The sequence below is a fragment of the Zea mays genome, chromosome 1 (genome assembly GCF_902167145.1).
Source record: "Zea mays cultivar B73 chromosome 1, Zm-B73-REFERENCE-NAM-5.0, whole genome shotgun sequence".
Classification (NCBI taxonomy): domain Eukaryota; kingdom Viridiplantae; phylum Streptophyta; class Magnoliopsida; order Poales; family Poaceae; genus Zea; species Zea mays.
Genome location: NC_050096.1, coordinates 218,368,557 through 218,440,645, shown reverse-complemented (window position 1 = coordinate 218,440,645; position 72,089 = coordinate 218,368,557). Strand labels below are relative to the sequence as shown.

General features: G+C 49.6%; 1 protein-coding gene across 1 annotated transcript; it reads right to left on the bottom strand.

Moving 5' to 3' along the window:
* Positions 1-23,936: 23,936 nt before the first annotated feature.
* On the bottom strand, positions 23,937-27,080 carry LOC100273887 (uncharacterized). The gene is made up of 3 exons (NM_001367343.1): positions 26,551-27,080; positions 25,867-26,376; positions 23,937-24,657 (listed from the first exon to the last, which is right to left on the bottom strand). Exons 1-3 carry the CDS (start codon positions 26,876-26,878, stop codon positions 24,347-24,349), a joined length of 1,149 nt encoding a protein of 382 aa, NP_001354272.1. The 5' UTR covers positions 26,879-27,080; the 3' UTR covers positions 23,937-24,346.
* Positions 27,081-72,089: the final 45,009 nt, after the last annotated feature.

Here is a 72,089-nt window from a genome sequence, read left to right as displayed (position 1 = left end):
CTTCGCACGAGGCAACTCACGCTTGGTGAAGCGGTTCAGTTAGCCGACAGGCGAGTCCTAGTGCTCGAAATGAGGAAAAAACACGCCTCCGTGCCAAAAATACATACATGTTCAGGCCCCGACAGCCACAATGAACAAACACCGGCACTCAAGGTGCCATTACAAACGGAACTCCGGTTCCACCTCTGCAGGTATGAACAACCCCCACATTGGAGGGCCTGCAGAGCAACAGAAGGCCGACGGATGGCTCGCTGACGCCCGCTCCGGCAGCAGCGACAACGACTTCCGCCCCGGGCGGCCAAACAGCAGCAGCGATGACCACAGGGCAGATGTTGCTGCGACAAGGCCCTCGCCCGCGTCCCCGCCCAAGGGGCGAGGACATACAGAAGGCCGTGGAGTTGGAGGTCAGTCCGCGGGTGGCGCCGGCTATCTCGTCGGCGGAGAAACCTCTTCCGGCTGCCTCGGTGGGAGGCGGCACCGGAAGCAGCGCCGAAGCCGCTCAGGCCAGAGAAACAGACACGCGGCAGCTGCCAGCGCCACGAACGGCGAACGCCCTTCCCCCGATCACTGAGGGAAGGAGCGGGCCGCTGCCCGCGCGGAGACCGGCCCCAACTCGGCGCACTCCCCTCCCCAGCACCGATGATGAAGATCCTTGAAGCTGAGGGAGGGGCAGAGGTCGCAGCCAGGCTCGCTTCTCCCCACCATCGAACTGGTGGTCACCGTCTTGGGTGACCACCGGCGAGGGGATGCAGCCGGGCTGCCTGATGAAAATCCTTGAAGCCGAACGATGGCTGAAAGGTACCAACTTCCGCGAAGTTGCGTTCCTCCAACCACGACAAGGCGGAAGAACCGCGGGCGCTCCCCATCCGGGGGCTCGGAAGGTGGAAGGATGCGATGCATGAAGGGAGTACGAAGACATGGTTGCCTTCCAAGGGGGTCACCCTCCTTTTAAAGGCAACTCTCTCCACTTGCGTCCTCAGCCGGCGCGAACCGAGTCTTCTCCAACACGCTCCAAGGCCCTCCCCCTACGACACGGGGGCTGGGTCCCACGCGTCATGCAAGCTGGCCCAGGGCAGAAGAAGCCAAACCGCCGCGTGCGGTGCGCGTAACTGCCCAGCGGTTACGAGCGCTCCTCCACTTTCACCCAGACCAGCGGGTGAAAGAGCGGACCGCCATGCAGGCAGCATGCAACCGCACCAAGGGGGCTCACCCTTTCGACTTCGACGCGTCTAGCATGGAGGCCTAGGCCCACACATCATGTAACCGGCGCGCCGGTTACTACGTGCAAGAAACTGCACCGCCACTCGCGCCAGTACCGCGCCTTCTCGACTGCGGAACCAGTGCCGCGACTCAAGGCGACCCTGCGCATGACCCGACAGTGCCACCCGGGCACATCGGTCACGGGTCAGTCAGCCGCGGGAGATGGCAGTAATGGCGGTGGCAGGCAGTAATGGCGGTGGCAGGCGGACGGAAGCGGCGGTCAAGTCGTCAGCAAGCTCACGTCCCCTCCTGGGACAGCGAGAGAACCCTCTCCCACGGCGTGAAGACGACGCGTCCGTGTTCCGTTCCTCGAACGGCTCGTGCACGCACAACGGCTGCCCCGCGAACCACTCGTCCCGTCGCATTAACTCTGCGGCAGGACAGGCGGCACCTTTGGCAGGCGAAGCAGGCGACGCTTCACCTCTGCCATGATGACCACGTCAAAAAAGGTGCGCCACGTCATTCGATTCTATATCCTTTTCCACTTCCTCTTTCTCTCTCTTGCCGCAGGGACTGGGAAAGGGGATACTCCGAAAGGGATCCTTCTCCGCGAAGAGAAGGAAACGGGCCCCGAGCCCCCCTACTGATCAGAGGTTCGAAGGCTGGCCCCTCGGAAGGGTTCAACAGCCGCCTCAGAGCACTCGGGCTCCGCGCCCACTACTGGTCAGAGGTTCGAAGGCTGGCCCCTCGGAAGGGTTCAACAGCCGCCTCAGGCCACTCGGGCTCCGCGCCCACTACTAATCAGGGGTTCGTAGGCTGGCCCCCGAAGGGTTCGACAGCCGCCTCAGACGCAGAGCGAGGGATGACCCTGAGTACGTTCGATACATAACCAAGGCTCGGGCTACGCTCCCGAGGTACCCTAGGACATTTCCGAGACCAACAGGAACGATTTTGTAACGGAATCCCACCAGAGGGAGGCATCGAGCCCTCGGACCCCGTCAAAAGGGGACCGGGTCCGGCAAATCACCCACAGGTACTTTTGGAGCACACCTCCGGGCCACTAGCCGACCCCTAACGAATGGGGCACGGGCGTCCACTCGGATTACCCGTTAGCAACTCACTGGAGACAGCATGTTCGGCGCCCTCCGAGGGCAACATGGCGCTTTCCCCCCTCCTCCTTGCGAAAAGGCGACACAGGGGCGTACAAAAAAAAGCCGAGTCTGTCCTTGACCGTCCTCTTGCTCTGTGCGGAGGCTCGGGGGCTGCTCTCGCAAAACCGGCTCCGGCCAAACCGTTGACAGCGTCAACATACCAGCCTGAGAGCTTGGGACTCGACTGTGCACCCGGGCTACGACCAGTTCGCATGAGAGAACAACCAGACCGGCTGAAGCATCACGAAACGCACTAAGACCTCGAAGGAGTCAAACCACTCCTCCGAGGCCTCGGGGGCTACACCCGGCGGGTGCGCTCGCGCGCACCCACCGGAACGAAACGCAACCGAGAAAGGCCGGTCCCCTTGCAAAAAAGTGCGACAAAAGCCTCCAAGTGAGTATCAACACTCCCTTCGAGGCTCGGGGGCTACTGTCAGGGACCATAATTAGGGGTACCCCCAAGACTCCTAAATCTCAGCTGGTAACCCCCATCAGCACAAAGCTGCAAAGGCCTGATGGGTGCGATTAAGGTCAAGGCTCAGTCCACCCAAGAGACACGATCTCGCCTCGCCCGAGCCCAGCCTCGGGCAAAGGCAGCCGACCCCGGAGGATTCACGTCTCGCCCGAGGGCCCCCTCAAGCAACGGACACACCTCCGGCTCGCCCGAGGCCCAGTCTTCGCCAAGAAGCAACCTTGTCCAGATCGCCACGCCAACCGACCATATCGCGTGTAATACCCAAATTCTATATGAATAGAGAGAGCTAATAATTCTATTATTATGTAGTTTATTTTTTTATTGTGCTCATTTTTTATGAATAAGAATACTTAATCAATAAATGTTTTGTAATCATTCCTTTATAAGTGGGTAATAAACAATTATTTTTATGGTTAAAAATCTATTCTCCCAAATAAATAATTTGAAAGGATCTTTAAATGGTGCGATTTAATTTGTGGAGCTATATGTTTTGGCGCATTTACTTAAAAGAATAGAATAATAATAGAAGTCAAATAAAATACACTATGCATCATGTTGGGTCTCTTGTATTGTTGCATTCATATTTGAATTTATAATCCAGATTTGGATTTGAAGTAAGGATTTAAATAGAAAGCAGAAATTAACAAATAAATAAAAATAGAAAAGGAAAAAAATGCAAGAAACGTACCTGCTGAAGCCCATACCGCTTGGCCCAGTCTCAAATTCTATCCAAATGGCCCACACGTGCAAATTCTTTTCCCTTTTCTTTATTCATTTGGCCAGCGCTTACATATCCTGATGCCAGTGCGTTCGATGTTTCATCCGCTGAAATCGCGTCGGGCAGTTGTAACAATCGAATCAAAGAAGCATCGATCAGCTGCCTCGGACTCAATCCCATCTCGGCCGGACTTCAACCATCCCTGTGTATATATGTAGACCCTCGATGTGCCCCTCCTCTCATCCTTCGTCGCAAACCGGGTGAGACTTTGCTGCCGCCATTGTTGCTCGGTTGACGAGCTCGATGCTTGGAAACCCCCTGCGTGACGTCGTGCATTGTCGAGGAAGTCTCGAGCGCAGTGGACAACTTACATTACCCGGAATTACTCATCGGAGCAGATCTCCACCGTAGACCCGCTCTCCACCGTGGTCTGGGCGTTGGGCTGTATACATCTCGGTGAGCAAAACCTTATCAGATTCATGGGATACTTGTCTGCGTGTAGGAACCATGCAGGTAGAAAATGGAGATTTCGGGTGGCTGTTTTAGATGTCCACGGCGATGGCGCCGCCGCCCTGGATACTGTCGCGCCGCTGTCCTGGGGTCACGGGGTGGGAGACGACGTTCTGACCGTTAGATTTTATTGGTTGGTGTGGATTAGATCTGGGTAGCCCTTCACCCGCTACCGTTAGATGTCGATTGGATGGATCGGGGTGGACCTCTAGTATTTAAAATGTGGAGCGTTGGATGGCGATCCGACGGTCTAGATGCAGTACCGGTTCGGGCGGGGGAAAGATTTAATCTGAGCCCTAGGTTTCTAATCGGACAGCTAGAGTTTACCCGTACCCCTTCGGCCGGGCCATTTTGCATAAGAGACCCTGAGTAATATAAGAATCAACCCGCAGTTCACAATGTGGGAATCCTGAGTCTTGAGAAAATTGCGAGTTAACCCCTGATCTTTTAAGAAATATTGTGCCCAGTCCAGAACACTTAGGATATTCCGAAATTAATAAAGAAATAGGTTTTTAGTATGAAAATAATTCCACAAACTTGTATAATTCATAGTTAATTCATTTTAGCTCCAAATTGAGTCATTCCAGTTGCAATATTTTTTTTATTAATATTGTCTATCAACTTGTAACACTGTTTAGCCAAAAAACTTGAATTAAAATTGTTCATTAGGATTAATCTATTTTAAGCACTAAATAATTTCGAAAATTCATAACTTAATAACCGTAGCTCCGAGTTTAGTGGTTATTATTTCTACGATCTCGTTACGGTGCGTAGATTATTATCACACAGTTTATTCTTATGTTTGGTGTAATGTTAATTTTTGCCTATACAATGTTTGTTTGTATTGCTACGACTAGAGCGAGGTCACGAGTCATCTGAAGAGCAAGTTGGTACCTGGAATCTCAAGTGCCAGGCAAGTTGTGCCCTTGATCACTTCTTTTACCCACTCATGTTCTAATTAATCATAATGATCTGCATAGGTTAATTTTGATGAGACCTAATAGGTTACCCTAGTTTGTCTATCTTTATGCCTTGTTTACCACTGAACTTTTTGGATAGTACTTGCTAGTGCTATATGTGGTTTTGGGCATTGAGATACACATTATTCATGATTATACTTTTGTTATCTGTTGTTATTTACTGTTCATGTCAAGATCATTAATGTTAATTGGAACATAGAGCTTAACTTGAGAAACACGTGCCACCACAAGGGTTTATGGACGCCCTTGGCTGATTAATTAGGAAAGCTAGTGGAGGACTACCTTACCCGAAAGGGGCAAGGGCAGTAGGGGAGTGGTCAGTGTAGGGAGGCCCTCGGGAGGATTTTGCTGCGATGGCGGTCCTGCAAGGGATTCCTGCATTGGAGCTTCCTATAAACTGTAGCGGGTTTTCTGAAGCTAGTGGAACTTTGTAAAGGCCTCGTAGTGTTACCCTGCCTCGCCTCCTCGGTAGAGGTGTATGGGAAGTCGCGATCCCTTGGCAGATGGGTAACATGACTTGTGGGTAAAGGGTACCACCTCTGCAGAGTGTAAAACTGGTATACTAGCCGAGCTCACGGTCATGAGCAGCTCAGGACTCTCTGATGATTAATTTATGGAACTAAATTCAAATTGTCATATGCATTGCATCGCAGGTGATGTTGTTACTTTTGTTCTACTATTTAATTGGGTTGGTATTTACTTATACTTAGTAATTGCTAATAAAATTTTGACCAACTATAAAAGCAATGCTCAGCTCTAACCATCCTCTTTGGTAAGCCTTACACTTCACGTGAGCTCCCACCTTTGGTGAGTTCATGCACATTATTCCCCACAACTTGTTGAGCGATGAACGTATGTGAGCTCACTCTTGCTGTCTCACCCCCCCACAGGTCAAGAACAGGTACCACAGGATGAGGCGCATGGAGGATGCTGCGATGTGTTCGTGAGAGGTCTAGGCCGTCGTCTCCCAGTCAACTTTGGGTTGCTGGATCGTTTCCTCATATGATGTAAATATTTAATTATTTTTGTACAGAACTCCTGTTATATAGTAAAGATGTGACATTCGATCCTGTGCCACTGAGAGCACCTAGAGGGGGGGTGAATAGGTGATCCTATAAAACTTAAACTTATAGCCACAAAAACTTGTTAAGTGTTAGCACAATAAATGCCAAGTGGCTAGAAAGGAGTCTCAACAAAACACAATACCACAAGAGATCAATCACAGAGACGACACAATGGTTTATCCCGTGGTTCGGCCAAGACCAACGCTTGCCTACTCCACGTTGTGGCGTCCCAACGGACGAGGGTTGCAATCAACCCCTCTCAAGCGGTCCAAAGACCCACTTGAATACCACGGTGTTTTGCTTGCTTTTTCTCAATCCCGTTTGCGAGGAATCTCCACAACTTGGAGCCTCTCGCCCTTACAATTGAAGTTCACAAAGAACACAGAGCAAAGAGGGAATGAGCAACGCACACAAGACTTCAAAAGATCAGAGCAACAACACGCACACAAGTCGCAACAAGAGCTCGCAACACAACTCAAAGAGTTCGCAACTCAACAAGAGCTCTAGATGCTATCACAATGAAACGAATGCGTGAGATCGATGTCTTGGTGCTTAGGAATGTTGTAGGAATGCTTGGTGTCCTCCTCCATGCGCCTAGGGGTCCCTTTTATAGCCCCAAGGCAGCTAGGAGCCGTTGAGAACAAATCTGGAAGGCCATCCTTGCCTTCTGTCATCGGGCGCACCGGACAGTCCGGTGCACACCGGACAGTGTCCGGTGCCCGATTCCTTTCCTTAAATGGCGAAGCCGACCGTTGCAGATCTGGGAGCCGTTGGCGCACCGGACATGTCCGGTGCCCCCTACCGACCGTTGGCTTGGCCACGTGTCACGTGCAGAATCCGCGGCGGACCGTTGGCCCGGCCGACCGTTGGCTCACCGGACAGTCCGGTGCACACCGGACAGTCCGGTGAATTTTAGCCGTACGCCGTCAGCAAATTCCCGAGAGCGGCCTCTTCGGCCGAGGCAGCCTGGCGCACCGGACACTGTCCAGTGCACCACCGGACACTGTCCGGTGCACCACCGGACAGTCCGGTGCTCCAGACCGAACAGCCCCTTGGCTGTACACAGCCAACTTTTCTTTGACTCGATTTCTCCTATTTCAAGCACTTAGACACAATACATTAGTCTTCAAAACAATGTACTAAGGCTTAGAAACATACCTTTACTCTTGATTTACACGTTGTCCATCCAAGGGTATAGATTCACATTTAAGCACCTGTGTTGGCACTCAATCACCAAAATACTTAGAAATGGCCCAAGGGCACATTTCTCTTTCAATCTCCCCCTTTTTGGTGATTTATGCCAACACAACATAAAGCAACTAGAACAAGTGCAATATCACTTCAAATAAAAACTCAAATTTATTTTGATTCAATTTGGCATATATGGATCATCCTTTGCCACCACTTGGTTTGTTTTTCAAATCAACCTCAAAATCCTATCTCTAAGTCAAATCCACTTGTAGAGACATCAAGAGAGGTTTTCCACAGAAAATTGATTCAAGATTCCAAAAACTCCCCCTATTTCCCATAATCAATACTTCTCCCCACAAGAGGCCAACTTTTGACAAAAGAGACAACAAAAGAGATTTGACAAACCAAAAGCTCTATTCTACTGTTTTCAAAATCTCTCAAGTGGTAGCTGATCCATTTATCACTTTGGCCTTTATTTTCTCCCCCTTTGGCATCAAGCACCAAAACGGGATCAACCTTGGCCCTTTAACCTCATTGCCTCACCAAATTCTTCAATTAAGAGCAAAATAGGCAATAAGAATTTAAAGATGAACTTGGAAAAGTTACTCTTTTCATCGGAGTGCAGTGGAAGTCTTGCATGGTCCAAGTCCACCTTTTCCCTTTCAATCCTTCTTTAAGACTAAAGCATCAAACTCAAGCACAGGGTTAGTCTTAAAGGGTCAAGTTGTAACACATCTCCCCCTAAACATGTGCATCACTTTGCAACGGACTTGTGAGGTCCAGGGAGTGTTTGTACAACTTGAGCACCAATATTAAGCAACAAAATGCATAAGGAATATGATCAAAGGCATAAACACATGTATGCTACAAATCAATCCAAGTTCCGCGAATCTAAGACATTTAGCTCACTACGCAACCTGCAAAAGGTTTTCTCATCTAGAGGCTTGGTAAAGATATCGGCTAGCTGGTTCTCGGTGCTAACATGAAACACTTCGATATCTCCCTTTTTCTGGTGGTCTCTCAAAAAGTGATGCCGGATGTCTATGTGCTTTGTGCGGCTGTGTTCAACAGGATTTTCCGCCATGCGGATAGCACTCTCATTATCACATAGGAGTGGAACTTTGCTCAGATTGTAGCCAAAGTCCCAGAGGGTTTGCCTCATCCAAAGTAGTTGCGCGCAACACTGTCCTGCGGCAACATACTCGGCCTCAGCGGTGGATAGGGCAACGGAGGTTTGTTTCTTAGAGTTCCACGACACCAGGGACCTTCCTAAGAATTGGCACGTCCCTGATGTACTCTTCCTATCGACCTTACATCCAGCATAGTCGGAATCTGAGTATCCAACCAAGTCAAAGGTAGACCCCTTTGGATACCAGAGCCCGAAGCAAGGCGTAGCAACCAAATATCTTAGAATTCGCTTCACCGCCACTAAGTGACACTCCTTAGGATCGGATTGAAATCTAGCACACATGCATACGCTAAGCATAATATCCGGTCTACTAGCACATAAATAAAGTAAAGACCCTATCATTGACCGGTATGCTTTTTGATCAACGGACTTACCTCCTTTGTTGAGGTCAGTGTGTCCGTCGGTCCCCATCGGAGTCTTTGCGGGCTTGGAGTCCTTCATCCCAAACCGCTTTAGCAGATCTTGCGTGTACTTCGTTTGGGAGATGAAGGTGCCGTCTTTGAGTTGCTTCACTTGGAACCCAAGAAAGTAGTTCAACTCGCCCATCATCGACATCTCGAATTTCTGCGTCATCACCCTGCTAAACTCTTCACAAGACTTTTGGTTAGTAGAACCAAATATTATGTCATCGACATAAATTTGGCACACAAACAAATCACCATCACATGTCTTAGTAAAGAGAGTTGGATCGGCTTTCCCAACCTTGAAAGCATTAACAATTAGAAAGTCTCTAAGGCATTCATACCATGCTCTTGGGGCTTGCTTAAGTCCATAGAGCGCCTTAGAGAGCTTACACACGTGGTCGGGGTACCGTTCATCCACGAAGCCAGGGGGTTGCTCTACGTACACCTCCTCCTTGATCGGCCCGTTGAGGAACGCGCTCTTCACATCCATTTGGTACAACCTGAACGAATGGTGAGCGGCATATGCTAGCAAGATACGAATTGATTCTAGCCTAGCCACAGGAGCAAAAGTCTCCTCAAAGTCCAAACCTGCGACTTGGGCATAACCTTTTGCCACAAGTCGAGCCTTGTTCCTCGTCACCACCCCGTGCTTGTCCTGTTTGTTGCGGAACACCCACTTGGTTCCCACAACATTTTGCTTAGGACGAGGCACCAATGTCCAAACTTCATTGCGCTTGAAATTGTTGAGTTCCTCCTGCATGGCTAACACCCAGTCTGGATCTAGCAGGGCCTCTTCTACCCTGAAAGGCTCAATAGAAGAGACAAAGGAGTAATGCTCACAAAAATTAACTAATCGAGATCGAGTAGTTACTCCCTTGCTAATATCACCCAGAATTTGGTCGACGGGATGATCCCTTTGAATCATCGCTCGAACTTGGGTTGGAGGTGCCGGTTGCGCTTCTTCCTCCATCACGTGATCATCTTGTGCTCCCCCTTCATCACACGCCTCCTTTTGATGAACCTGTTCATCGTCTTGAGTTGGGGGATGCACCGTTGTTGAGGAAGAAGGTTGATTTCGTTCATCTTGTTCCTGTGGCCGCACTTCTCCAATCGCCATGGTTCGTATAGCGGCCGTTGGAACATCTTCTTCATCTACATCATCACAATCAACTTGCTCTCTTGGAGAGCCATTAGTCTCATCAAATACAACGTCGCTAGAGACTTCAACCAAACCCGATGATTTGTTGAAGACTCTATACGCCTTTGTATTTGAGTCATAACCTAACAAAAACCCTTCTACAGCTTTGGGAGCAAACTTAGAATTTCTACCCTTATTTACTAGAATGTAGCACTTGCTCCCAAATACACGAAAGTAAGATACATTGGGTTTGTTACCGGTTAGTAGCTCATACGAAGTCCTCTTGAGGAGGCGATGAAGGTAGACCCTGTTGATGGCGTGGCAAGCTGTGTTCACGGCTTCCGACCAGAAACACTCGGGGGTCTTGAATTCTCCAAGCATCGTCCTCGCCATATCGATTAGCGTCCTGTTCTTCCTCTCTACCACACCATTTTGCTGTGGTGTGTAGGGAGCGGAGAACTCGTGCTTGATCCCTTCCTCCTCAAGGAACTCCTCCACTTGAAGGTTTTTGAACTCGGACCCGTTGTCGCTCCTTATCTTCTTCACCTTGAGCTCAAACTCATTTTGAGCTCTCCTGAGGAAGCGCTTGAGGGTCCCTTGGGTTTCAGACTTATCCTGCAAAAAGAACACCCAAGTGAAGCGGGAAAAGTCATCAACAATAACTAGACCATACTTACTTCCTCCTATGCTCAGATAGGCGACGGGTCCGAAGAGGTCCATATGCAGCAGCTCCAGGGGTCTTGAGGTGGTCATCACATTCTTGCTGTGATGCGCTCCTCCCACTTGTTTACCTGCTTGACAAGCTGCACAAGGTCTATCTTTTTCGAATTGCACGTTAGTTAAACCTATCACGTGTTCTACTTTTAGAAGCTTGTGAAGGTTCTTCATCCCCACATGTGCTAAGCGGCGATGCCACAGCCAGCCCATGCTAGTCTTAGCTATTAAGCATGCATCTAGACCGGCCTCTTCTTTTGCAAAATCAACTAAATAAAGTTTGCCGTCTAATACACCCTTAAAAGCTAGTGAACCATCACTTCTTCTAAAGACAGACACATCTACATTTGTAAATAGATAGTTATATCCCATATGACATAATTGACTAACAGATAGCAAATTATATCCAAGACTCTCCACTAAAAACACATTAGAGATAGAATGCTCATTAGAAATTGCAATTTTACCTAACCCTTTTACCTTGCCTTGATTCCCATCACCGAATATAATTGAATCTTGGGAATCCTTATTCTTGACGTAGGAGGTGAACATCTTCTTCTCCCCCGTCATATGGTTTGTGCATCCGCTGTCGATAATCTAGCTTGAACCCCCGGATGCATAAACCTGCAAGGCAAATTTAGGCTTGGGACTTAGGTACCCAACTCTTGTTGGGTCCTACAAGGTTAGTCACAATTGTCTTAGGGACCCAAATGCAAGTTTTATCACTCTTGCATTTTGCCCCTAATTTCCTAGCAATCACCTTTCTATCCTTTCTACAAATTGCAAAGGAAGCATTCAAAGCATGATATATTGTAGAAGGTTCATTTACTTTCCTAGGAACAACATTTCTCCTAGGCATATTATGAACAGCATTCCTTCTACCAACATTTCTATCATGCACATCATGAGAACTAGAAGCAGTCATAGCATAAGAATCATAAGCATGTGAATCAAAAGCATCATAACTTCTAGAAGCATTTCTAGAATTTTTCCTATCATGATACAAAAAGGCATGGTTCTTTTTAGCACTAGTAGCCATAGGGGCCTTCCCTTTCTCCTTAGCGGGAATGGGAGCCTTATGGCTTGTTAAGTTCTTGGCTTCCCTTTTGAAGCCAAGTCCATCCTTAATTGAGGGGTGTCTACCAATCGTGTAGGCATCCCTTGCAAATTTTAGCTTATCAAATTCGCTTTTGCTAGCCTTAAGTTGAGCATTAAGACTAGCCACTTCATCATTCAATTTAGAAATTGAAACTAGATGTTTACTACAAGTATCAACATTAAGATCTTTACACCTAGTGCACGTTTCAACAATTTCTACACAAGATGTTGATTTACTAGCTACTTCTAGTTTAGCATTTAAGTCATCATTAACACTCTTTAAAGTAGCAATGTTTTCATGACAAGAAGATAATTCACTAGAAAGCACTTCATTTCTTTTAACTTCTAAAGCATAGGATTTTTGTGCCTCTATAAACTTATCATGTTCATCATACAACAAATCCTCTTGCTTTTCTAAAAGCCTATCCTTTTCATTCAAGGCATCAATCAATTCATTGATTTTATCAATTTTATTTCTATCCAATCCCTTGAACAAACTAGAGTAATCTATTTCATCATCACTAGACTCATCGTCACTAGAAGAATCATAAGTGATATCATTACGAGTGATTACCTTCTTCTCTCTTGCCATGAGGCAAGTGTGACGCTCGTTGGGGAAGAGGGATGACTTGTTGAATGCAGTGGCGGCGAGTCCCTCATTGTCGGAGTCAGACGAGGAGCAGTCTGAATCCCACTCCTTGCCAAGATGAGCCTCGCCCTTTGCCTTCTTATAATTCTTCTTCTTCTCCCTCTTGTTCCCTTGGTCCTGATCACTATCATTGTCGGGACAGTTAGCAATAAAATGACCAAGCTTACCACATTTGAAGCACGAACGCTTCCCCTTGGCTTTGGTCTTGCTTGGCTGTCCCTTGCGACCTTTAAGCGCCGTCTTGAATCTTTTGATGATGAGGGCCATCTCTTCATCATTAAGTCCGGCCGCCTCAATTTGTGCCACCCTGCTAGGTAGCGCCTCCTTGCTTCTTGTTGCCTTGAGAGCAAGGGGTTGAGGCTCGTTGATCGGTCCATTCAAGGCGTCGTCCACGTATCTTGCCTCCTTGATCATCATCCGCCCGCTTACGAATTTTCCGAGTACCTCCTCGGGCGTCATCTTCGTGTACCTGGGATTCTCACGAATATTGTTCACGAGATGAGGATCAAGAACGGTAAATGACCTTAGCATTAGGCGGACGACGTCGTGATCCGTCCATCGCGTGCTTCCGTAGCTCCTTATTTTGTTGATAAGGATCTTGAGCCGGTTGTATGTTTGCGTCGGCTCCTCGCCCCTTATCGTCGCGAATCGTCCGAGCTCGCCCTCCACCAACTCCATCTTGGTGAGTAAGGTGACATCATTCCCCTCATGAGAGATCTTGAGGGTGTCCCAAATTTGCTTGGCATTGTCCAAGCCGCTCACCTTGTGATACTCGTCCCTGCACAAAGAGGCTAGCAACACAGTAGTAGCTTGTGCATTTTTATGGATCTGTTCATTAATAAACGAAGGACTATCCGAGCTATCAAATTTCATTCCACTTTCCACAATCTCCCAAATGCTTGGATGGAGAGAAAATAGGTGTGTACGCATTTTGTGACTCCAAAATCCGTAGTCCTCTCCATCAAAGTGAGGAGGCTTGCCAAGTGGAATGGGGAGCAAATGAGCATTTGAGCTGTGCGGAATGCGCGAATAATCAAAAGAAAAGTTTGAGTTAACCGTCTTTTGTTTGTCGTAGTCGTCGTCCTTGTGGGAAGAAGTAGACTCGTCGCTGTCGTAGTAGACGATCTCCTTGATACGTCTTGTCTTCTTCTTCTTCCCATCTTTACGTCTGTGGCCCGAGCCAGAGTTGTTGGATTTGTCATCTTTTGGCTCGTTGACGAAGGACTCCTTTTCCTTGTCGTTGATCACGATTCCCTTCCCCTTAGGATCCATCTCTTCGGGCGGTTAGTCCCTTTCTTGAAGAGAACGGCTTTGATACCAATTGAGAGCACCTAGAGGGGGGGTGAATAGGTGATCCTGTAAAACTTAAACTTATAGCCACAAAAACTTGTTAAGTGTTAGCACAATAAATGCCAAGTGGCTAGAAAGGAGTCTCAACAAAACACAATACCACAAGAGATCAATCACAGAGACGACACAGTGGTTTATCCCGTGGTTCGGCCAAGACCAACGCTTGCCTACTCCACGTTGTGGCGTCCCAACGGACGAGGGTTGCAATCAACCCCTCTCAAGCGGTCCAAAGACCCACTTGAATACCATGGTGTTTTGCTTGCTTTTTCTCAATCCCGTTTGCGAGGAATCTCCACAACTTGGAGCCTCTCGCCCTTACAATTGAAGTTCACAAAGAACACAGAGCAAAGAGGGAATGAGCAACGCACACAAGACTTCAAAAGATCAGAGCAACAACACGCACACAAGTCGCAACAAGAGCTCGCAACACAACTCAAAGAGTTCGCAACTCAACAAGAGCTCTAGATGCTATCACAATGAAATAAATGCGTGAGATCGATGTCTTGGTGCTTAGGAATGTTGTAGGAATGCTTGGTGTCCTCCTCCATGCGCCTAGGGGTCCCTTTTATAGCCCCAAGGCAGCTAGGAGCCGTTGAGAACAAATCTGGAAGGCCATCCTTGCCTTCTGTCATCGGGCGCACCGGACAGTCCGGTGCACACCGGACAGTGTCCGGTGCCCGATTCCTTTCCTTAAATGGCGAAGCCGACCGTTGCAGATCTGGGAGCCGTTGGCGCACCGGACATGTCCGGTGCCCCCTACCGACCGTTGGCTTGGCCACGTGTCGCGCGCAGAATCCGCGGCGGACCGTTGGCCCGGCCGACCGTTGGCTCACCGGACAGTCCGGTGCACACCGGACAGTCCGGTGAATTTTAGCCGTACGCCGTCAGCAAATTCCCGAGAGCGGCCTCTTCGGCCGAGGCAGCCTGGCGCACCGGACACTGTCCGGTGCACCACCGGACAATCCGGTGCTCCAGACCGAACAGCCCCTTGGCTGTACACAGCCAACTTTTCTTTGACTCGATTTCTCCTGTTTCAAGCACTTAGACACAATACATTAGTCTTCAAAACAATGTACTAAGGCTTAGAAACATACCTTTACTCTTGATTTACACTTTGTCCATCCAAGGGTATAGATTCACATTTAAGCACCTGTGTTGGCACTCAATCACCAAAATACTTAGAAATGGCCCAAGGGCACATTTCTCTTTCAGCCACTATGCATCATATGTGTGAGACTTGGTCCCAGCACACCTGGTGTTTATGTTCGCGCCCGGGTTTTGGACCCCCGAAACCCGGGTGTGACAGAAGTGGTATCAGAGCAATGTTGACTGTAGGACGAAACCTAGATAGAACTGGACAACCAATACTTACTCACCTTTGCTACTCTAATTCTTTCTAAACTTTTCTTAATCTTTTCTTATCTACTTTCGCTTTACTCTGATTATTCTTAACTTTTTCCTTCTAAAGACAAAATTAGATTTCACATTTTGAAATCCTGTGCCTAAAGTGACTTTTAGGAATAGGAGACCTACTCTTAGGAACAAAAAACTATTTTTATAAGTATCTATGTGCTTGAATGTTTGTTCTTGTGATACATGTCTGATTTGGATCTTTGATTGAGTGTGATGGGTTGTGGAGTAATGTCCACAATTGCATCTACATATACACTTAGACATAAGGAAAAATATTTATAAAATAGACAACACAGAATATTCCCTATTAAAATACATCAAGCCTAATGGATCCATCTTATCCTAAAAAGATTCTCCCTTATCCTAATAGATTCATCTCATCTTGAAGGATTCATCTTATCCTAATCACTTTACTTATCTCATCCAAAAGTAATAACTAGGATCTAATCCAAAATAATGATATCAGATCTAAGTTATATTTGTGTGACTAAAACCACATGATTTATCCCACCATGATCATGATCTAACCCAAATTAATTGGATCTTATCTAATCTAAAATAGTCATACCAATTTATTCTAGATCTGATCCAACCTAATAAGTTAATCTAACCTAACGAAGTCTAACCTTAAGTTGAGCTAACCCAAGGACAGTCACTCAACAAGTTAACACTAGTGAAATAAACTGGATTCAACTCCTATGACATTGTTCTCCCCTCATGCACTTAAACCTAAATTAGTGCATTAGACCAACTCAACTGTGAGCATAAGAGCTAACCCAACCAATAGTGTCATGATAGATTGCATAATTTGTTTATCCCCACCTAACCTCAAACAAACTTTTGACCTACATCATGTAGTCTATCTTACCCACATCTATCTTAACCATATTCCCTGACCCGATGATATATACTAACCTCGAATTAATGAGACCAAGACTGGAAAAGGAAAAGATCAACCCCGTCAAGGAAGGAGAGAAGTCAAACTCGATCTTCGGATGCACTACCACCCATCACAGAGTTCTTTCTCACCATAAACTTTCTTACCCTAGGCTATTCTTGCCCTAACCTATCTATCTCTTATATCCTACATAATAAGTAGCTAGATACCTATGCCCTCTCCTAACCACCCACTATTGATTATAAAAGAAAAAAAAGCGAGACTCTGGATTTTTGAACTAATTATAGACTAAAAGCTGAATTACAAAGCAATCCTTCTGTATCCCTTTTCTTACTAATCTCGAGGACGAGATTATTTTTAAGGGGGGTAGGATTTGTAATACCCAAATTCTATATGAATAGAGAGAGCTAATAATTCTATTATTATGTAGTTTATTTTTTTATTGTGCTCATTTTTTATGAATAAGAATACTTAATCAATAAATGTTTTGTAATCATTCCTTTATAAGTGGGTAATAAACAATTATTTTTATGGTTAAAAATCTATTCTCCCAAATAAATAATTTGAAAGGATCTTTAAATGGTGCGATTTAATTTGTGGAGCTATATGTTTTGGCGCATTTACTTAAAAGAATAGAATAATAATAGAAGTCAAATAAAATACACTATGCATCATGTTGGGTCTCTTGTATTGTTGCATTCATATTTGAATTTATAATCCAGATTTGGATTTGAAGTAAGGATTTAAATAGAAAGCAGAAATTAACAAATAAATAAAAATAGAAAAGGAAAAAAAATGCAAGAAACGTACCTGCTGAAGCCCATACCGCTTGGCCCAGTCTCAAATTCTATCCAAATGGCCCACACGTGCAAATTCTTTTCCCTTTTCTTTATTCATTTGGCCAGCGCTTACATATCCTGATGCCAGTGCGTTCGATGTTTCATCTGCTGAAATCGCGTCGGGCAGTTGTAACAATCGAATCAAAGAAGCATCGATCAGCTGCCTCGGACTCAATCCCATCTCGGCCGGACTTCAACCATCCCTGTGTATATATGTAGACCCTCGATGTGCCCCTCCTCTCATCCTTCGTCGCAAACCGGGTGAGACTTTGCTGCCGCCATTGTTGCTCGGTTGACGAGCTCGATGCTTGGAAACCCCCTGCGTGACGTCGTGCATTGTCGAGGAAGTCTCGAGCGCAGTGGACAACTTACATTACCCGGAATTACTCATCGGAGCAGATCTCCACCGTAGACCCGCTCTCCACTGTGGTCTGGGCGTTGGGCTATATACATCTCGGTGAGCAAAACCTTATCAGATTCATGGGATACTTGTCTGCGTGTAGGAACCATGCAGGTAGAAAATGGAGATTTCGGGTGGCTGTTTTAGATGTCCACGGCGATGGCGCCGCCGCCCTGGATACTGCCGCGCCGCTGTCCTGGGGTCGCGGGGTGGGAGACGACGTTCTGACCGTTAGATTTTATTGGTTGGTGTGGATTAGATCTGGGTAGCCCTTCGCCCGCAACCGTTAGATGTCGATTGGATGGATCGGGGTGGACCTCTAGTATTTAAAATGTGGAGCGTTGGATGGCGATCCGACGGTCTAGATGCAGTACCGGTTCGGGCGGGGGAAAGATTTAATCTGAGCCCTAGGTTTCTAATCGGACAGCTAGAGTTTACCCGTACCCCTTCGGCCGGGCCATTTTGCATAAGAGACCCTGAGTAATATAAGAATCAACCCGCAGTTCACACTGTGGGAATCCTGAGTCTTGAGAAAATTGCGAGTTAACCCCTGATCTTTTAAGAAATATTGTACCCAGTCCAGAACACTTAGGATATTCCGAAATTAATAAAGAAATAGGTTTTTAGTATGAAAATAATTCCACAAACTTGTATAATTCATAGTTAATTCATTTTAGCTCCAAATTGAGTCATTCCAGTTGCAATATTTTTTTTATTAATATTGTCTATCAACTTGTAACACTGTTTAGCCATAAAACTTGAATTAAAATTGTTCATTAGGATTAATCTATTTTAAGCACTAAATAATTTCGAAAATTCATAACTTAATAACCGTAGCTCCGAGTTTAGTGGTTATTATTTCTACGATCTCGTTACGGTGCGTAGATTATTATCACACAGTTTATTCTTATGTTTGGTGTAATGTTAATTTTTGCCTATACAATGTTTGTTTGTATTGCTACGACTAGAGCGAGGTCACGAGTCATCTGAAGAGCAAGTTGGTACCTGGAATCTCAAGTGCCAGGCAAGTTGTGCCCTTGATCACTTCTTTTACCCACTCATGTTCTAATTAATCATAATGATCTGCATAGGTTAATTTTGATGGGACCTAATAGGTTACCCTAGTTTGTCTATCTTTATGCCTTGTTTACCACTGAACTTTTTGGATAGTACTTGCTAGTGCTATATGTGGTTTTGGACATTGAGATACACATTATTCATGATTATACTTTTGTTATCCGTTGTTATTTACTGTTCATGTCAAGATCATTAATGTTAATTGGAACATAGAGCTTAACTTGAGAAACACGTGCCACCACAAGGGTTTATGGACGCCCTTGGCTGATTAATTAGGAAAGCTAGTGGAGGACTACCTTACCCGAAAGGGGCAAGGGCAGTAGGGGAGTGGTCAGTGTAGGGAGGCCCTCGGGAGGATTTTGCTGCGATGGCGGTCCTGCAAGGGATTCCTGCATTGGAGCTTCCTATAAACTGTAGCGGGTTTTCTGAAGCTAGTGGAACTTTGTAAAGGCCTCGTAGTGTTACCCTGCCTCGCCTCCTCGGTAGAGGTGTATGGGAAGTCGCGATCCCTTGGCAGATGGGTAACATGACTTGTGGGTAAAGGGTACCACCTCTGCAGAGTGTAAAACTGGTATACTAGCCGAGCTCACGGTCATGAGCAGCTCAGGACTCTCTGATGATTAATTTATGGAACTAAATTCAAATTGTCATATGCATTGCATCGCAGGTGACGTTGTTACTTTTGTTCTACTATTTAATTGGGTTGGTATTTACTTATACTTAGTAATTGCTAATAAAATTTTGACCAACTATAAAAGCAATGCTCAGCTCTAACCATCCTCTTTGGTAAGCCTTACACTTCACGTGAGCTCCCACCTTTGGCGAGTTCATGCACATTATTCCCCACAACTTGTTGAGCGATGAACGTATGTGAGCTCACTCTTGCTGTCTCACCCCCCCCACAGGTCAAGAACAGGTACCACAGGATGAGGCGCATGGAGGATGCTGCGATGTGTTCGTGAGAGGTCTAGGCCGTCGTCTCCCAGTCAACTTTGGGTTGCTGGATCGTTTCCTCATATGATGTAAATATTTAATTATTTTTGTACAGAACTCCTGTTATATAGTAAAGATGTGACATTCGATCCTGTGCCACTATGCATCATATGTGTGAGACTTGGTCCCAGCACACCTGGTGTTTATGTTCGCGCCCGGGTTTTGGACCCCCGAAACCCGGGTGTGACATCGCGGGAGCATTTAATGCAAGGATGGCCTGACACCTCATCCTGACGCGTGCTCTTCAGTCGACAGAGCCGAAGTGACCGCAGTCACTTTGCCGCTCCACTGACCGACCTGACAAGAAGACAGCGCCGCCTGCGCCGCTCCGACTGCTGTGCCACTCAACAGAGTGAGGCTGACAGCAGCCAAGTCCAGCCTCGGGCGCCATAGGAAGTTCCGCCTCGCCCGACCCCAGGGCTCGGACTCAGCCTCGGCTCCGGAAGACGACGAACTCCGCCTCGCCCGATCCCAGGGCTTAGACTCAGCCTCGGCTCCGGAAGACGACGAACTCTGCCTCGCCCGACCCCAGGGCTCGGACTCAGCCTCGGCTCCGGAAGACAACGAACTCCGCCTCGCCCGACCTCAGGGCTCGGACTCAGCCTTGGCCTCGGACGACGGTCTCCGCCTCGCCCGACCCGGGGCTCGGACTCGACCTCGACCTCGGAAGACAGACTCGACCTCGACCTCAGAGGAGCCTCCGCCTCGCCCGACCTAGGGCTCGGGCCATCATTACCCTACCCCTAGCTAGCTCAAGCTACGGGGAACAAGACCGGCGTCCCATCTGGCTCGCCCCGGTAAACAAATAATGATGGCGCCCCGCATGCTCCATGACGGCGGCGACTCTCAGCCCCTTACGGAAGCAAGGAGACGTCAGCAAGGACTCGACAGCCCCGACAGCTGTCCTTCTGCAAGGCTCCAGCGCTCCTCCGACGGCCACGACATCACATGAACAGGGTGCCAAAACCTCTCCGGCTGCCACGACAGCATGTAGTTAGGGCTCTAGCTCCTCTCTGCTAGACACGTTAGCACACTGCTATATCCCCCATTGTACACCTGGGCCCCCTCCTTACGCCTATAAAAGGAAGGTCCAGGGCTCTCGTACGGGAGGGTTGGCCGCGTGGGAGGACGGGACGACGCGTAAAGTCCCTCGCTCTCTCCCACGCGGACGCTTGTAACCCCCTACTGCAAGCGCACCCAACCTGGGCGCAGGACAACACGAAGGCCGCGGGTTTCCCCTTTTTGCCTGTCTCCCTTTTTTCCCCCTTCGTGCTCTGTCTCGCGCCGACCCATCTGGATTGGGACACGCGGCGACAATTTACTCGTCGGTCCAGAGACCCCCGGGGTCGAAACGCCGACAATAAGTAGCCATATATAAGAAAGCAAAATATATTTGTAGATACAAAATTAATGTATCACTGTATCGTACTACTAAAGATAAATATTGTTTCGCCTATCTAAATAGATGGACCCTACTTAATAAAAAATATAAAAACATATTTCATTCATGACGACATAGTGGATTAGATTCAATAAAGAGTCAATGGCTAATAAAACTAATAAGTACCACATTACTCCAAGACTTATAATGAAAATATATCCTTGGATTTTTGTAACACCCTAATTTTAAAACCAAAATATATTTTATATGTGTTTAAATTACTTTGTGGAGAAGACATTAACTATTTTCTAGATTAAAAGTATATGTTTTTTTCTCAAACTTGAGTAATGCATTTATGCCACTATATTTATTTTGTTTTAAGTGAATTCAAATTTATTTGCTTTAAATTTGGTTTAATTTTCTATTTCAATTTTAAAATCCAAATCAGAAAAGAACAGTGGTCACGTGCGTCCCAATGGCTTTCAACCACATAGTGACAGCAGTGTTAGTCTCCTCTCTTTCTCTGAGTCACTGACAGACTGGACCTTGCTCTCTAGTCTCTCAACCACAACACTCTCGGAGTCGATGATCAGTGGGACCCCTTGTCATCTCCTTCCTCCTTCCCACACTGCGTCGTGTTAGGGGAATAAGCTGACTCGGGCCACCACCGTTCTTCTCAAGTCTCACCCTAGCATGACTCGTCGATCGAGACCAACTTAGACACATGTCCGACTGATTCCTTCCCTAACTTGTTCTGTTTCATTCCCATTCGGCCCAAACCAAGTCCTAGTAAAATTGAGTTCACCGAGGAGTTCCTTACACGTGACGCATTGCCCTAGCCTTACCTTAAGAACTATAGTCCTAGGACTATAAGTTGAGCTTCATGATCCCATGCTCTCATCTAATCAAGCCATAGCCTTCTCAATACTATAGTGCAAAGCTTCTGGCTTGTTTAAAAGAATCCCCTCATTGTGTCTCATCCACTATCAAGTTATGATGTCTTGTGTGCCACCCTGTGGTTGGAACGTTACAAAGTGGACGGTTGACGCCGGCCCATTAGTGATGGGGTCCATGGTTCAGGGATTTTCTCAGTTGGGACCAATCCACCAATGTTTCGATCTCTTCTTAATATTATACCGGGAGGGTGATCGTTCCCTCCTCGGTCGAGTTTTATTGCTAGGCTTTTTGAGCTTTTAGTGACTTAACCACCATCTAGACCAAGCATAGAATCTTAACTAGGTTTAGAACGCCTAAAACACATACCCCGTTGAACTCCACTGCCCTGTGTTACCCTATTCATAGAGGTCGACGACTTGTCGTGCCACTCCATCACACACTGTTGTTCAATCTCCGACACCAAATCCGTCCCACGAGCTTCACAATGAGGTACTGATTCAATCCCGTCGTTGACCCCAATTATGTTTTAAGGCCTAAGTAATTGCTCATTGATGTACTCCATCGCTGTTATAAGGCCTCCACCATGATGAGTCGTTATCCCATCACCTGCCACCTCCAATTCGCCACCCTTGAGTTCGTCTGTGAGTGCTTTAGATTTTTCAGTAGATCCCATCATTGGAGGCACTTAGGATCATCGGGTCCATGAATTCTGGTGATCCAACACTGTGGAGGAGGTTGTCATCGAGCAAGACCACCATAGGCCAATCTAATCTAAGATGTTAGATTCTGATCCAACGGTCACAATGCACCCATGTAAGTCAATACCAATCAACCCTACGTTGGCGCTGTAATTTTGCTAAAGTGTCCCTCTATTTTCTTTTAATCAACCCACAATCCATTCCAGTGTTAACCAGGAACAGAATTCTTACATTTGTAACCTCATCATTTAGAAATAATTGGGGAATATCACCTAGTTTTTATACATTGAATATATATATATATTATTTAAAATATGTTTTTGATAGTTTTGGTCAAGTTGGAATAGTCTTGACATGTAGAATATTTTCAAAACCTTTTCGCTCTATGTCTTCATTGGTTGGTGTAATGTTTGTCATGTTTTGTGTATGATTACTCCGTATAAAGGCGAAGGAGTGTATGTGTTCTGAAGGCCAAACTTGGGAGGACACTAAGCAGTGTGAGGAAGGAAAGTATTCCATAACCTATGCTCTGTTTACCATAATATCACTAAAAGGAACGTGAACGTCTAAGAGAGGGTGAATTATCACAACCATTTTTCATGCTAATCTAGGCCTCTAATATTTCTCTTAAATAAAACCTATATGGATAAACAAGCATTGGTATGTGCAACTAAGTTTTTGTCAAAGTGTTGTTATCTCTACTGTAAAAAGAGTTTTGCAACCTGGGTTCTAGACCTATTCACTAGTCTATACCTAAGCTAATAAGATAAAGCACCCAACAAAGGTAATAATATAAATGTATAAGCTTAAATATGATAGAGATGCAAACTCCTATGCACACGCTAATATTTTTACCAAGGTATCAATAAGGTGCAAGCTTCTTACTAGTCCTTCTTAGAGTCCATGAAACGGTAGCCCATGCGATGACCAAGCTCTATAGATAGCCACGAGCCTTCTCCATGTGCAAGTGGTGCTCCGCTTCTATCTCTATCAGGTGCTCACTGTCGAGATTCTTGCTGAAATGTCATTAGTCTCGTTTCCTCCAGTACATAGTGAAGGCTACACCACAGACGTAGTTGATGTGATCTTACAAGTTACAACCCCACTCGGTACAATACAATGGCATGCATAACGTTAAGGAATACAATGGTGCACATAAGCACTAATGCGTTGAGAATGTCTAACCTCACTTCTAACAACTAGAAACAAACCTAGAGCAAACGTTATGATAACGGTCTAACTAATCTAAGCACTTTACGAATCATCAATGCTAATCACTGATTCTTTTAGCACTTAGGTGTCTAGAGCCAAAGGATTAGAGTATCAACTCCCTAACAATGTTTCCGAGCTCCACATATGAGAAATGACTGGTTTAGATGGTATTTATAGTCTCCCCTTGCAAAAAAAAAAAAAGTTAAAACCAAGCAGACTCTTCTATGCAGCAAAAAAGAAAACCCCGTATACTCGGCTATCCCATCTGCAAATCTACTAGCTTCTACTCTTGGCTAGTAAAAGAATGGATAATTGCAAATTTAGCTCTGCAAGTCACCATCATCGACGATCTATCTTGCTTGCATACATACATATATGGCTGGGGGCTAATCAAGTAACTAATCCGATCCCAAATGATCAAAGTCCAAGCATCCCTCCCTCTACAAAGCCCCGAAATAAATAAGCTCAATCTCCGTCACTAGTTCCTATCTAGCCAGAGACATTCAGACATACATATACATACATAGTGCTACTACATAAGCTTAAACCTAAGCCTTGGATCGATGTACTTACTCCTCATATATGGCAAAGGTAGCTAGCTAGATACTAGATAGAGGCTGCTCGAGCTACCTGTCCTAGCTAGATCCCACTACATGCAACTGCAAGGCGCGTGGTGAAGTCGAGCATGCATGCACATGCGCGCGCGTTCATGTGGCTCCGACCCCGAGGAAATCTATGAACGCTGGCGGCGGCGGCGCCGCGGCAGCTTCAAAGTGAGCGCCGGAGCCCTGCTGTCTTGTCGTCCCTTCAAAGGCGGCCGCGCCCCCGTTGTTGCCCAAGACGAAGGGCGGCTCGTGGTGGCCGGCCGCGGCCACGCCGACGCCGTCGATCCAGCCGCTTTGAACGGGCAGCTGCAGGAGCTGATGCGGCTCCCCGTACCGGGCGACGCCGGGCGCGTCCGACGACGGCGGCCAGGGAAGGCGCCTGCTGTCGGCGTGCGCCGCCGCGCTGCTGGGCCCTGTTTGGCATGGATCAGAAGACAAGCAGATTGGAAGGTCGCGTGAGAGAGAGAGACAGTGGTGTTACTAGCGACTGATTAATTGCATCTTGGAAGTTAGAGACCAGCAGGAAAGCGACGCCGCGATGGCACACAATCAAGAAACCAATAGTAATCAGCTGAGCAGGGAATTAAGAAGCAAACAGAACCCTCCAAGAAAAGAAAACGCACGCACAGCACAGCACAGCACACAGGAGATATGTTGTATGCGAGAACAGAAGGCACAGCACAGCAGCAGGTGAGCAACAAGGGGCAGGCAGGTAGCGCCCTCGCGCATTGATGGCGGGCATCGCCTTGGCACGTCATCTAAAGCCCCTCACTGCTGCTCTGCTCTGCTCACCTCTTGGCAGCGAGCGAGCGTGTGCGGCACTGTGCGACATGCAGTGCGCGCCACTGTGGCGCCGTGCTCAAAGTCCAAAGTCTTCCCGGCCGGCGCGGCCTGTGCGTGCCTGGTCTGGTCTCCGATGCCGACGAGATCTCGCCCGCAGGGCTTCCTATTTCAAGCAAAGGCATTTACGCCCGCCAGGGGCCGGTGGCGAGCAAGGCTGTGCGTGCCTGGCTACCCACGCTGCGGCGGGATCGGACGGGTCGGAGGCCGTGCTGCAGTGCACCGCCCGATCGAGGCCTCCATTGATTCGTCCCCGTGTCTCTCCCTATCATGGAATCACGGTTCATCGATGCTGTGCGCCTGCCTGCCTGCCTGAATGTACTGTGTGCCGAACCGTGCGGACTCCTCTCCTCGATCGATCGATCATCCTCCACCCTCTACAGTGCAAACGCAGCAGCCGCAACCGTACAGGTACAGCTAGCCCCTCCCCTCAGCCTCAGCCCTCAGGTAGATAGATAGGTCTCGTCACACGAACACTGTAAACAAAGCCCGGCTAGGTCACAGTAAAAATAAAAGAAAATCCATGATCCATCACTGGCGGCTAGGAGAACACTAGACCAGTCCCCGTCGCACTCGCTCATAGATGGGCTCCGCGAGCTTCTCGAGCTCGTCTGTTAGCCAGTGTTGCCGGCCGGACTCGGTGGGGGGCAACAATCAGCCGGGAGTTACTGTGCCAGCAGGGGCCCGCCTGTCATACATACATCATCCCATCCGTGGCGTGCGAGTGCGGTGTCGTGCTAGCAGGTAATGGCGGGCCGGGTAGGGATTGCCGGAGTGCTCACCAGGGAACAAGCAGAAGGGATGTATTTGCGTTGGCGGCGGCGGGTCCTCAGCCGAAGCGGCGCCTGGCGGGAACGGGAAGGTGCAGTATTGGTGGCGGATGCCGAAGCCGTAGGGGTCCGCGGCGAAGCTGTAGGCGGCGTCGTGGGCGTGGGCCGCCGCGGCGGCGGCCAGCAGGTGGTGGTGCTGGCCGACGGCGACGTCTCCCGCGCCCGCGCCCGGCGGCATTGCGACCGCGGCGGAGGCTGCCTCGAGCTTCCGCTGGACTGCCTGGTTGAGCTTGCGGCGGCGGTAGGCCGTGGACTGCTCGCGGTACTTGCGCGCCATGATGACGTGCCAGTGGTTCTTCACGGCGTTGTCCGTGCGGCCGGGGAAGAGGCGCGCGATCATGGCCCACTTGTTGCCGTAGAAGCGGTGCGCAGCCATCAGGCGCTCCTCCTCCTCGTCGCTGAAGGGGCGCTTGCTGATCCGGGGGTCTAGCTGGTTGAACCAGCGGAGGCGGCAGCTCTTCCCTGCGCAGCAAGCATTGCAGTAATAGGCCATGCGGAGCTAAACCTTGTTGTTGTTAAAATGTATGTATACAGTGTCTTTGTATGGGGATGGATGATCGGTGCAGCTGAGCCTGAGGCTGAGGTCAGTCAGATGAGATTACCACAATGCAAGATGATGATGATGGACGCGCGTACCGGATCTGCCGTCCAGCTTCTCGGCGATGAGGTTCCAGTTCTGGGGCCCGTACAGCGCGACGAGCTCACGGAGCTTGGCGTCCTCCGCTGGGCGCCAGTGGCCGCGCGCCGCGAGCCGGGACTGGCCGCTGCTGCTGCTCTCCTGGAGGTCGGCGGCATTGCCGCCGGCGGCAGCGGTGGCGGCCGTGTCCATGGTGGTGGTACCGGCCGTGAGCACGCGGCCTCCGCCCTTGGATGAGCACGAGGACGAGGCGGCGGCCTGGTCGGCCGCGGCAGCCGCTGGCGACACTCGCAGCAGCCATGTCGGGGCCGGCGACGAGCACGGCATCGTCGTCAGTTGCCGCGGGAGAGACGGAGACGAGTTGAGGATGTGCGCGCGAGCGGGACGAGCGACACTGCTCCCGTTTCTTCCGCAGCAGAAAACCGCACGGCTGGAGGTAGAGGAAGAGGCCAGAGCTACTCCTACACGCTACAGGGAGGCAGGCATCTCACTCTCCCCCACGCACGCACGCACCCTCTCATTCCCGTCAGATGGACGGATCGCTCGGGCGCACGCACTCCCCTGTCTAAAAACCGCAGGAGGAGGGGGAGGGGAGGGGAGGGCCGGGCGTAGTCCGGAGTCCGGAACGCGTGTGTGCTTTTCACTGTTGGATAGGCTAGCTGCTCCTCCTGGTGCTGGGCAGTGCGGGCGGGAATGGGGAGGGATCGTCTGTGCTGGCTCGCGGGACGCCGCGCCGGTGGTGGCTGCTGCTCCGGGTCGGGGATTGCAGGGCACGGGCACGGGCACGGGCACGGGAGGGGGATAGCTACCAAGGGTGTTGTTTGCAAGTACATACAGCTTGCTTGCTTGCTTGCTTTGGATCTCAATCAGTTTGCAAAAGAAAAGAAAGTTACTACTCTATTAACACATGTGTACTGCATATGGCAAAAGCTTTTTGAAAAGGCGAAGTGCAAGGCACGGAACTGGGAAAGAAGGGGTGAAAAATAGTCGTAGAGAGAGAGAGAGAGCACACTGGCGGGAGTTATTTTACTAGGGTTCGCGCGGTAAAAACTGGAGGCGGAGGAGGGGTAATTAAGGTAAGGGCGCAGAAGATCTTACTGCACGCAAGGCTTGTCACTGTCCCAGCTGTCTACTACTACCACCACACCGCCCGCTGCCATCTCTCATGGCTTTCACCGAGTTTAACAAAGCATCGGGCGTCCCCACCGCACGTGTAGATGTCATCTCACCACATGTGTGGCTTGCAAGGACGACGCACGGCCAGAGAGAGATAGAGAGAGAGAAGGTTAGCACTGTAGCCCGCCTGCCTGATCGTCGATCTACTACTACTTGCTACTGGTCTCTTTCTCTTTCTTCTCTCTCTCCCCCTCCCCATTCAGTTTTCACTCTCAACAGTGGATCGGTACGTCCGAGCGTACGTACGTGTACATGCGCCCAACAGTTTGAAGCGCGTGTACACACACACGGACGCTTTTCCTCGCGAATCGCGATGGAAATCTGGACGGGAATGGGAACCGGCTATTAATTACGGCATCCAATCATCAGCGGTAACAGAAACTGTGCTCTTTGCACGACGACTGGCCGGTGAATAATGTGTACTCTGAGGGCCAAGTAGACCTGTGCAGAGTTCAGTGGCTGCTTAGTCAAGTAGTAATGCATAGACAATATACTACTCTGCAACGCTTGACTGGCCATATAAAACGACCAGCTCAGGGAGGCTGCTGGGCCTTATTAAACACACACGCACGCACGCACAAACACACACCACCTTTCTCTTGACCGGGAGTTAATGTTTTCGTACTTAGCCAATAAAAGTACTCAAACTGATGCCTTTTGTTTTTTTTAAAAAAAAAGAAGAAAAGAAAAGAAGGCAGAGATCGCAATCTTCCAGCAGGAATCTCAAAGGAGCAGCAGGACGCAACGTCAAGTACGAGACCAGCGCAAATTAAATAGAGGCCCCTGCAGGTGGTGCATGCGGGTTTCAGGCAGCAGGTTCGGCCTATTTTCTTTTTTTTTTGTAATAATAATAATAATAATAAGAAACAAAAGCATGAGTGGGATTGTTAAATGTGCAGAGCTGCTGGGCGGGGTACGAGTCCCAACAATAAACAGGCTCTCTTGCATTGCTTTGAGTTGCCTGGGTAGTAGACTAGTAGTAGAGTAGATGAGATGATCTATCTCCCAGGCGCGGAGCCCTGATGCCTTGACAGAACATGCATGCCCTCCAGTGCTGTCTGAATGAGCCCTGCAACCACTACAGGCACCTATCTTTTCAACTGCACGGGGGGGCGCAGGCCCCGCGCACTGTGCCGCTGCCGCTCTGCCCCCGGCGCACGCACGCACGCACGGCTTCGTTCGTCCACACCCAGCGACATTATTGTGTCTCCAAAACTCCCGATAATAATAATAATAATATCATAATGCATCACTTGAGTTGAGGGCTGCTGTTCATAAATAACATCATCTACTACCATGTAGGCAAAAGCCTTTTGTGCTCCGCAGAACTAATAAATCAAATATCTAAACACCTCGAATCAGCTTGGCGTTCCCACGAAGAATGGAAAATCTATCTCAATATATTTTGTTCGAGTATAAAACATTGAGTTTGCTCAAAGATGTTGACGAAGGTGGGCTTCGTGTAGTAAATTATATCCACCGAAGATACATGTTGCGAAGGAGCAATTTCCCTTCTTCTCCATAGCCTTTTGCTGATGCAAAATGATGTATGATACAATGCTATGCGATATGTTATGATGGTATGATGCAAAATAATATTTATGCCGAAGGTAAAAAAAACCTACACGAATACACATCCAGACTTTGCGTCCCCTTAGGAACGACTTTGGAGTCTCTTCACCCTTTACTTAGGTAGTATTTCAGCTCTGCATCCCCTTAGGAACGACTTTTGAACTTCTTCACCTGTTACTTAGGTGGCATTCAGGCTCTGCATTCCCTTAGGAGTGATTTGGAGTCTCTTCACCTTTTACTTAGGTGGCATTTTGGCTCTGTATTCCCTTAGAAACGACTTTTGAGCTTCAGAACTTACTCTGCGCTCCCTTAGGAACGTCTTTGGAGCTTAGGAACTTGATTTTGTCACACTCGATGGTGTAACGATAGGTTTATTACATCAAGTTGAATGTTAAACCTTACTATATTGTCTTTTGCAACAGAAATATGAAAGCAAAAAATAGTAGAAATGGGACATATCAGGACTTTCTTTTGACCAAAACGATGTGTCATCTTCAGTAGATGTGCCTGGCCTCAGGTACAGTACTGTTAACTGTGCGAACCTCAGACTGATCCCGAAGATCACGTTGTTGTTGAGGCCAAAGGTGCCCTTCTGGCTGCTTATCATGGCTTGGGGCAGGCACCATTGGTGGGGGTGGCAGTAATTGGGCCCAGGAAGCTTGGGAGTGACTTGGTGAAGCTGTAGTCTATTGGTTGCCTACATATTCTGGGATGTATGGAGAGTAGCACGAAGCAGTATAAAGGACTTGCTTCGGCTGGTTCTGCCATGCCTCGGCTTCAACAATTTCCTTTTGCTTCTGGATTGTGACCTGACACGTCCTTGTTGTGTGGCCCTTAACCTCGTCACAGAAGAGGCAATACAACTTCCTGGGTTGATTACCGAATCTTCCTCCACTGAAGCTTCTTCCTCCTCTGCCTCTCGGAGCTGGTGGCCTATAGGAAGTTTGCTGCATGCTCGAAGACTGTGAGCGATGATGGCCGCTCTGAGCACTATTGGGCCTTTCATCGTTAGCATTGGAGTTATGGATTGACCTGATATGCCTGGGATGAAGTCCTCCTCCGAAGCCCCTGGTCATCTCAGAAAACTTGTATGCTTCCTCCCTTCTTTGGCGGAAATCATTATCGACCCAGATGTACTCATCCATCTTCTTAAGGAACTTCTCCAGGGTTTGTGGGGGCTTCCTAGCGAAATATTTGGTTGTAGGTCCTGGCCGAAGCCCCTTAATCATGGCCTCAATGACAATTTCATTGGGCACTATAGGCGATTGAGCTCTCAAACGTAGGAACCTTCGGACGTAAGCCTACAGGTACTCCTCCTGGTCTTGCGTGCACTGGAACAAGGCCTGAGCAATAATTGGCTTTGTCTGAAAGCCCTGGAAACTAGTGACCAGCATATCCTTCAGCTTCTGCCATGATGTGATTGTCCCTGATCTAAGGGAGGAATACCATGTCTAGGCCACGCTTCTGACTGCCATGACGAAGAACTTTGCCATGATAGTAGCGTTGCCCCCGTACGAGGATATTGTTGCCTCGTAACTCATCAGAAATTGCTTTGGATCCGAGTGCCCATCATACATGGGCAACTAAGGTGGCTTGTAAGATTATGGCCACGGGGTAGCCTGCAATTCTGCCACCAGAGGAGAAGCATCATCAAAAGTAAAGTTACCATGATGAAAGTCATTGTACCATTCATCTTCGTTGAATGAGCTCTCCTGACGAAGCTCCCTGTGCTGAGGCCTTCGATCTTGGCCATCTTGAGTAAGATGACGCATCTCCTCAGCTGCGTCGTCAATCTTCTTCTGAAGATCGGCCAGCCGGAGCATTTTCTCACTTTTTCTTTGCACCTGTTGATGGATTGCTTCTAAATCCCTGATCTCCTGGTCAAGCTGGTCCTTTTGAAGAGTTGGGCTAGTGGCCTTCCTCTTTTGGTTCCTAGCCTCGCGCAAGGAGAGTGCGTCCTGGTTTGTGTCCAGTGGCTGGCATCGTTGCCTTCTTCGGCGGCATGTCGAAGGTTGATGCTTGCCGAAGGTTGTGGAAGTGAGTTCACCGGAGGTGGGCGCCAAATGTTGGTCACTTGTTCTCAAATGGTGTAAGTCAAGAACAAGGCAACACAATTGTTAATCGTAAAGGACCTTCGTCCCTCGAAGTATTATCTCCTTACGGGTGTAATACTCTTCGGACGAAGGTCAGGAAGGACACACCTTCATCATATCAATACAAAGATAGGGATACAAGGAAATAAATATGATAGTTAAATCATAATAATTCTTTTATTCTTTCATTCCATAAAACATATATGAATATCTATAATAATAATATTACATTAGTACCTTCGGCTTGTTGAAGGCGAGGATGCGAGAGAGTGAATACAATTCAGCCTGAACAGTACGATGTTACTGTTCATCTATTTATAGGCACGGGACGCAGCCCGAGCAAAAGTTCATTTATGTTCTTAATGTTTACACATGATCGTAATACAAATTATAAAGGACCAAATAGTCTTTTCCTTCTTCAGCCATTATCAGCATTCCTCCGTTTTCCTTCTTCAGCTATTTATGTCCGCTATTAGCTTCGGCGTTTACTCTTGTCTTCTTTAGATCTATCTTCATCATGTGTGTCTTTCGTCATTAGAAAGAGGCTTATCTCCTAGAGACGAAGCTTCCTGTAATAGTTCATGCTAAAGCCAAATGGTTAATTATGTTTTTAGGACCTTCGGAAGGGGAAGGCCCCCAATAATATATTTGCATAAGAACATTACACCATACAATATATAATATTATAAAAGCGAGCAATATAAAATAGAGAGCACTTCTACGGTTACGCGAGAAAAAGAACCGCAATAGTCGAAGCTACGGTCGAGGGGTTAACGTGTTTACACTAAGTAAGTATTAATTAGAATATTTAATTCGACGTAACTATATTAATCGCTATTTGTTAAATGCAACTAGAGCTATCGCCTAGTTTTAATTAGTTGTATTGCACTAACAACTCTTAGTTAAATAATTACTTTAAATAACATTAGCGACTCTAAGCAAGACGAATTAGTGGTGTAAGACGTAATACGTAAAGCGTGAAATAGTACGGCCGCACGCGCACGGTACGCGCACGGCGCGCAGGCCAACACCATACGCGAACACTAATAAACAAATAATATGATTAAACTAACTAATTATTTAATAGAATAGTTCAGTTAACATTGACTGCGCTGATGTTGATTTACAAATGTGCAATTCGAAATTATAAATTAGATTTAAATAAAACGTCGTTCTATTAGTCATCGATCAAACAAATGTTTAAATAAATTAAATAAAATATACAATATTAGGGAAAATACTTCTAACATGTAGATAATTTGAATATAAATCTAACACAACTTAAAAGGATTAAATCGGGTTTAAAACGTAAAAGCTATCACTGTTTTAAACTAAACTGAAATTCATGCGTACTAAATTACAAAACCGCCATCTTTCTACTCATCTCATCTTCTTCCTCCCATCCATAGAAGAGAGAGGAGGAGGGGGAGGGGGCTGCGCAGGGGGGGGGGCGCGCAGGCAGGGGCATAGGAGCGCGCGTGCAGGGCTGCGGGCTGGGCGCGGGCGCCTCCGCCGCCGCCGCTGACTGCCGGGGGGAGAGGGGGTCGCACCGGTGGGGAAAAAAGGAGGGGTGAGGGGCGCCGCCGCCGGGGGAGGTGAGGGGAGGGAGGGGAAGGCCCTACACATACGGGAAAACAGAGAAATGAAGAAACCTTAGGTAAAACAATGGAGGTTTCTCACCGGGAAAGAAGACCCTCGCCGGAGCCGAGGAGGAAATCGTCGATCGATGGAGATTCGGAGGTCCGATCGACGAACCGGACACACCCAGATGAAGCCCTCGACGAGACGAACGCAACGGTACCCTCGGATTCCACAGACGATGCACGGATCGGAAGTAATTGCTCGTCGGGTTGGAACCGCTTTCCGAACTTCGGCGAGCAATTCCGGGAGGTGGGAATTGAATCTGGAGAAACCATTTAGTGCTCTAGAACAGGCTCGACGAGGAGAAGCCAGATATGTATATATATCTAGGGTTCGGACGAGATGAAAATTCGGTTAAAATTCGGATTTTACCATTTATAAAATTCAGAAAAGCTTAGAAATCCATATTTTGTGCTCAAAATATTATAGATGCTTCCAAAAATTACAAAACAATTCCTAGAAATGGTTTGACACCTAATGAACTCAAAAAATATACTTAGAGTTTCTAAAAACATTATTAAGTACCTTAAATAAATAGATTTTGGTTTCTGGAAAATAGAAAAATATTCCAAAAAATATAAAAATCTACCAAGAGCTTCTATTGGATATACTAACATTTTTCAAAAACATTTTGCACTTTAGAAACACCGTGCAACAGCATGAATGCAACAACCAAAGTGCCTCTAGGGCTTATTCCACTAGGTTTATGTAACACCCCATCCAATCCCTGGACCGGTGGTACTTACTCCTGGCAACTCTATAGGATCATATATTGTCCCCACAGATCAACACAGGTCTTTTGTGCGCATTTTCTCCTCACTCATGCGCACCCGAGAAAACTTCCCGGTCGGTCACCCATCCCAAATTGCTCCAAGCCAAGTACGCTTAACTTGGGGTTCTTTCGAGATAGGCTTCCGAAAAAGAATATGCATCTTGTTGATATGAATACTCTATTAATCCTATTAAGCCTTGGGCCAGGATATCACAATCCACCCCCCCCTTAGAAGACCGACGTCCTCGTCGGTCAACCCCAATCCAGGAACCTCCCCTCTTGGCCACGTCTGTATGTCTAGTGCCATCATATGCCATGCCATTTGACCACTCTGGGCCCACATGTGCCATGCGCCATACACCCGAACCCACTAGCCCACACACGCCCGTGAAACCGTGAGGGTTGGCTCTGATACCACTTGTAACACCCCGTCCAATCCTTGGACCGACGGTACTTATTCCTGGCAGCTCTCTAGGATCATATATTGTCCCCACAGATCAACACAGGTCTTTTGTGTGCACTTTGTCCTCACTCATGCGCACCCGAGAAAACTTCTCAATCGGTCACCCATCCCAAATTGCTCCAAGCTAAGCACGCTTAACTTGGAGGTTCTTTCGAGATAGGCTTCCGAAAAAGAAGATGCACCTTGTTGGTATGGATACTCTATTAATTCTATTAATCCTTGGGCCAGGATATCCCATCCTAGGGGCCAGGATATCACAGTTTATGTCGATACAAAAAAATAATTCTCCATTTTTAGGAAAAAGAGAAGGAAAACAGAGAAATGAGAGAGTAACACCTGAAAGAAATTTTATACCCCCAAATTTAGGGTGTTACAAATTTAACCCCCTTAACAAAATCTCGCCCTCGAGATTCAAGAAAATGCTAGCAAGAAAATGAGATTTGTTCATAGGTCTTTCATAACTTCTTTTAACTCAACTTTGACTCTGGCAACTTTAACCTGCAGACTGGTTGCTTTGACCTTCAGATGTTCATGACCCACTGATGCAATTGTTGAGGATCTCTTGGACCTGTGGGTTAGGACCCACACACGCTTTCGCTACGCCACTTTGATCTTGTTGGTTGCTGTTGATCGCATTGTCTTCATTGGGGTTAGCGGCTAACCCCCTTAACAGGAGCGTTGATATGCACTTGGTGAAGATGCTGCCGACTCTGATCTTGACTGATTAAGAGAGGTTGGAGGTTGCCAACCGGACAGGTGCAAGAGGAAAGGGTGTAGATAGAAAAGGTAAGCATAGATGTGTTAAAGAGAGAAAAGGTGAAAGGGAAATAGGGTTAACCGTTTCCTACAATTAATTTTGGTGGTTGAATGCCCAACACAAATATATGGACTAACTAGTTTGCTCTAGAATACAGGTTCTACAGGTGCATAAGGTTCAACACAAACCAATAAATATTCAAGTTAGGGATCTAATTCAGAAGGAGCAAAAAGGACTTGAGTGTGCTGTGGTCTGGCGCACCGGACTGTCCGGTGTGCCACCGGACAGTGTCCGGTGCATCAGGACCGTACAGGGTCCAACCAGCCACTCTCGGGAAAACTCGGGCACGCTCCGCTATAATTCACCAGACTGTCCGGTGTGTGTCGGGTACCGTAATTAGGGGTACCCCCAATGCTCCTTAACCTGGCTAGAAAACATCCTCAAAACAGGTCGTAAGGACCGGTAAGCGTGGTTCCAAGTTGAAGCCTCAGAGACGCAATCTCGTCTCACCCGAGCCCGGCCTCGGGCAAGAACAGTAGTACCGGACAGATTCACGCCTCGCCCGAGGACCTCCTCAGGCAGTGGGCGCACCCTCGGCTCGCCCGTAGCCAAGCACATGCAAACTTTGGCGTGCAGCGACCTCGGCCAAATCGCCTTACCAACCGACCGTATCGCATGCACATTTAATGCGGGGATCGCCTGACACCTTATCCTGACATGCGCGCCTCAGTCGGCAAGGTTGAAGTGACCGCAGTCACTTCACCCCTTTACTGATCGTTCTGACAGGAAAACAACACTATTCACCCCATTCCGACTACTGTGCCAACCACCAGGGTAAAACTAATGACAGTAAGTCACGACCTCCCCCGAGTTCAGCCTCAGGCGCAACAGGGAGCTCCGCCTCGCCCGACCTCAGGCCTCGGCATCAGCCTCGGCCTCGGGAGAAGGTCTCCGCCTCGCCCGACCCCGGGCCTCGGCCTCAGCCTCGGCCTCGGGAGGAGTCACATTCTCGCCCGACCTTAGCCTCGGCCTCAGGAGAAGTCTCCGCCTCGCCCGACCTCGGCCTCGGACCGACTACGCCACTGGGGATACATCATTACCCTACCCCTAGCTAGCTGCCTCAGGCTATGAAGGAACAAGACAGGTGTCCCATCTGGATTACTCCGGTAACAGGTAATGATGGTTCCCTGCGTGCATCCATGACGTCGGTTGTTCTCAACACTCTACGAAAGAAAGAAACGTCAGCAGGACCCCGTGCCGCAACGGCAGCTGCGCTTCTACAGGGCTCAAGTACTTCTCCACCGGCCACGTTAGCACATAGCTACACCCCCATTGTATAGCTGGACCATCTCCTTGTATCTATAAAAGGGGATGTCCAGGGCCTTCCAAGAGGCAGGCAGAGAGTGGGAGAAACGCAGAGGAGGCTAACTCATACAGCTCACCTCAGGGCCGAACACACACACACTCTCTCTCTCAACGCTTGTAACTCCGACTATGAGCACCTCGGTGCAAGATAATATAAGCCTCATCCTCCCTCTTGTATTCCATCTTGCATCAACCCATCTGGGCAGGGACACACAGCGACAAATTCTCTGATTGGTTGAGGGTCCTCGCGGGTCCGAAACGCTGACAGTTGGCGCGCCAGGTAGGGGCTTGATGTGTGTTGACAAATACTTTCCCGTTGAGTTCCAGATGGGCAATCTTCGGCAGCCTCTTCAGCCCGGGATGGTGCTCCACTTTGGGAGTCTCGAGTTCATGTTCTGCGACGGTAGCTACGACATGGTACTCCTCCCCTCAGCACGACAACAACGACGGTCATCGGCTCGCCCGGCGGAGGCAAACTCGACGACGTCTTCCCCCCATGGCGGAAGAAGAGCACCCGGGTTTACTTGCCACCCTCCTCACCGGAGGAGGAGGAGACGGGGCAACCGTGGCCAGGCAGGAGGTGGCACCTCGTCGGCTGTCGGACCAGAGCGAGTCGACGACGCCAGCACCCCTGCGGGGGACATGTCGGGTGTTGTCCTCGCACCTGAGACAACGACGGGTGTCACTTCCTCGCAACGTGCCAACCCCAAGCAGACTGATGACGCCGGCACCCTTGCGAGGGACTTGTCGGACATTAGTCTCGCACCTGAGATAACAACACGCTCTGTCCCTGATGCGACTTCACCACCATCCATCAACTAGGAGGTACCATCAGTCTTCCACCCTGTTCCCTTTAGATTCTGCTTCGATCCACCAAGCGACCCCGCTTCGGTGAGCGCTTTCGCGAGGGCATATCCTGACCTTCCAGGGTACCATATGTGGTCAATCTGGGACCGACTGATGGTCGTCTCAACCTACGGACCCGCGGGTTCCGAGGAAGAGGACGACCCTGACTTCAGTTGGGATTTCTCTGGACTCAGTGATCCCAGTGCCATGCGAGACTTCATGTTCGCATGTGACTACTGCCTCTCCGGTTGCTCTGACGATGGCCACAACCTTGACGATGAGGGTTACGACCCAAGTCGCGAGTGTTTCCACATCGATCAGGGGGATCACGACGAAGACGACCGCCTCGGCATGCCAGAGAACGACGACGCCCCTGCGCCTGCGTCTCGCGTTGAGATCCCGCGGGAGCTAGCTGTGGTCCGAGTCCCTGCGGGGGGGGGGGGGGGGGTCAGGGCACACAGCTCGAGCAACTCTGCGAGATGCAGGCCAAGCTCGACGAAGAAACAAGGCGACTTGTGCAGCTCTGACAAAACATCGAGCAGGAGGGGGCAGGCCGGAGGAGCACGTCATCGGGCCCATGACGTCCAACACCGTATCATTGATGATGCCAGGGCAGGGCTGCCCCTGGCCTTCAACGGGGCCGACCAGAACCTAGCTACAGCGGCGATGGGTCACTTATGAAAACCGGAGCGGGTGTTGGCTTGCTCTTCATTTCACCCCTCGGGAAACATGTGCGCTACGTGATACGCCTCCATTTTCCGGCGTCAAACAACATGGCCGAGTATGAGGCTTTGGTTAATGGGTTGCGCATCGCCGTCGAGCTAGGGGTTTGGCGCCTCGACGCTCGCGGCGACTCGCAGCTCGTTATTGACCAAGTCATGAAGAACTCCCATTGCCGCGATCGAAAAATGGAGGCCTACTGCGACGAAGTTCGGCGCTTGGAAGATAAGTTCTACGGGCTGGAACTCAACCATGTTGCTCCACGGTACAACGAGACTGCGGATGAGCTGGCTAAAATAGCCTCGGGGCGGACGACGGTTCCCCCGAACGTCTTCTCTAGGGACATATATCAACCATCCGTCAAACTCGACGACGCGCCCGAACCCGAGGAGACCTCGGCCCAGCTCGAGGTACCCTCGGCCACCGAGGGTGAGGCCCTGCGCGTCGAGGGAGAACAGAATGGGGTTACGCCAAACCTGAACTCGCCGTCCCCATACCTAGAATATCTCCTCCGAGGAGAGCTGCCCCTCGACAAGGCCGAAGCTCGGCGACTGGCTCGGCGCGCCAAGTCATTCGTTTTACTGGGTGATGAAAAAGAGTTATACCACCACAGCCCCTTAGGCATTCTCCAATGATGCATATCCGTCGCCCAAGGACAAGAGCTGTTACAAGAAATACACTCGGGGGCTTGCGGTCACCATGCAGCACCTCGGGCCCTCGTGGGAAAATCTTTCCGACAAGGTTTCTACTGGCCGACCGCGGTGGCCGACGCCACTAGAATTGTACGGTCCTGCCGAGGGTGTCAGTTCTACGCGAGACAGACGCACCTGCCCGCTCAGGCCCTGCAGACAATACCCATCACTTGGCCGTTTTCCGTGTGGGGTCTGGATCTCGTTGGTCCCTTGCAGAAGGCACCCGGGGGCTTCACGCACCTGCTGGTCGCCATCGACAATTTCTCCAAGTGGATCGAAGTCCGACCCTTAACCAGCATCGGGTCCGAGCAGGCGGCGGCATTCTTTACAAATATCATCCATCATTTTGGGGTCCCAAACTCCATCATCACCGACAATGGCACGCAGTTCACTAGGAAAAAGTTCCTAGACTTCTGCGAAGGCCACCACATCCGTGTGGACTGGGCCACCGTAGCTCACCCAATGACAAATGGGCAGATGGAGCGCGCCAATGGCATGATTTTGCAGGGACTAAAACCAAGGATCTACAACGACCTCAACAAGTTTGGCAAGCGGTGGATAAAGGAACTACCCTCGGTGGTTTGGAGTCTGAGAACGATGCCGAGCCGGGCCACGGGCTTCTCGCCGTTTTTCCTAGTCTTCGGGGCCGAGGCCATCTTACCCACGGACTTGGAATACGGTTCCCCGAGGACAAAGGCATACGATGACCAAAACAACTAGACCAGTCGAGAGGATTCATTGGACCTACTAGAAGAGGCTCAGGACGTAGCCTTACTACACTCGGCGCGGTATCAGCAGTCTCTTCGACGCTACCACGCCCGAAGGGTTTGGCCCCGAGGCTTCCAAGTGGGAGACTTGGTACTTTGGCTGCGACAAGACGCCCGAGGGTGCCACAAGCTTACTCCTCCCTGGGAAGGGTCGTTCATCATCGCCATGATTTTGAAGCCCGGGACATACAAGCTGGCCAACGATCGAGGCGAAGTCTACAACAACGCTTGGAACATCCAACAGCTACGTCGCTTCTACCCTTAAAATGTTTCAAGTCATTCATGTATCTTGCTTTCTTTACGTGTATAAATAAAATTTAACCGTCAAGGGAGGATCGGCTTTGCTTCAGCAAAAACCGAACCTCCCTCAGAGGCTAGAAGGGGGGAACCCCCTCTGCGTCAAAATTTTCCTCGAAAAAGTTTTCCGCCAAAACGACTTTCGTGCTTTTCTACTATATCGATAACAGAATCCTAAAAACGACGAGAGGAACCTTAAACGGCAAGGCCGACCAAGCCGAGGGACTCCTACGCCTCCGGTATACGGATACCTCACTCATCACCTTCCGCGAAAAGTAACTCACGCTCGGATAAGTGATTCTGCTACCGACGAACAAGTCCTAACGCACGAAACAAGAGGAAAGAAAACGCAGCTTTATACTCTGACACTAAAAATGTTTAGGCCTCAGCGGCCACAAGAAACATACGCATACTTAAAACAAACTGTTCCTACAGGCTCATGTATCGGCAGGGGGAGGAGCAGCACCCTCGGCGTCGTTTCCACCCTCGGCAGAATCTGGCCCAGCCTCAGACGGCGACACGGACGGAAGGATCTCCACCTCAAAGGAGGAAGCCAGCGCCGTGCTTGGGCCCTCGACAGCCGCGTCAAGCCTCTGGACCTCGGCTAAGGCGGCCCCCTCTTCGTCGGGTAAGAAGTACCCCTCGCTGACCCGTTCCAAATCCACGTCGTAGTGGGAAGCGAGGACGGCGAAGGCCCGCCTAACGCCATGGTGCAGCGCCCCGCGGAGTCTGCTACGCACATGGCCGCCCAAGGCCCGCAGGTGACTCTAGGGGGAGCTACCCGAGGGGACGTCATCGAGGCCAAAGGCCCGGCAAAAGGCCGAGATAGCCTCGGACATGGCCACGCAGTTGGCCTCCTTCTGCTCAGCCGCCTGGGCAAGTGCCTTGCAGTTCTTGACGGACTCGTTAAGAGCCGTCTCGAAACCTGCAGACAACCGGACAATGTTCTTCAGACACGAGGAGAAGAATGAAGACAAAAACAAAGTCACAAAGCGGACAAAACATACGTTCGGCCCGGGCATGCTGCTGTAAGGCCATAGCTTGGGCGTGCCTTTCGACTGCGTCGATAGCGGAATACTAAAGACGAGCGAGAGAGACCTTGAACGGCAAGGCCGACCGAGCCGAGGGACTCCTACGCCTCCGGGATACGGATACCTCACTCATCACCTTCCGTGAAAGGTAGCTCACACTCGGATAAGTGATTCTGCTACCAAGGAACAACTCCTGATGCTCAAAATAAGAGGAAAGAAGCACAACTTTATACCCAAATGTTCAGGCCTCAGCAGCAACAAAGAACAAACACACATACTTAGGGTAACTATGGTATCTAGACTTAGACGTCGGCAGCGCCCTCGGCGGTTTTCCCAACCTGCGACAGATGTCTTAGTACTTGAAGCAGTTACATTTTGCTCTCAGGCAAATACCATTACAAACGGGACTCCAGCTTCATTCCCGCAGGAATGAACTACCTCCACACCAGAGGGGCTGCGAGATAACAAACTCCAAGCGGCTCGCCGGCGACCACTGCACCAGCAGCGACAACGACCTCCGCCTCGGGCGGCTAGACAGCAACAGCGATTGCCTCAGGGCAAACGCTACTGTGAAAAGGCCCTCGCCCACGTCCCCCTATGAGGGGCGAGAACCACCCATTAAATCCAAAGAGCCGGAGGTCCGGAGCGCAGGTGGCACTGACGGTCTCGTCGGCGGAGGCAACCGCTTCTGCAGGGGGAAGCCTCACCTATGGCGACCACCACCTCAGCACCGACGACATCGGCCACCTGTGCGCCAACGCCACACCGGCGAATGGCGGCCGCCCCAGTGCGCACCGGCAGGTCCTCACTCCCGTCCTCGCCATAGGAGCGAGGACGAGACTATCCCAGAACACGAACACCGCCCTCGCGGCGTACGACGTGTTGTGCGACACCCCGGTGCGGCCGGCGGCGCGGGAAGGGCCGTGGACATGGCCGGCCTGCGCACGGCGCGACCGTCGCCCGTGCAGTGGACGGACAACCACACCCCGACCGGGCAGCAGGTGGAAGTTCGCCTCCTCCGTAAGGCTGGTGGACGTGCTTCTCCCCCGAATGCTGGAGGAAGAAACGGGTCGCCAGCCCATGCGGAAGGCAGGGCCCCAACTCGGCTCGCCCTCCTCCCCAGCACGGATGATGAACGTCCTTGAAGCTGAGGGCAAGAGAGAGGCCACGGCCCGACTCGCTCTTCCCCACCACAAGGCCGACAGTCATCATCCTGGGTGACCGCCGGCAAGGGACTGCAGCCGGGCTGCATGATGAAAATCCTTGAAGCCGAGCGATGATGAAGAGCGCCAACCCCCACGAAGTCGCGCTCCTCCAACGGCAGCAAGAAGAAGGCAACACAGGTGCACCCCATCTGGGGGCTCGGAAGGTGGGAAGACACGATGAAAGCGAGGGGTGCGAAGGCATGGCTACTGCCCGGGGGATCGATCCCTTTTTAAAGGCGGATCTCCCCACTTGCGCCCCAAAGCGTCACGGGCGAAGTCTCCCCCGACGTGCTCCAGGGTTTCCACCCTACGACACGGGGATAGATCCTGCATGTCATACAAACTGACCCGACACGCGAGGAGGGCGAACCGCCACACACGAAGCATGCAACTACCCCGCGGGTAAGCGCTCTCTCATCCTCGCCGAAACCAGCGGTCGAAAGGGCGGACCGCCGCGCAAGAAGCATACAACCGCACCACGGTTGTGCACCCTTTCAGCTTCGTCGCTTCCGGCGGTCCAGCATGGAGGCCTGGGCCCACATGTCATGTAACCGGCGCATCGGTTACTACGTGCAAGGAAACCGCATTGCCACTTGCACCAATGCTGCGTCTTCTCGACTGCAGAACCAGTGCAACGACTCGAGGCAGCCCCGCGCATGACCCAACAGTGCCAATTAAGTGCGACGGTCACGGATCAGTCAGCCGCGGGAATAGGCATGACAGTTGATATGACCAAAGACGACCGACAGTAATTACAACAACAGACGTGCGGAAGCAGCGGTCCAATCACCTACAGGCTCGCATCGTCTCCTGAAGCGGCATGAGAGCCCTCTCCCACAGCGTAAAGACGACACACCCGTGTTCCGTTCCTCGAACGACTCACGCACGCGCAACAGATGCCCCGCGAATCGCCCGTCCCGTCGCATTAACTCCCTGGCAGGGCACGCGACACCTCTGGCAGGCGAAGCGGGCGCCGTTTCGTCTCCGTCATGATGACCGCCTCAAAAAGGTGTGCCACATTGTTTAAATTTATATCCTTTTCTCTCTTTCTCTCTCTCTTGCCACAGGGATCGAGAAAAGGGGATATTTCGAAAGGATCCTTCTCAGCGAAGGAAGCGGGCCCCGAGCCCTCCTACTGATCAGGGGTTCGAAGGTTGCGCCCTACGAGGTTCGGCAACCGCCCCAGAGCACTCGGGCTCCGAGCCCTTTACTGATCAGGGGTTCGAAGGCTGGCCCCTCGGAAGGGTTCGACAGCCGCCCCAGAGCACGCAGAGTCAGGGATGACCCTGGGTACGTCCGTTACATGGCCAAGGCTCGGGCTACGCTCCCGAGGTACCCTAGGACATTTCCGAGACCAACGGGAACGATTTGTAATGGAATCCCACCGGAGGGAGGCACCGAGCCCTCGGACCCTATCAAATGGGTCCGGGTCCAGCAAATCACCTGCAGGTACTTTTGGAGCGCGCCTCTGGGCCACTAGCCGACCCTTATCAAACGGGGCTCGGGCGTCCACTCAGATCACCCGATAGCAACTCACTGGAAACACCGTGTTCGGTGCCCTCCGAGGGTAACATGGCGCTTCCCCCCCTTCCTCCTTGCGGAAAGGCGACGAAGGGGCGTACAATAAAAGTCGAGACGGTCCTTGATCGTCCTCTTGCTCCGTGTAGAGGCTGCTCTCGCACCAAGGCTACGGCCAAATTGTCGACCACGTCGATAAACCAGCTTAAAAACTCGGAGCCTGACCATGCACCCGGGCTGCGGCCAGGCCGCATGAGGAAACAACAAGGCCGATCGAGGAATCACAAAAAGAATTAAGACCTCAGAGGAGTCAAACCACTGCTCCGAGGCCTCGGGGGCTACACCCGACGGGTGCGCTAGTGCGCACCCATCGGAACAAAATATGACCGAGAAGGGCTGGTCCCCTTGCAAAAAATCCAGCAGAACCTCCAAGCGAGTACCTACACTCCCTTTGAGGCTCGGGGGCTACTGTCGGGTACCGTAATTAGGGGTACCCCCAATGCTCCTTAACCTGGCTAGAAAACATCCTCAAAACAGGCCGTAAGGACCGGTAAGTGCGGTTCAAAGTTGAAGCCTCAGGGACGCAATCTCGTCTCGCCCGAGCCCGGCCTCGGGCAAGAACAGTAGTCCTGGACGGATTCACGCCTCGCCCGAGGGCCTCCTCAGGCAGTGGGCGCACCCTCGGCTCGCCCGTAGCCAAGCTCGGGCAAACATTGGCGTGCAGCAACCTCGGCCAAATCGCCTTACCAACCGACCGTATCTCATGCGCATTTAATGCGGGGATCGCCTGACACATTATCCTGACACGCGCGCCTCAGTCGGCAAGGTCGAAGTGACCGCAGTCACTTTGCCCCTTTACTGATCGTTCTGACAGGAAAACAGCACTATTCACCCCGTTCCGACTACTGTGCCAACCACCAGGGTAAAACTAACGACAGTAAGTCATGACCTCCCCCGAGTTCAGCCTCGGGCGCAACAGGGAGCTCCGCCTCGCCTGACCTCAGGCCTCAGCCTCAGCCTCAGCCTCGGCCTCGGGAGGAGTCACATCCTCGCCCGACCTCGGCCTCGGCCTCAGGAGAAGTCTCCGCCTCGCCCGACCTCAGCCTCGGACCGACTACGCCACTGGGGATACATCATTACCCTACCCCTAGCTAGCTGCCTCAGGCTACGAAGGAACAAGACCGGTGTCCCATCTAGATTACTCCGGTAACAGGTAATGATGGTTCCCTGCGTGCGTCCATGACGTCGGTTGTTCTCAACGCTCTACGAAAGCAAAGAAACATCAGTAGGACCCCGGGCCGCAACGCCAGCTGCGCTTCTACAGGGCTCAAGTACTTCTCCGCCGGCCACGTTAGCACATAGCTACACCCCCATTGTACAGCTGGACCATCTCCTTGTATCTATAAAAGGGGATGTCCAGGGCCTTCCAAGAGGCAGGCAGAGAGTGGGAGAAACGCAGAGGAGGCTAACTCATACAGCTCACCTCAGGGCCGAACTCTCTCTCTCTCTCGCGACACTTGTAACCCCTACTATGAGCACCCCGGTGCAAGATAATATAAGACTCATCCTCCCTCTTGTATTCCATCTTGCATCAACCCATCTGGGCAGGGACACGCAACGAGAAATTCACTGGTCGGTTGAGGGTCCTCGCGGGTCCGAAACGCCGACAGTGTGCCACCGGACTATCCGGTGAGTCAGCGGGCAACGACTACCCAACGTCAACGGTCGACTCTGCAAAGTGCTACAGTGCGTGAACAGTGCACGGCGAAAGTCAGAGCAAAAAGTCAGAGTAGCAAGAAGACAAAGCCCCAACGGTCGACCGAGCTCCAGAACCCTAACGGTTGGGTGACATGGCGGTGCACCGGACAGCCTACAGTGCCTGTCCTATGGCACACCGGACTGTCAGATGCGCCCATCGCCAGCAGCCTCCCTAACGGCTACTTTGGTGGTTGAGGGCTATAAATACCCCCAACCACCACAACTCCAGGCATCCAAGATTTCTGAACATCACATTCAATACAAGAGCTCTAGCATTCACTCCTAGACACAATTCAAAATATCAAAGCCTCTCCAAGTCCCAAATTCACCTCAAATACTTAGTGACTTGTGAGAGAGTGATTTCGTGTTCTTTTGACCTCTTGCCTCTTGGATTTCCTTGCTTCTCTCATTCTTGTTCTCAAGTGACATGTAATCAAAGCAAGAGACACCTAAGAGTGAGGTGGTCCTTGCAGGGTCTTAGTGACCCGATTGATTAAGGGAAAGGATCACTCGGTCTAAGTGATCGTTTGAGAGAGGAAAAGGGTTGGAATAGACCCAGTCTTTGTGACCTCCTCAACGGGGACTAGGTTCTTTGGAACTAAACCTCGGTAAAACAAATCACCGTGTTCATTCACTTGATTTCCTTTTGATTTGTTTTCCCCTCTCTCCCGGACTTGATTTTAGTTCTAACGCTAACCCCGGCTTGTAGTGTGTGTTTAAAGTTGTAAATTTCAGATTACGCCTATTCACCCCCCTCTAGGCAACTTTCAATTGGTATCAGAGCCCGATGCTTCATTAGAGTCTAACAACTCGAAGTGATGTCGGGAGATCACGCCAAGAGGGAGATCGTGACCAGCGACAAGCCCGCAAGCCCGGGGAGAACCCTTTCAAGGCAGTCCGGCAACAAGCATAAGGAGGAATCCTCTTCCTCCACTAAGTCACATTGGAGAGGTGAAAAGAAGAAGAAGAAGATGAAGAAAGTGGTCTACTACGAGACCAACTCTTCGTCACCATCCACCTCTGGCTCCGAATCATCGTCCACTACTTCTAAGCGCCATGAGCGCAGGAAGTATAGTAAGATGCCCCTACGCTATCGCCGCATTTCTAAGTGCGCTCCATTACTTTCCGTTCCCTTAGGCAAACCACCATATTTTGATGGTGAGGATTATTGCATGTGGAGTGATAAAATGAGGCATCATCTAACCTCACTCCACGAAAGCATATGTGACATAGTTGAATTTGGAGCGCAGGTACCATAGGTGGGGGACTCGGATGAGGCCGCCCACATTAGGCACTTTAACTCCCTAGCCATGTCTATACTCCTTGCCTCCTTGTGTCGAGAGGAGTATAACAAGGTGCAAGGGTTAAAAAGCGCCAAAGAAATTTGGGACGTCCTCAAGACCGCACACGAAGGGGACGAGGTGACCAAAATCACCAAGCGGGAGACGATCGAGGGGGAGCTCGATCGATTCGTCCTCAACAAAGGAGAAGAGCCGCAAGCAATGTATAACCGGCTAAAGACAATGGTGAACCAAGTGCGCAACCTCGGGAGCACCAAGTGGGATGACCATGAGATGGGCAAGGTTATTCTAAGATCCCTTGTTTTTCGCAATCCTACTCAAGTGCAATTAATTCGTGGGGATCCTACATATAAACTAATGTCTCTCGAGGAAGTGATTGACAAGTTTGTGAGCTTTGAACTTATGATCAAAGACTCCAAACATATTGTCAACTTGGAGCAAGGCGCCATGTCACACCCGGTTTTGGAAGGCCAACCGAATGCGAACTATGTACGTGCCAGGATCAGAACTCACGTACACAGCGATTACATAAATGAACATCATCACACAATGCTCGAATAATAACATAAAAGAGTACTTATTACATCATAGAGTCATAGACATCCACATAGTCATTGTCTTAACAAGTAAATCAAAGTGCTAAACGAAACGCAGTAACGATAAGGCCTTCACAGGCAGCTGACTGGGGGTTGCCGCCAACCCACACCTAGAACTCATCGTAGTCTTGGAACTCCTGGAAGTCTCCTTCCACGGCTTCGCCTTCTCCTGAGCAGTGATTACAATGCGGACAACCTGGTGTTTTGTGGTAAAGCAAGGATGAGTACACATCAACGTACTCAGCAAATGTCCCGTTTGGCTGAGGTGGACTAGCTTTATGTGGGGTTAGGCTCAAGCAGTTGCTTTTAGTTGGTCAGGTACTTATCATTGGTAGAAGCCAGATTTTAGCATTAACCAACCCGTAAACCATTTCCTCATCGAGGAACATCATCATCATAGTCGAACCAAAACCATATCATAACCATTGTATCTCGAACCATCTGTATCCCTAATCAAAGAGGATCCCAAGGCTGCTCTTAACCGTGAGCACGGCTGATATACCAGTTTCACTACCCTCTGCAGAGGTTGCACACTTTACCCATGAGTCATGATTCCCTTTCTACCCGGGGAGAGCTAATCCCCATTGACCACTACCTAGGTGGTCCGGCAGGGCATCACTACGTAGCTTTTACAAAGATTCCCTAGAGATCGTAGCTGCCCGTTAGGTTTCTCCAGTTTGATAAACACAGTACCCCTCCCCGCAGGAGAGTGACTAACAAAGAGCAAAACGAAAGAACCTCGGCACTCAGCCTCGGCAGAGCAAGCACTGTGCCTGGACCCCATTGACGGCACGACGGCTAAGCAACTACACCTCTAGTTCATCTAATTACTCAGCTAAGGGCATCCCATTTCACCCTCATGGTTGCACTGTTATCCCGGGTGGTCTCTCAACGAACCAGTCCTTACGGAGAGGTACTCAGGAAACAGCCTGAGCCCCCTGGAGTATCACAAGATCATCAACATCAACAGGATAACAGTATCATAAATAGCCACATCATGTTCATTGATTATGTTAAAGCAATAGCAAAGTGCTAACCATAATAGCCCATAAGGTCATCAAGGATAAAGTAAAGTGTAAAGCTAGTCAATCCTTAGGTTTCAAGTAAGTAATGCGGGGTAGTAAGTTGTAAATGAATAGGACATAATGGGACAGAGGACACTTGCCTTCACCAAACTGCTGATCAGGGACTTCCTCTGCAACTGCCTCGGGAAACACAGACTGCTCGTTGTCTACGCAAAGCAATCATTCACACTATGCACTTGGGAAAATAACAAACAAAAACAATATACCAAACATATGCAGCAGAGAGGGGTCACAAGTTCATAACAGAAAAGGGGTAGGCACTCTAGTGTTCCCTAGGTCTGGGGTAGAGGACTACACAAAGTGATTCACTATCTACTAATCAGGTCTAAGTTAGTGGTGGGATTAAATAATTATCTGGTTTAAGTTCCTAAACTTAAGTGTTTAAGTCCATAAACTTAAGTAATCCAACTATTATTAAAGTCTACTCATTTCCAATTATCTTAAATAAGGTTTCAATAGTCTTAATCCTATCCTAGTTATTAGCTATTAATTAATACATGGAAACAGCAGGGAAACATTGCATAAACAGATAGATAATAATATTATGAACATTTTGCAATTTGAAGCACCTAATTTGGAGTTCATATGACAAAGTTATGAATTTTACAAGTTTAGGGGTTAAAATTATACCCTAAGGACTTATTTTGAATTAAATAAAAGGGCCAGGGACTTAACTGCGAGAAACCAGGGACGGCGGGCGCAATTTCCAGAAAACAGGGGGCTCTTTAAGAAAATGCGCGGGCGAAGGGGTATCGGGCGCCTACAGCCGTTGGATCTCAGATCGACGGCTAGGATTAGATCCTGCGGGCGGGCGCGCGGGCGCGCGGCGGCGGGAGCGGCTGACAGGCGGGGCCGGGCGGACAGCGCGGGCGCGGGCGACTGGCAGGCGGGACCGGGCGGGCAGAGCGCGCGGGCGGACTGACAGGCGGGGCCGGGCGGACAGCGCGGGCGCGCGGGCGACTGGCAAGTGGGGCCTAGTGGGCAGAGAGACGGGGTGAGGGGGGTAGTGGGCCTGGGCCGCTGGATCGCTGGCGGACGGCCAGGATTAGGTCCGGGCGAGTTGAATCAGGGCCGCCCGATCTGGGTTGATCGGCGGAGATCGGATGGGCGGCCTGGGTCTTCCCTACGGCTAGCTGGGGCGGCGGCGCTCGTCCCCGCGGCGGAGGGCTCGCCGGAGACGAGGGGCACGGGCGACTGGCGGGGCTCTGGGGCAATCCGAGTGGTCGGGGAGGTCGGGGAGGGCGCGGGGAGTTCTCCGGTAGGGTCTGGGTCGGGGCAGAGGCACCGGAGGGGGGCGATTCACGGCGGGGCAGCTCGGCGGCGGGGTTTCTCTACTCCGGCGAGCAATCAAACGCAACAGAGAGCAAAACAAAGGGCGATAGGGGCGGGAGAGGTCCGTTACCTCAAGGCGGGCTCCGGGGACTCCTCGGCGGCGACGGAGACGCGACGGGGACCCGGGTCGACGGTGGCGGCTGCACGGCGGACGACGGGTGAGCGCGGGCAGAGAGAAATAGGGAGGGGGAGAGGGAATTGGGGCGCGTTCCGAGTTGTGGGCGTCGGGGCGGAGCTCACCGGGGCTAAGGGCGCGGCGGAGCTCCAACGGCGACGAGGAACCGAGCTCGGGACGGCGGGATTATGGCGGCGGTGCTCTGCGTGCGCGCAGCGAGGGGGGGGGGGAAGAGAGGGTCTACTGGGCGCAAATGGGGGGAGAGGGTGAGGGCGAGTGGGCTCGGGGCACAAGTGGCCGAGGGCGAGGTGGGGCGAGTTCCACGCGCGACGTGGGCGCGGGGGAGGTGGGCGCGAGCAGCTCGGCGGCGGTTACGCGGGGACGACGGGGCTGACAAGCCGGGCCCGCGACGCAGAGAGAGAGAAGAAAGCGGGTGCGGGCGCGAGAGAAGCGGGGCTGACGGGTTGGGCCCACGGGCAGAGAGAGCGAGGGAGCGGGCGCGCGCGGGGAAGGCGGGCGCCGACGGGTGGGGCCGGACGAGCAGTGAGAGAGGGAGGCGGGTGCGCGGAAGGCGGGCGCGCCGACAGGCCGGGCCCGCTGCGCAGAGAGAGAAGGGGGGAAGAGGCGCGCGCGCGAAGTGGGCCGACTGGGCCGAAAGGCCGAGGAGGGCGGGTAAGTGGGCTGCTTTGCCTTTTTCTTTTATTCTGAATTGTTTTTCCCTTTTCTTTTATTTATTCTATTTGATTCAAATTCAAATGAGCCCCAAATTCAAATTAGACCTTTTGAGAATTATGCACCAAACAAAAGTGAAATCTAGGGTTCAACATGATGCAACAATTCATACTCCATTAGGGTTTAACATAATAAACTATAGTTACAAGTAAAATAAGCACTTAGCTCCTATAGAAATGAGAGAGAAAAGAATTAGGAAGGATGAGAAAAGGAAGTAACACCTGAATTTGTGAATATGAGCAAAGAAATTTTATACCCCCAAATTCAGGGTGTTACAAACCTATCCCCCTTAAAAGAATCTCGCCCCGAGATTCAAGGTTGGTCAGCAAAGAGTTCAGGGTATTTGGCCTTCAGGTCATCTTCTCGTTCCCAGGTTGCTTCTTCCTCAGAGTGGTGACCCCATCTGACTTTGCACATTCTGATGGTATTCCTCCGGGTGACTCTGTCTGCAAACTCCAGAATCTGCGTTGGCTTCTCTATGTATGTCAGATCTTCCTGGACTTCCAAACCTTCCACTGGCAACTGTTCTTCTGGTACTCGCAGACACTTCTTCAATTGTGACACATGGAACACATTGTGCACTGCTGACAAACTCTCTGGTAGGTCGAGCTGGTAGGCCACTTCTCCACGCTTGGCTTGAATCTGATATGGTCCGACGTACCGGGGTGCTAGCTTGCCTTTGACTCCGAACCTTCTGACTCCCCTGATAGGTGACACCTTCAGATAGACGTAGTCTCCCACTTCAAAACTCAGTTCTCTTCTCCTTCGGTCCGCATAGCTTCGCTGCCTTGACTGGGCTGTCTTCAGGTTCTCCCGAACCATTCTGATATTCTCTTCGGCTTCAAGCAAGATGTCGGGGCCAAACACCTGTCTCTCTCCAGGCTGGTCCCAGTGCAGCGGAGTCCTACAACTCCGTCCATAGAGTGCCTGAAACGGTGACATCTTCAAGCTGGCCTGGTAACTATTGTTGTAGGAGAATTCTGCATAAGGTAACCTTTTGTCCCATCCTGACTTGTCTTGCAACGCACAGGCTCTCAACATATCTTCTAGGATCTGGTTAGTTCTTTCAGTCTGACCGTCTGTCTGCGGGTGATAAGCTGAGCTGAAGTTCAAATGGGTGCCCAAAGCTTCTTGTAGCTGCTGCCAAAAATGAGATGTGAACTGCGTTCCTCGATCTGACACTATCTTCTTCGGCACACCATGAAGGCAGACTATTCGTGACATGTATAACTCAGCTAACGTTGCTCCGGTGTATGTCGTCTTCACAGGTATGAAGTGGGCCACCTTTGTTAAGCGGTCCACAACCACCCAGATGGAATCGTAGCCGGCCCGGGTACGAGGTAGGCCAACTATGAAATCCATCCCGATCTCATCCCACTTCCACTGAGGAATCCGCAATGGCTGCAACAATCCGGCAGGCCTCTGATGCTCCGCTTTGGTTCTCTGACAGCTATCACAGATGGCGACATATTCTGCGATCTCCCTTTTCATACCATACCACCAAAACCTCCTTTTTAAGTCCTGGTACATCTTCTCACTCCCTGGGTGTATGGAGTAGGCTGTCTCATGAGCTTCCTTGAGGATCAGTTCCCGAATAGGTTTGAGGTCGGGAACACACAATCGGTCCTTGAACCAGATTACCCCCTCTTCATCCTCTCGAAAGTCTTTGCCTCTTCCTTCTAGGATCAGCTGCCGGATCTTGTTGAGGTTTTCATCATCCTTCTGCCCTTCTTTGATCTCCCGCTCTAAGGTGGGCTCTAATTCCACTATCACTCCTTGCGTACTATTCAGGAAACCGAGGCTCAGTCTGTCAAACTCCTTGGCTAACTCATACGGCATTGGGTGCAAGGCCAACATATTGACTTGACTTTTCCTGCTCAGAGCATCTGCAACAACATTGACTTTGCCCGGATGGTAATGTATCTCCAACTCATAGTCTTTGATCAGTTCCAACCATCTTCGCTGCCTCATGTTTAACTCTGACTGGGTGAATATGTACTTCAGACTCTTATGATCTGTGTAGATGTCACACTTCTGCCCATACAGGTAATGTCTCCAGGTCTTTAAAGCATGGACCACTGCTGCCAATTCCAGGTCATGTGTGGGGTAATTCTTCTCATGGATCTTCAGCTGTCGAGATGAGTATGCTACAACTCTCCCTTCTTGCATCAGCACACATCCCAATCCGGTGTACGAAGCATCGCAATATACTGAGAATGACTTGTGGACATCAGGCAGGACTAACACAGGAGCTGTAGTCAATCTATTCTTCAGTTCTTCAAATGCTTCCTGACACTTTTGGGTCCACTTAAACTCAACTTTCTTCGCTAGCAACGCTGTCATTGGTCTAGCAATCTTCGAGAAACCTTCAATGAAACGCCTATAATACCCAGCCATTCCAATGAAGCTCTTGATCCCACGAACATCTTTCGGTGCTTTCCAGTTCAGGATATCTGCTACTTTCTTTGGATCCACTGCCAACCCATCTTGGTTTATGATGTGACCCAGAAATAAGACTTCATGAATCCAGAACTCGCACTTGCCCAGCTTGGCATACAACTGATGCTCTCAAAGTCTTTGCAATACCATCTTCAAATGCTCTACATGATCTTCCTCACTTTGAGAGTATATGAGAATGTCATCGATGAACACTACCACAAACTTGTCCAGATAATCCATGAACACACTGTTCATCAGGTACATAAAGAAGGCTGGCGCATTTGTCAAACCAAAGGACATAACTGTGAACTCATATAACCCATACTTGGTGATGAATGCTGTCTTCGGTATATCCGAGGGTCGGATTCTGAGTTGATGATAACCAGATCTCAGATCTATCTTCGAGAATACGCTGGCACCTCTGAGCTGGTCGAACAAATCTTCTATCCTTGGCAGGGGGTACTTGTTCTTGACAGTGACTTCATTCAAGGCTCTGTAGTCTATGCACATCCTTTTGGTACCATCTTTCTTCTCTACAAACAACACTGGAGCGGCCCAAGGCGAGGTGCTTGGCCTGATGTAACCCTTCTCTAACATCTCATCTATCTGCTTCTTGAGTTCCACCAATTCTGGTCCAGACACTCGATAGGCTCTTTTTGAAATGGGGGCGGTACCAGGGATAAGCTCTATGGCAGGGTGGCATGCCCGTTAGCTCCTCGGGAAACACATCCGGAAAGTCCGACACAACCTTGATAGCCTCGAGCGGGTTGGGCTCCTTACTATCAACTGAAATCTGATGACAGACTCCCTCTTCTGACTTAGGCATCCTTAGCTCGGCCACTACCTCCTCTCCTGACGGGGACTTCAATGTTATGGTCCTCTTGTCACAACTAACATTTGCTTCATACTTCATTAACCAGTTCATCCCTAGAATGACATCTATCCCAGGGGTGCCTATTACTATTAAGTCACTGGGGAAACCTATCCCCCTTATTTCCACCATTATGTTTGAACATATTTTATCTGTTTGCACCTTGCCACCAACCGAATTAATCCTCATGGGTGGCATCATTGCCTCTACTGAGATGTTATGCAATTCTACCCATGTTGCAGTGACAAAAGAATGAGTTGCACCAGTATCAAATAGCACTTTCGCGGGATGAGATTCGACTGAGAACATACCTACTGCCACATCTGGTGCATCCTGGATCGCTTCGGCCTCCAAGTGGTTCACCTTTCCACGGTTGTACGCTTGGTTACGATTGCCTGCTGCCGGCTGCAGTACACCTTGCCTTGCTGGAGCATTGGGGTTGGTCTGCTGCTGAGCCGTCTTCTTTGGGCACTGCATCGCCCAGTGGCCTTGATCTCCACAGTGGAAGCATCCTCTGCCTCCTCCTTGTGCTGGGGCTGCTTGGTTGCTCTGATTCGCTGCTGGGGCAGGAAGGCGAGGTGCCTGGTTGTTCTGCTTCTGATACTGATTACCTCCCTGCTGGTTGTGCTGACGATACTGCTGCTGCTGCTGCGGGTACTGCCTCTGAAACTGCTGCTGATGCGGGCGCTGATTCTGATTCTGATATCCCTGTGGGTGACCAGGTCTGCCTTGCTGAGATGAACTGCCTGAGAAACGTGGACGGCTAATGCCTCCGGACTGGGGTCCACTCATCTTGCGCTTCCGATCTTCCATATCCTTACGCTTCTTCTCAGTCATGACTGCCCTATCGATCAGGTGCTGGAAGGTGGGGAAGGTGTGATTCATCAGCTGGTAATGCAGGGGATCCACCAAACCTCTCATGAACCTGTACTGCCTCTTGGCATCAGTGTTGACGTCTTCGGGTGCATAACGAGACAGCTGCAGAAACTTGTCTCTGTACTCACTAACAGACATGGGTCCCTGCTTCAGAGCCAGAAACTCCTCCTTCTTCACGATCATCAGTCCCTCCGGCACATGGTACCGACGGAAACTCTCGCTGAATTCCTCCCAAGTGATGGCTTCGGGGTCAGCATGGGTGGCGAGGTAGGACTCCCACCAGGACTGGGCTGCTCCCCTCAGCTGGCGGGGACCATACAGAACCTTCTCCCTGTCGTCGCATTGGGCGGTACGCAGTTCCCTCTCCACTGCGCGCAACCAGTCTTCTGCATCCATGGGGTCAGCAGAATGGGCGAAGGTAGGAGGGTGCCCTCTCATGAACTCACCACGCTTATCCCGTGGCATCTGGGGCATCTGCACTTGCAATTGGGGTTGGGGTTGCTGTTGAGCCTGCTGCATGGCTGCCAGAGTCTGCCCAATGGCCTGCACTGCCTGGGTCTGCATCAAGAACATCTGCTCCACTGACATCGGGGGTGGTGGGGGAGGCTGCCTCTGATTTTCCTCCTGCTGGTCATGCTGCTCCAGCTGAGCACGCCTGTTGCATCGGCGCCTGTTGTCAGACATCTGTGGAAGACATTCATACATCAGCATTGATCTCACAATCTTTCAGCATAAGAAAAGAGAATACAGAATTCTTCATGACACTGAGTGAACAAAAGAGCTTCACTGATCCTCATTATGATTCAACACAGCTTCTCAGATAAGAAAGGAAAGTAAGAGTAAATGGCATCCCAACTAAACAACTGACTTCATTAATATTACTAGCTAAGCCAAACTGCAGGGGAAACCCACATGTTGGCTACAGTCATTACAAAGATCCAAATCCAACACAGGTTCATCATAACAAGCATGCAAACGACTGATAAGCAAACTAAACTAAATGGAAGCAACTGATAAGCAAACTAAACTGACTACCTAAGACTGAGACATCTGACTTAAGAATTATTACAAACTTCGACGCTAACGACCTAAGGATCCAAATCTATCCTGGTCTTACAGACGGGGGAACCATAAGTGTGGTGACCACGTGGCGGTGAGCGGTATGGGTGCTGAGTCCCAACAGGAGCGGGAGAACCACCCTCCTAGTGATGGCGCTCTGCCAACTCAGCACGCAACTCCGCAATCTCCGTTCGAGCCCTGCTTAGCTCGTCCAGAGAGTGATCCAGCTCCGTGTTAAGCACTGCGACTAGGTTGACTGTGCTGCTCAACCTAGGGTTAGCCTCACCAACAGGTGAGACAACCACACTCTCGGTGCTGCCAGTAGGGCGGCGGGGGTAGTACCGAAGGTTAAGACCGTCGGCCACACCACCGAACAAAGAACAGTACTGAGAGAGTGCACGTCGTGCTGCATCCTGCATAGCCGCCTCTGCCGTGTCCCTCTCGGAGATGGAATAGTGCTCCGAAACGGCCTCCGCACCCCGGAGGTCATCCTCCGGACGGCGAACTAGGCAGGTAGCCTCCCAGCGGTCCGGGTACCTCCCGCGACTGTGCTGGTAGACCACACAACGATACTCGATCGACCAGGTGTGTGTCACACCCGGTTTTGAAGGTAAACCGAATGCGAACCATGTACGTGCCAGGATCAGTAATTCACGTACACGGCGATTACATAAATGACTCATCATAGCACAATGCTTCGAATTACAATAAAGAGTAAGTAATAATATTACAGACTAGAGCCATTTACATAATATAAATCAAAGTACACAGAATCGAAACGTAGCCAACGTAAACAACCCACCACAGGCAGCTGACTGGGGGAGGTCGCTAGCCTAATCCTCGAACTCGTCGAAGTCCTAGAACTCCTGGAGATCCGCCTCGACGACTTCTTCTTTACCTGAGCATAGATTGTACCAAAGGCAACCTGGTGTTTTGTGAAAGCAAGGGTGAGTACACATCAACGTACTCAGCAAATGTCCTGTTTGGCTGAAGTGGACTAGCTTTATGTGGGGTTCAGGTTAAAGCAGATTGCTTTTAGTTGGTCAGGTATTTATTATTAATGGAAGCCATGTTTTATCATACAACCAACCCGTGAACCATTTCCTCATCGAGGAAACCTCATTATCATCATCGAACCAAAATAATAAAAAGAACCATTGTATCTCGAACCATCTGTATCTCTAATCAAAGAGGATCCCAAGGCCGCTCATAACCGTGAGCACGGCTGATATATCAGTTTCAATACCCTCTGCAGAGGTCGCACACTTTACCCATGAGCCGTGATTCCCGTCTTGCCCGGGGATCATGACTCCCCATTGATCACTTCCTAGGTGGTCCGGCAGGGTATCACTACGTAGCCTTTACAAAGATTCCCTAGAGGTCATAGCCGCCCGTTAGGTTTCTCCAGTTTGATAAACACAGTACTCCTCCCCGCAGGAGGGTGACTAACAAAAGCAAAACGAAAGGACCTCGGCACCCAGCCTCGGCAGAGCAAGCACTGTGCCTGGACCCCATTGACGGCACGACGGCGAAGCAACTACACCTCTAGTTCGTCTAATTAATCAGCTAAGGGCACCCCATTCCACCCTCATGGCTGCACTGTTATCCCGGGTGGTCTCTCAACGAACAGGTCCTTACGGAGAGGTACTCAGGAAACAGCCTGAGCCCCCTAGAGTATCACAAGTTCATCAACATCATCAGGATAACAGTATCATAAATAGTCTCATCATGTTCATTGATTACGTTAAAGCAATAGCAGAATGCTAACCATGATAACCCAGAGGTAAACAAGGATAAGATAAATAGAAAGCTAGTCAATCCTTAGGTTTCAATTGAGTAATGCGGGACAATCAATTATAAGTGAATGGGACATAATAGGTCAGAGGACACTTGCCTTCACCAAACAGATGCTCAGGGTCTTCAGCCTCGTAGAACTCGAAGAGTTCGATCACTTGGCCGCCAAAGTTTGACCGTCGATTCCTCGAAGCTCGAAAATGGATCGCAGTCTATTCGCGACGCGAAGCGAAGACGAACAAGCATCAGCAAACAAACATATACATATGCATAAGAACATTACACCATATAAAGGAAAATAAAGTCAAAACATGCAATACGGAATAGAGCGCGTTACTACGGTCACGCGAGGAAAAAGAAATGCGACGGTCGAGACTACGGTCGAGAAGTTAACATGTTAACGTTAAACAAATATTAACTATAACATTTAGTTTGATCTGATTATATTAATCAATATTTATTTAAAATGAAACTAGAGCTATCGCATAGTTTTAATTAGCTGACCACACTAACAATTCTCAGTTAACTAAGAAATTTAAATAACAACAACGACTCCAAGCGGGACGAATCAGCGGAGCAAGACGAAATACGTAACGCATGAAACAGCACGACCGCACGCGACCTAGCACGCGCACCACGCGCAGACAACGTGACGATGGCGAACCCAACACGGCAGCGTGCAAACGACCCGCTGACACACGCGAAATAGCATGCTGACGACACACGAAAACAGCGCGCGCAACGAGCGTGAACGGCGCGCGAACCAGCATGCCGCCACGCGCGGAGCAGCACGCACAACAGACGAGGAAAACTAAATAGGTGACACGATTATACTAAACGAATGTTAAATAAATATAAAGTAGTTAAATTAATATGATTCATGTTAATATTTATTATAAAAGCCCAAGTTAAACACTACACATTTAATCTAATTAGAATTTTAATCTAATAAATATTAATCGAGCGAGCAGTTAAGTATCTAAAATATATGACCCGACAGATTAACATTATTAACGTGAGTGTTCGTAAGCGATAACAATTTATTATCACGAGCAGACGTCGTGCGACCCGTGCCACCGACACGCGAGATACGTGCGAACGATGCGCGGCAAGGCGAGCGACATGAGTAAGTGGCACACGCGACGCACGCAAAAACGTGTGACGACGCGTGCGAACCGCACGCGTGACACGCGCGAACGACGCCTGACAACACGAGAGTAACGAATGAACTATACGCACGAACAACACAGCGACGGTGGGCGCCACACGTGCGAACAACACGTAGACCGTGCAACGACAAGCACGACTCACAAGAGTCGTTAATAAACATCGCATTTATACTAAACACTAAATAGGCATTAAATACCACATCTAAGTTGTTAAAATCACATTACCACATATTTACAATCGCCTAACTAAACTCATAATTTTAATCCAATTGAGTACTCAGTTTACTGATCAACAATTAAATAGGAAATTAATTATCGCAGGGGAATAGACGAGGTAGACGGGGGTAGACGGGTGTCGTCGGAACCCTGATGACACGCTGCGCGTACGCGAAACAACGCGCACAACAGCGCGCGCGACACACGAGGATCACTAACAATTATCATGTTTATATTAAGTGTATTAATTCAAAAGCACTTTGATCAGGGTAATCACATAAATAGGTATTTATAAATGTGCAATTAAACTAGCAATTAGTTTTATTCAAATTGTTATTCTAATAAATAACAAATAATTAACTAGTTGATTCAAACTTACGTCGTGACAAAATAATGTTACTAATGTGAACTTGGCGCTACGAACGAACACCCTAGATCACGCTTAAACGAGAAGAACACTATATTTCTAAGTTCAACTTAGTTACATAAATTAATTGTGTGGAATATATATTTTAGATAAAGTGAATTATCCATTAATCAATGATTTAAACGAGAAATAATTACTACGCATGGACGATTATAGCGAAGTGATTTAGTAAAGCGCGCAAACCGCGAGGGGGGTTGCGTATGGCTTAGACAGGTTGGTAGACATCTAGGGGTAGACGGCGATGGGGTAGACGATGATGGGGTAGACGATCTCATCTCATACAACGACGCGGTTGCAGGGAGGGCGAGGCGCGACCAAACCTGGACGAGGCTAGGGCGGCTACACGCGCCGGGGACGACTTCGATTGGGGAGGGCGTCTGCTCACCGGGCCTGCACACCCTGGGTGCTCAGCCGGCTAGCACGCGCAGGTGGGCGTGATGCGAAGGACATATGACGCGCCTGAACATAAACGGAAAAGTAAAGGGACGACAGATTCTACCTTGGAGCAGAGATCAGACGATGGACACGGATGGCGGCTCGGCAGAGCTCCAGCGCGCGGGGTCCTCAGCTGCTCGGCGAGGCAACGACTGACCAGGCTTCGCCGGCGGCAAGGCGAATGGCGGGGCTGGGCTCGGGCGCGCAGGGGGGCAGGGGTAGCTAGCCGGGCCGCGCTGCCAAATGTCGCGACCGTCACCTGGCTGGCCTCAGCCGTGCCTGTCCACGGCGACCGGGCGGTTGGCCACCGAGCTCTTGCGTCGCGGGCCGAGGGAGGAACGGCGGCTGGGCGTGATTCGAGCTCCTAGGGGCTTGGAACGTGCGTCGCGAGAGGAGGTTAGGGATGGTGGAGTCCATCTGGTGGGGCCAGGCGGCGCTGGCAGCCACCCACGAGCGCTCTGGGCGCGGCAAGGTCCACGGCGCGGGACTTGGGGCGGCGTGCGTGCAGTTGGCGGCTGGGCTGGGAGCGGCGCTAGGGTTGGGGCGCGATGGGCCTCAGGCGCGCGGCACGCTAGGAGGAGCGCTGGCCGAGTGGGCCGCGCGCTAGGTGGGCCGCGGGGAGGAGGCTGGGCGCTCGCAGCGTGGGCCGCGCAGGAAAAAGGCGAGTTGGGCCTGGGGGAAAAGGAGGGGGGCGCAGGGGGCAGCTGGGCCGGGGAAGCTGGGCCGCCGGGAAAGAGGGGGGGCTGAGGGAGTTTTCCTTTTATTTATTTCTTTTCCTTTCTTTTTTCTCTTTTTGAAAACATGTTTTAGTTTTGAATCCAAATTCAAACATGTTTCCTAAATTTGAATACATGCACCATTACAAAGAAAAACATGCCTTGACACGCTATGCAACAATCAAGGACCCCCCTTTCTAGGGTTTTATTTCACTAGGCCTAAACATATATAAAACAAAATAACTATTCGCTATTTAGGAAAAAGAAAAGAAAAGCAAGGAAAAGAGAGGGTAACACCTGAATTTGGTGGATATTGGAAAAGAAAATTTATACCCCCCAAATTCAGGGTGTTACAAATCTAACCCCCTTAACAGAATCTCGCCCTCGAGATTCAGGAAGAGGCTAGCAAGAAAATGAAATTGGTTCATCGGTTGATCACGACTTTCTTGAGTTGACTTTCACTCCGCAACCTTAACTTGCGGACTTGTTGCTTTGACTTTCGGATGCTCGAGACCAATTGATGCAGTTCTTGAGGAACTCCTGGACCTGTGGGTTAGGACCCACACACGCTTCCGCTGCGCCACTCTGATCTTGTTGGTTGATGTTGATCGCATTGTCTTCATTGGGGTTAGCGGCTAACCTCCTTAACAGGAGCGTTGATACGCACTTGGTGAAGATACTGCCGACTCTGGTCTTGACTGATTAAGATAGGTCATAGGATGCGAATCGGACATATGCGAGAGAGAAGGGTATAGATAGAAAAGGTAAGCATAGATGGATTAAAGAGAGAAAAAGGGAGAGCACCCAACTATCAATCTCTATGGCACTCAGCTAGTGAACTGATGTCATTGCGAACCAAGGGCCACAACACATCAACACTCATCACAAAGAAGCAAATCAGTCTTCACACAAAGACAAACAACACAATCATACAACAACAAACATCCCGTTGCTATACGTTCCTTTTAATTAAATGGTGGTCTTTCCTTACCAAGGGAAAACTGCTCTAAGGCCATCGAAAGACAAGGGGAATAATAAGACATACAGGATAGGGGCATGAGCACTATAAAGCATGGAGTTAAAAGCAAGGATTGTAACCGGCAAGAGAGAGAATGCATCCAAGGTCAGGATAGGTAAAACACCATTCTCAAATCGAGATGGGAGAGATGATAAGTCAAAAGGTAGGCATAAGATAAGCATCATGGAAAGATCTAGATATTAAGAAGGTAAGGGTGATATCGAGCAAAAGCTAAGACTTGCAATGCGACAGATAAAAAGGGAACGACCAAGAGCGGAATGGGTAAGACAACAGTCTTGAACTGAAACAGGAGAGGGGGATTTAAAATGCAGGTACAGGATAAGCATCAAGGTAAAGATCGAGAGATGAGAAAGGTAAAGATAATAAAGAGCAAAAGCACAACAAAGGATAGAGTTAAAAGCTCGCAAGTGACACGGAAGAGGGTACGACCAAGGGAAAGTAGGTAAGTTACAGTTCTTAGATTGAGGTGGAAGAGAGGAGATTTTAAAGGGTAGGTTCAAAGTAAGCATGAGGGCAAGGGAATAGATATCACGAGGGTTTAAAGGCGATAACGAACAAGGATGTAGGAGGGGAGGTAAATGGGCATAAGAACAGAGGATACAAGTACCACAAAGTATGGAGTTAAGGCATGACCTGCAAATGGAAGGGAAGAGGGTACGTCCAAGGGCCAGATAGGTAAATTGCCACTCCCAAATTGAGGTGGAAGAGAGGAGATTTTTTTTTTAAAGAACAAGCATAAAGATAAGTATGAAGGTAAGATCGATGGATGGCAAAGTAATGGTGATAGCAAATAAAAACGCAACAGATGATAGAATTAACACAAAACTTGTAAGGCGACAAGAAGTAAAAAGAAATCAAAGGAGAGATAGGTAGCTCGCAACTCTCAAACTAGGTTGAAAGGAAGGGGAGGCTCTTAAAGGATAATTTCAAGGTAAGCATTTAGGTGGAGATACATATATTACAAGGGTTAAAGGCGATAACAGACAAGGGCGTAAGGGAAGAGGTGAAAGTGCAGGGGAACCAAGGGTACGAGTACAATAAAGATTGAAGTTAAGGGAACCAAGGGTACGAATACAACAAAGAATGAAGCTTAGGCCAGGCTGGCGCGTGGCAAATATGAGATTACGACCAAAAGGCGGGATAAGTAGAATACCACTCCCGAAATGAGATGACAAGTTGGAGATTTTAGATAACAGACATAACATCATCACCAAGGTAAGATCAGGAAATGAGAGAGGTAATGGCAATGAAAAACAAAAGCGCAACAAGGAATGGAGCTAAAACTCGCAAGCGACAAGGAAGAGCATACAACCAAGGTTAAAAATAGATAAAGTGTAACACTCAGATTGAGATGAAAAGAGGAGATTTTAAAGGGCCGGTATAAGATAAACATCAAGGTAAGATATAGAGGTTATAAGGGTAAAGGTGATAATGATGAAAAGCATAACCATGGACAGAGTTAAGGCAAGACTGACAAAGTGGAGAACAATCAAGGGTAAGATAGGTAAGGTTCCAACAAAATGGTTGAAGTAATAGAAATTATTACCGAGGGAAATTACAAGGAATTAACGAGATCACCAAGGATATGAAAGGTAAAAATGACCGCTCATGGATCATTAAGAGACAAGGGTGATCAAGATCATGTAAGTTGAAATGTCTTAAACAAATATTGGGGTATAAAGATAAGCATACATAAAAAAAATACGAGAGTATGCAAGACTCTAAGGACACGAGTATACCAAAAACCAATGGAATAGAAATTGTTGAAAGATAATGACCTAACAACGGAACAGGAAAGGGTCTCAGAAGACAGGAAGGTCATGGTCATATAAACTAAAATGTTTAAGTAGGCAATAGAGGTACAAGGGTAAGTACTTTTGATTAAGCGATAAGGGTATTAAAAACGCAAGGATACGAGCATGTCAATAACAAAATGGAATAGAGATGGTCAAATAGTAGCAATTTAATAATGGATGAGGAAAGAGTCCCAAAAGATTAAAGGCTATGGTCAGGGGGCATCTACAAAGATGTCGCAAGCACAAGATAAGATCAGATATAACAGATTGAGAGAAGTATAGACCATACTAGGATAAAATACTTTTTGGCAAGGGGGCATATAGGAGCACAACATAGAATTAGTCGAGGTGACTAACATTTTGAAGCAGAATCAAGGATGAGATGAAGTAATAATCAATAAGTCCTTAAAACGGCCAATGCTACTCTAGGTCAGCGGTCCTACAGTCAGCACGGCTTTGATACCACTTATGTCACACCCGGTTTTGAAGGTAAACCGAATGCGAACCATGTACGTGCCAGGATCAGTAATTCACGTACACGGCGATTACATAAATGACTCATCATAGCACAATGCTTCGAATTACAATAAAGAGTAAGTAATAATATTACAGACTAGAGCCATTTACATAATATAAATCAAAGTACACAGAATCGAAACGTAGCCAACGTAAACAACCCACCACAGGCAGCTGACTGGGGGAGGTCGCTAGCCTAATCCTCGAACTCGTCGAAGTCCTAGAACTCCTGGAGATCCGCCTCGACGACTTCTTCTTTACCTGAGCATAGATTGTACCAAAGGCAACCTGGTGTTTTGTGAAAGCAAGGGTGAGTACACATCAACGTACTCAGCAAACGTCCTGTTTGGCTGAAGTGGACTAGCTTTATGTGGGGTTCAGGTTAAAGCAGATTGCTTTTAGTTGGTCAGGTATTTATTATTAATGGAAGCCATGTTTTATCATACAACCAACCCGTGAACCATTTCCTCATCGAGGAAACCTCATTATCATCATCGAACCAAAATAATAAAAAGAACCATTGTATCTCGAACCATCTGTATCTCTAATCAAAGAGGATCCCAAGGCCGCTCATAACCGTGAGCACGGCTGATATATCAGTTTCAATACCCTCTGCAGAGGTCGCACACTTTACCCATGAGCCGTGATTCCCGTCTTGCCCGGGGATCATGACTCCCCATTGATCACTTCCTAGGTGGTCCGGCAGGGTATCACTACGTAGCCTTTACAAAGATTCCCTAGAGGTCATAGCCGCCCGTTAGGTTTCTCCAGTTTGATAAACACAGTACTCCTCCCCGCAGGAGGGTGACTAACAAAAGCAAAACGAAAGGACCTCGACACCCAGCCTCGGCAGAGCAAGCACTGTGCCTGGACCCCATTGACGGCACGACGGCGAAGCAACTACACCTCTAGTTCGTCTAATTAATCAGCTAAGGGCACCCCATTCCACCCTCATGGCTGCACTGTTATCCCGGGTGGTCTCTCAACGAACAGGTCCTTACGGAGAGGTACTCAGGAAACAGCCTGAGCCCCCTAGAGTATCACAAGTTCATCAACATCATCAGGATAACAGTATCATAAATAGTATCATCATGTTCATTGATTACGTTAAAGCAATAGCAGAATGCTAACCATGATAACCCAGAGGTAAACAAGGATAAGATAAATAGAAAGCTAGTCAATCCTTAGGTTTCAATTGAGTAATGCGGGACAATCAATTATAAGTGAATGGGACATAATAGGTCAGAGGACACTTGCCTTCACCAAACAGATGCTCAGGGTCTTCAGCCTCGTAGAACTCGAAGAGTTCGATCACTTGGCCGCCAAAGTTTGACCGTCGATTCCTCGAAGCTCGAAAATGGATCGCAGTCTATTCGCGACGCGAAGCGAAGACGAACAAGCATCAGCAAACAAACATATACATATGCATAAGAACATTACACCATATAAAGGAAAATAAAGTCAAAACATGCAATACGGAATAGAGCGCGTTACTACGGTCACGCGAGGAAAAAGAAATGCGACGGTCGAGACTACGGTCGAGAAGTTAACATGTTAACGTTAAACAAATATTAACTATAACATTTAGTTTGATCTGATTATATTAATCAATATTTATTTAAAATGAAACTAGAGCTATCGCATAGTTTTAATTAGCTGACCACACTAACAATTCTCAGTTAACTAAGAAATTTAAATAACAACAACGACTCCAAGCGGGACGAATCAGCGGAGCAAGACGAAATACGTAACGCATGAAACAGCACGACCGCACGCGACCTAGCACGCGCACCACGCGCGACACGCGCAGACAACGTGACGATGGCGAACCCAACACGGCAGCGTGCAAACGACCCGCTGACACACGCGAAATAGCATGCTGACGACACACGAAAACAGCGCGCGCAACGAGCGTAAACGGCGCGCGAACCAGCATGCCGCCACGCGCGGAGCAGCACGCACAACAGACGAGGAAAACTAAATAGGTGACACGATTATACTAAACGAATGTTAAATAAATATAAAGTAGTTAAATTAATATGATTCATGTTAATATTTATTATAAAAGCCCAAGTTAAACACTACACATTTAATCTAATTAGAATTTTAATCTAATAAATATTAATCGAGCGAGCAGTTAAGTATCTAAAATATATGACCCGACAGATTAACATTATTAACGTGAGTGTTCGTAAGCGATAACAATTTATTATCACGAGCAGACGTCGTGCGACCCGTGCCACCGACACGCGAGATACGTGCGAACGATGCGCGGCAAGGCGAGCGACATGAGTAAGTGGCACACGCGACGCACGCAAAAACGTGTGACGACGCGTGCGAACCGCACGCGTGACACGCGCGAACGACGCCTGACAACACGAGAGTAACGAATGAACTATACGCACGAACAACACAGCGACGGTGGGCGCCACACGTGCGAACAACACGTAGACCGTGCAACGACAAGCACGACTCACAAGAGTCGCTAATAAACATCGCATTTATACTAAACACTAAATAGGCATTAAATACCACATCTAAGTTGTTAAAATCACATTACCACATATTTACAATCGCCTAACTAAACTCATAATTTTAATCCAATTGAGTACTCAGTTTACTTATCAACAATTAAATAGGAAATTAATTATCGCAGGGGAATAGACGAGGTAGACGGGGGTAGACGGGTGTCGTCGGAACCCTGATGACACGCTGCGCGTACGCGAAACAACGCGCACAACAGCGCGCGCGACACACGAGGATCACTAACAATTATCATGTTTATATTAAGTGTATTAATTCAAAAGCACTTTGATCAGGGTAATCACATAAATAGGTATTTATAAATGTGCAATTAAACTAGCAATTAGTTTTATTCAAATTGTTATTCTAATAAATAACAAATAATTAACTAGTTGATTCAAACTTACGTCGTGACAAAATAATGTTACTAATGTGAACTTGGCGCTACGAACGAACACCCTAGATCACGCTTAAACGAGAAGAACACTATATTTCTAAGTTCAACTTAGTTACATAAATTAATTGTGTGGAATATATATTTTAGATAAAGTGAATTATCCATTAATCAATGATTTAAACGAGAAATAATTACTACGCATGGACGATTATAGCGAAGTGATTTAGTAAAGCGCGCAAACCGCGAGGGGGGTTGCGTATGGCTTAGACAGGTTGGTAGACATCTAGGGGTAGACGGCGATGGGGTAGACGATGATGGGGTAGACGATGTCATCTCATACAACGACGCGGTTGCAGGGAGGGCGAGGCGCGACCAAACCTGGACGAGGCTAGGGCGGCTACACGTGCCGGGGACGACTTCGATTGGGGAGGGCGTCTGCTCACCGGGCCTGCACACCCTGGGTGCTCAGCCGGCTAGCACGCGCAGGTGGGCGTGATGCGAAGGACATATGACGCGCCTGAACATAAACGGAAAAGTAAAGGGACGACAGATTCTACCTTGGAGCAGAGATCAGACGATGGACACGGATGGCGGCTCGGCAGAGCTCCAGCGCGCGGGGTCCTCAGCTGCTCGGCGAGGCAACGACTGACCAGGCTTCGCCGGCGGCAAGGCGAATGGCGGGGCTGGGCTCGGGCGCGCAGGGGGGCAGGGGTAGCTAGCCGGGCCGCGCTGCCAAATGTCGCGACCGTCACCTGGCTGGCCTCAGCCGTGCCTGTCCACGGCGACCGGGCGGTTGGCCACCGAGCTCTTGCGTCGCGGGCCGAGGGAGGAACGGCGGCTGGGCGTGATTCGAGCTCCTAGGGGCTTGGAACGTGCGTCGCGAGAGGAGGTTAGGGATGGTGGAGTCCATCTGGTGGGGCCAGGCGGCGCTGGCAGCCACCCACGAGCGCTCTGGGCGCGGCAAGGTCCACGGCGCGGGACTTGGGGCGGCGTGCGTGCAGTTGGCGGCTGGGCTGGGAGCGGCGCTAGGGTTGGGGCGCGATGGGCCTCAGGCGCGCGGCACGCTAGGAGGAGCGCTGGCCGAGTGGGCCGCGCGCTAGGTGGGCCGCGGGGAGGAGGCTGGGCGCTCGCAGCGTGGGCCGCGCAGGAAAAAGCCGAGTTGGGCCTGGGGGAAAAGGAGGGGGGCGCAGGGGGCAGCTGGGCCGGGGAAGCTGGGCCACCGGGAAAGAGGGGGGGCTGAGGGAGTTTTCCTTTTATTTATTTCTTTTCCTTTCTTTTTTCTCTTTTTGAAAACATGTTTTAGTTTTGAATCCAAATTCAAACATGTTTCCTAAATTTGAATACATGCACCATTACAAAGAAAAACATGCCTTGACACGCTATGCAACAATCAAGGACCCCCCTTTCTAGGGTTTTATTTCACTAGGCCTAAACATATATAAAACAAAATAACTATTCGCTATTTAGGAAAAAGAAAAGAAAAGCAAGGAAAAGAGAGGGTAACACCTGAATTTGGTGGATATTGGAAAAGAAAATTTATACCCCCCAAATTCAGGGTGTTACAGTGTGCCAGTCGAAAGCCTGGCGCAGCAAGGTGTCAAGTGCGTCGTGGAAGTGACAACCGCGAGCAGCGTCACGGGTGATGGGTCGGGCGACCCATCCTTCCGCCTCCTGCGGCTCAGAAGACTCCGTGCTGTGGTCTGAGTCGTCGTCGTCGGGGTCTCCTCCAGTAGCTCCTCCAACAGCTCCTCCAACAGCCGGGACGTCCCGCGGTGGAACAAGGGGCGCCTCCAGCTGGGCAACAGAGGAACGGGGCCTCACGGTCTCCACCTCCTGCTGGGGTGAGGAGGAAGAGCCCTGCTGCTCTCCGTGCTGGCGCCGGCGTTCCTGCTCCTCACGCAGGCGGTGGTGCAGCCTCTCCAGGTGACTCGACTGTCCGGACACGGTGCGGTGCGGAGGACGCTCCGCAAGTCGAGACGGCAAGAAAGGAATCACCGACTTACGTGCAGTGTGTCTAAGACGAGCCATCTACAAAAGACACCGTAAGCATAAGAGTAAGAGCAGAACTAATATGACAAGTGAATAAGCCAAAGACAGAATAAGATAAAAATTTTAACAAGGTATTGTATAGATAGATAGTAAAATATAGGGTTGGTCGAGGTGACCGACTTTTTGAAGTAACATCAGATGTCAAGGTGAGGGGGAGGGTCAATAGTCCTTAGTACGGCCAGTGCTACTCTAGGTCAGCGGTCCTACAGTCAGCATGGGCTTTGATACCACTTATGTCACACCCGGTTTTGGAAGGCCAACCGAATGCGAACTATGTACGTGCCAGGATCAGAACTCACGTACACAGCGATTACATAAATGAACATCATCACACAATGCTCGAATAATAACATAAAAGAGTACTTATTACATCATAGAGTCATAGACATCCACATAGTCATTGTCTTAACAAGTAAATCAAAGTGCTAAACGAAACGCAGTAACGATAAGGCCTTCACAGGCAGCTGACTGGGGGTTGCCGCCAACCCACACCTAGAACTCATCGTAGTCTTGGAACTCCTGGAAGTCTCCTTCCACGGCTTCGCCTTCTCCTGAGCAGTGATTACAATGCGGACAACCTGGTGTTTTGTGGTAAAGCAAGGATGAGTACACATCAACGTACTCAGCAAATGTCCCGTTTGGCTGAGGTGGACTAGCTTTATGTGGGGTTAGGCTCAAGCAGTTGCTTTTAGTTGGTCAGGTACTTATCATTGGTAGAAGCCAGATTTTAGCATTAACCAACCCGTAAACCATTTCCTCATCGAGGAACATCATCATCATAGTTGAACCAAAACCATATCATAACCATTGTATCTCGAACCATCTGTATCCCTAATCAAAGAGGATCCCAAGGCTGCTCTTAACCGTGAGCACGGCTGATATACCAGTTTCACTACCCTCTGCAGAGGTTGCACACTTTACCCATGAGTCATGATTCCCTTTCTACCCGGGGAGAGCTAATCCCCATTGACCACTACCTAGGTGGTCCGGCAGGGCATCACTACGTAGCTTTTACAAAGATTCCCTAGAGATCGTAGCTGCCCGTTAGGTTTCTCCAGTTTGATAAACACAGTACCCCTCCCCGCAGGAGAGTGACTAACAAAGAGCAAAACGAAAGAACCTCGGCACTCAGCCTCGGCAGAGCAAGCACTGTGCCTGGACCCCATTGACGGCACGACGGCTAAGCAACTACACCTCTAGTTCATCTAATTACTCAGCTAAGGGCATCCCATTTCACCCTCATGGTTGCACTGTTATCCCGGGTGGTCTCTCAACGAACCAGTCCTTACGGAGAGGTACTCAGGAAACAGCCTGAGCCCCCTGGAGTATCACAAGATCATCAACATCAACAGGATAACAGTATCATAAATAGCCACATCATGTTCATTGATTATGTTAAAGCAATAGCAAAGTGCTAACCATAATAGCCCATAAGGTCATCAAGGATAAAGTAAAGTGTAAAGCTAGTCAATCCTTAGGTTTCAAGTAAGTAATGCGGGGTAGTAAGTTGTAAATGAATAGGACATAATGGGACAGAGGACACTTGCCTTCACCAAACTGCTGATCAGGGACTTCCTCTGCAACTGCCTCGGGAAACACAGACTGCTCGTTGTCTACGCAAAGCAATCATTCACACTATGCACTTGGGAAAATAACAAACAAAAACAATATACCAAACATATGCAGCAGAGAGGGGTCACAAGTTCATAACAGAAAAGGGGTAGGCACTCTAGTGTTCCCTAGGTCTGGGGTAGAGGACTACACAAAGTGATTCACTATCTACTAATCAGGTCTAAGTTAGTGGTGGGATTAAATAATTATCTGGTTTAAGTTCCTAAACTTAAGTGTTTAAGTCCATAAACTTAAGTAATCCAACTATTATTAAAGTCTACTCATTTCCAATTATCTTAAATAAGGTTTCAATAGTCTTAATCCTATCCTAGTGATTAGCTATTAATTAATACATGGAAACAGCAGGGAAACATTGCATAAACAGATAGATAATAATATTATGAACATTTTGCAATTTGAAGCACCTAATTTGGAGTTCATATGACAAAGTTATGAATTTTACAAGTTTAGGGGTTAAAATTATACCCTAAGGACTTATTTTGAATTAAATAAAAGGGCCAGGGACTTAACTGCGAGAAACCAGGGACGGCGGGCGCAATTTCCAGAAAACAGGGGGGCTCTTTAAGAAAATGCGCGGGCGAAGGGGTATCGGGCGCCTACAGCCGTTGGATCTCAGATCGACGGCTAGGATTAGATCCTGCGGGCGGGCGCGCGGGCGCGCGGCGGCGGGAGCGGCTGACAGGCGGGGCCGGGCAGACAGCGCGGGCGCGGGCGACTGGCAGGCGGGACCGGGCGGGCAGAGCGCGCGGGCGGACTGACAGGCGGGGCCGGGCGGACAGCGCGGGCGCGCGGGCGACTGGCAAGTGGGGCCTAGTGGGCAGAGAGACGGGGTGAGGGGGGTAGTGGGCCTGGGCCGCTGGATCGCTGGCGGACGACCAGGATTAGGTCCGGGCGAGTTGAATCAGGGCCGCCCGATCTGGGTTGAACGGCGGAGATCGGATGGGCGGCCTGGGTCTTCTCTACGGCTAGCTGGGGCGGCGGCGCTCGTCCCCGCGGCGGAGGGCTCGCCGGAGACGAGGGGCACGGGCGACTGGCGGGGCTCTGGGGCAATCCGAGTGGTCGGGGAGGTCGGGGAGGGCGCGGGGAGTTCTCCGGTAGGGTCTGGGTCGGGGCAGAGGCACCGGAGGGGGGCGATTCACGGCGGGGCGGCTCGGCGGCGGGGTTTCTCTACTCCGGCGAGCAATCAAACGCAACAGAGAGCAAAACAAAGGGCGATAGGGGCGGGAGAGGTCCGTTACCTCAAGGCGGGCTCCGGGGACTCCTCGGCGGCGACGGAGACGCGACGGGGACCCGGGTCGACGGTGGCGGCTGCACGGCGGACGACGGGTGAGCGCGGGCAGAGAGAAATAGGGAGGGGGAGAGGGAATTGGGGCGCGTTCCGAGTTGTGGGCGTCGGGGCGGAGCTCACCGGGGCTAAGGGCGCGGCGGAGCTCCAACGGCGACGAGGAACCGAGCTCGGGACGACGGGATTATGGCGGCGGTGCTCTGCGTGCGTGCAGCGAGGGGGGGGGGGGGAAGAGAGGGTCTACTGGGCGCAAATGGGGGGAGAGGGTGAGGGCGAGTGGGCTCGGGGCACAAGTGGCCGAGGGCGAGGTGGGGCGAGTTCCACGCGCGACGTGGGCGCGGGGGAGGTGGGCGCGAGCAGCTCGGCGGCGGTTACGCGGGGACGACGGGGCTGACAAGCCGGGCCCGCGACGCAGAGAGAGAGAAGAAAGCGGGTGCGGGCGCGAGAGAAGCGGGGCTGACGGGT

What these genes read in the sequence shown, in the direction of transcription:
- LOC100273887 (NM_001367343.1), bottom strand. Translation starts at nt 26,878, where the DNA reads ATGCCGTGCTCGTCGCCGGCCCCGACATGGCTGCTGCGAGTGTCGCCA. An exon ending in GAAGCTGGACGGCAGATCCG is followed by an intron (nt 26,377 to 26,550) that starts GTACGCGCGTCC and finishes CTTGCTGCGCAG; the next exon opens with GGAAGAGCTGCCGCCTCCGC. An exon ending in TCCCTTCTGCTTGTTCCCTG is followed by an intron (nt 24,658 to 25,866) that starts GTGAGCACTCCG and finishes CATGCCAAACAG; the next exon opens with GGCCCAGCAGCGCGGCGGCG.